The sequence below is a fragment of the Bos mutus genome, chromosome 14, assembly GCF_027580195.1.
Source record: "Bos mutus isolate GX-2022 chromosome 14, NWIPB_WYAK_1.1, whole genome shotgun sequence".
In the NCBI taxonomy this organism is placed as follows: Eukaryota; Metazoa; Chordata; class Mammalia; order Artiodactyla; family Bovidae; genus Bos; species Bos mutus.
The window spans coordinates 66,003,880-66,064,827 of NC_091630.1; the positions used below are offsets into that span (position 1 = coordinate 66,003,880).

General features: G+C 39.2%; 1 protein-coding gene across 3 annotated transcripts; it reads left to right on the forward strand.

Annotated features, from left to right (window-relative positions):
- The first annotated feature begins 14,466 nt into the window (after positions 1-14,466).
- Positions 14,467-55,020, forward strand: FAM91A1 (family with sequence similarity 91 member A1). Of its 3 annotated transcripts, none has more exons than XM_005891963.2 (24): positions 14,467-14,782; positions 19,851-19,935; positions 20,932-21,083; positions 22,639-22,696; positions 23,383-23,450; positions 24,002-24,115; positions 25,344-25,434; positions 25,850-25,912; positions 28,755-28,861; positions 29,362-29,400; positions 29,895-30,007; positions 30,427-30,542; positions 31,369-31,481; positions 31,811-31,897; positions 34,309-34,441; positions 37,972-38,120; positions 39,893-40,027; positions 40,161-40,274; positions 43,883-43,955; positions 45,886-46,035; positions 48,093-48,197; positions 48,723-48,846; positions 49,919-49,988; positions 52,128-55,020. In XM_005891963.2, exons 1-24 carry the CDS (start codon positions 14,711-14,713, stop codon positions 52,311-52,313), a joined length of 2,517 nt encoding a protein of 838 aa, XP_005892025.1. In that variant the 5' UTR covers positions 14,467-14,710; the 3' UTR covers positions 52,314-55,020. The 3 variants fall into 3 exon arrangements, with proteins under 3 accessions (XP_005892025.1, XP_070238541.1, XP_070238543.1); XM_070382440.1 differs by having other exon boundaries at positions 31,372-31,481; XM_070382442.1 differs by lacking the exons at positions 14,467-14,782; positions 19,851-19,935; positions 20,932-21,083; ... (1 more) ...; positions 23,383-23,450; positions 24,002-24,115 and having other exon boundaries at positions 25,423-25,441.
- The last annotated feature ends 5,928 nt before the right edge of the window (positions 55,021-60,948 follow it).

Sequence of the window (60,948 nt, forward strand, 5' to 3'; positions counted from 1 at the left end):
ATTAAATTCTACTTTTTTAAGGGTACACTGTGACTAAGATGCCTGAGATAAGAGTTCCAAGCCTTTTGCACACCCCCACATTTTGGCTGTATATTACTGGCAGACTTCAAGGCCTGAACTCTCTATAAAGAAGGTACACACTGAAAGTTATTTTTTCTGAGGCCTTTGCTCTCCCAAGAACCTCAGCATGTGTGGGCTCCTCTCAGGAGTCTGATTAAGCATTATTTGATGAACCACACATGGCAAAAGGTAGACTAATTCTTGCAGTTCTGTAACAATCTTTTTTTTCAGGCTGCATTTCAGACCTCATGAATATTCCCAAACTGTCTTTAAAGAAAGGCTGCAGCAAATTGTAACGTAAGTCATACATACTGATAACAGAAAAATAGTTACTACAACAGGAAGTTAATAAATCACCTGCTGACCAATGTGCCATTGAAAATGTAGTTGCCAAAGGGTGAAGTGATGAAGGTTATGTGTCATAACTTAACAGATTACCAGGCTGTTTTATCTTTCCTGATAGTCAAGACTACTTTCAGAGATAGGGTTCTTAAAGTAACAAATGGAATTGAGCATTACTAGGAGTTTAATTCATGATTTAGAGACAGTGACTTATTTCATTTTCCACAATTTATGTTTTTAAATCCACCTTTTAATCCCATTCTTATATTTTTCAGCCCCTGGAGAAGGAAAAATTGAAGATTTTGCAGTTGATTTTTGGGATACACGGTCAATGGCTAGAAAACAGGAAGCCTTTTAAAGTATCAGTGAGTGAAGTGATCTAGCTGGGTGCTATGTACCCAGATCTCTAATAAATAGCTGAGAAAACAAGCAAACACACAAAGTATCATTACGTGCTAAGTGGATGCAGAAAATGACAAATGAAAAAAATTACAAAAGGTAATTTTTCCCCCCTAAAAAATGCAAAATATCCCATATGGATGGAGACTCTTTTTCTATATAAAAATGCTCCCTTGTTGTTGATTCAGTATCATCAGGGAAATTCTGAGGGTGGAGAGAAACTCTACTGGGGCACGTGTTGAAAACTACTTAGCACAAGAGAGACCATTAAAAGGAACAATTTTTTATTTGGTTGAAAAAATACCAAAAAAAACCTTCTTGTAGAAAAATCAACTGTATTGTTTAGACTTGTGAACATCACTCAACAACCACAAGAATAAAATGCCTATAGTAGATATTATACATACTGCAGAGGTTTTAATTTGGTGGAGATTTATCTAGAGCAACCATCAAAGGCAAGATGGTCCTGTGGGACCTGAAGAGAATCTAGGTGCCTGAAAGGCCAGAGTGGGTGGGAGAGGCCAGAGGAAATAGGATGGAGAGCATGGCCAGGAGTCCATACCCCTTGGATTGCTAAGTGTGCTGGTTCTCAGGTGGTGCTAGTGGTAAAGAACCCGTCTGCCAATGCAGGAGACATAAGAGACTTGGGCTCAAACCCTGGGGCGGGAAGATCTCCTGGAGGAACAAATGGCAACCCACTCCAGTATTCTTGCCTGGAGAATCCCTTGAATAGAGTAGCCTTGTTGGGTATGGTCCATAGGGTCTCAGGGAATTAAACACGACTAAAGCAGCTTAGCATGCAGCACACACACTGGTTAATTTTATCTGTCAGCTTGACTGGGGGTGTTCTTTCAAGGGAAGGGGATACCCAGGCAGCTGGTGAAACATTATATCTGGGTGTGTCTGTGCGTGTGTTTCAGGAAGAGATCATCATTCTGTTCAGTAGACCAAGGAGAAAAGACCCACTCCCACCAATGAGGACAGGTACCACCCAATCTCGGAGACCCTAATAGAATGGAAAAGGCAGAGGAAGACTTTATTCCTGCTCTCCTTCATCTCCTCCCACCCTGGGACTTCAGAGCTCCCGGTGATCAGGCCTTTGGACTCGAACTGAATTATGCCACTGGCTTTCTCTGTTTTCCTGGTTGTAGATTGGATCCCCTGATAAAGGGTTAGTGTGGAAGCTTTGTCCACCTGTTTTCTCGAGATTTGGGATGAAGACATTTTAAAAACATGTTTGGAATATTATCTCCGTGTATTATGGGGTACCTAACCCAAGATGGCTGTGTGGAGGAGGAGGACGCAGGAGAGGAAATCAGGAGAAGCTTCCAGAAGGAAGTGAGCCTTGAATAGGGTTTAGAAGGATATGTAGTCAGGCAAAGATGGGCTGGTCAAGGAAGACGAAACAGCGTGAGGAAAAGTACACAGACATGGAACTGTGTTGTATTCAGGGAATAAGGCGTCTATGTCGAAGCCTAGTAGAAAATATCGAAGTCTTGAAGTCTTACTAGTATTACAGTTGCCTGCAAATGTGCTTAGTCATGTCCAATTCTCTGAGACCCTATGGACTATAACCTGCCAGGCTCCTCTATTCATGGGATTCTCCAGGCAAGAATACTGGAGTGGTTGCCATTTCCTTCTTCACAGGATCTTCCCAACCCAGGGATCAAACCCATGTCTCCTGCATTGGAGGCAGATTCTTTACCACTGTGCCACCTAGGATATTATAGTTACTTATTATTACTACTTAATAATATTATTGAGTAAATCACTTGATATTATTAATTATTATATTTTATATTAAATAAAGTTGTTATTATTATCACTTAATAATATTAGTGATATTGCTTAATATTATCATTATCATTATTAATGATGTTATTACTTAATATTATCAGCTACTTGAAGTCTTACAAATATTACAGGGATAGAGAGAGGCTGCTTAAACACCCTCTCCATTAAACTGTCCACGGTGGGTGAGGTGAGAAGTGAGAGGACTTAGAAATAGCCTGAAATTTGCGTGTAGGTGGCCTGAGAACTGAAGCCGGCTCATAGGCACATGCCCGTCAATGATGACTTGTATTAGGGGTCCCCAGTCCCCGGACTGCAGACTAGTACCAGTCCATGGTCTGTTAAGAACTGGGCCACACAGCAGGAGGTGAGCGGTGGGTGAGCAAGCGAAAGCCCCATCAATTACGTTACCACCTGAACCATCCCACCCCCCCACCACCCCCGTCCATCAAAATTTTTTCTTCCACAAAACAGGTCCCTGGGGCCAAAAAGATTGGGGACCACTGCCCTACATGGTGAGTGTCTATCTGTGTGTGTGCATTGGTTGGCCATCAATTTCACATAAAATTCAGAGTTCCTGTTTCACTCGAAAAATCAGATCTGGTAGTACAGGGCCTCTACCTCCACAAATAGCTAGAATGCAGTAGTGGATGTTCAAGTTAGAAGAAGGTGTGAGACCTCAAGATTGCATGGTACCCCCTTCCCTCTGACCTGGCTCTTGTTGGTCATTTATTTGCCTAGTCCCTTCAGCATTTGAATATGTAATTCTGGGAATTTACTCAATACTGGGTCGTCTTGGGCCAGTGAGAGAATCTCTGCCACCTCGGCCTGCCAGGGCTGCATGTCACTACAGCCAGTGAAGGTCATCTTGTTGAGACTGAAAGGCTGACACATGCCTGCTCCTTCTGATCACCAGCTCCAGATTCACACTCTGGCACAAGGATGTCTGATTGGTGAGGCTGAGGTCACATGCTCATGCCTCAGCTGCAAAGGCAGCTGGGAAAAGGCATCTTGGCATTTGTAACTTCCTTGATGGCAGGTGGACTCTGCCTCCAGCAAGATTAATAAAATGTTTAGAAGCCGAGCAGCCAAATGAATGACAAATGTCCACCAGAAAGGGGTTGGCCATCTAATTGTGGCATGTTTACCAATGGGGTGTATGGATGATTTCACGTCAAACACAAAATCTTTGCTTTGATGTGTGTGTTAGTCATTCATTCATGTTCGACTCTTTGCGACCCCATGGACTGTAACCCACCAGGCTCCTCTGTCCATGAGATTCTCCAGGCAGGAATGCTGGAGTGGGTTGCCATTTCCTATTCCAGTTTGTGGTGACAGCGTGGCATTATTTTATGTGCATTGGGAAAATACAGTACAGTTAAGACATCAAACAGCAAAGGACAGGAAAAGTTTATAAAGAGTATGGAGTGTGACGATTTAAAGAAAAATGTAAACAGTAGTTAAGGTTTAATTACTTTATTTTAAGTAGTTAAAAATCTAAACAGTAGTTTGGATGATATTGGAAATAATAAAATTATTATTCAAATGACTGCCTTTTTGGAAATTAGATAAATACAAATCTCTATATTTTGCCTTGTTCCAAGTAATGATGATAGTGATGATGATGATAAAATTGATACTAATAAATCAAAATTGTACATTTATTTAGCATTCTGGGTAAGACTCTGTTCTAAAAACTTTCCATTTGTTTGCTTACTTACACATCATATCAACTTTATGAGATAGTTACTATTATTTTCCCAATATTACAGATAGGGGACTTAAGGCCCAAAAGGGTTAAACAATGGGAGTTTACTCAGTAAATAGTCAAACGAGGATCTGAATTCAGGCCACTGCGTCTACCTGATGACTGTGTGATTTGGGGTGGATTCCTGTACAGTGATTGCACCAAAAAGCTGCAGAACGGATCTAGGATTTGGAGTCAGAAATTTGGGGATGAGTGCTTTTAGAGTACTCATGTTCATGCCAAAGAGACTGCTCAGCCTTGGTGCTCTTGATATTTTGAGCAAGTAGCTATTGTGTGTATGTGAGAAGCTGTCCTATGCATTTTAGGGCAGCATTTCAGGCTTTCCCCCACTAGATGCCAGTATATCTTCTTCAGCTGTGACAACCAAACATGTCTCCAGACATTGTCCAGTGTCCCCTGGAGGCAACGTTGCCCCTAGTTGAAAACTCCTGGCCTAGAGAATTCTGAAGTCTCTCAGCGAGAAGCCTGGGAATAATGACCAACATGATGAAATGCTGTGACTAAGTTGCCCTGGCATGTTTTTCCTGGGTATTCTTCCACAGTATCATGTCATTATTCATTAATAGCAGGTGTGTCTCGTCTCTCATATCAGAAGCGAATACACGGTACCAGCCTGTGCCAGCTATTGGTTTTTAATGCAGTAGGTGGTGAATCTTTAACTTTGTGGTTTACGTATAAAATGAACAACCAGCTTCTCCTTTTCTAGAAGCCAGTGGCTGTACACTTGGCAAGAAATGACAAGTGAACTCAATCTTTTAAAATATTTAAGCCAGTTCCTGTTTCTTTCCTTGATTTGTCGTTTGGTCACGTCAAGAATTTGTGTGTGTGTGTGAGAGAGGGTGTTCTATGTAAAAATAGGATAGACTATAAATTAGGTCCATTCTCTGTATTTGAATATGGTTGTTAGGATTTTCAGGACGATGATCAATACTACATTCATGATGTAATCAGTTCAGTTCAGTTCAGTCGCTCAGTCGTGTCCAACTCTTTGCCACCCCGTGAATCGCAGTACGCCAGGCCTCCCTGTCCATCACCAACTCCCAGAGTTCACCTAGACTCACGTCCATCGAGTCAATGATGCCATCCAGCCGTCTCATCCTCTGTCGTCCCCTTCTCCTCCTGCCCCCAATCCCTCCCAGCATCAGAGTCTTTTCCAATGAGTCAACTCTTTGCATGAGGTGGCCAAAGTAATGATACATCGTAAAACATTGAAGAGCTATGAAAGGACAAATCATCTCTCAGGTGGGGCTTTCTGGTCATTAAATCTTACTAGACACCAGAATCTAGCAATAGCATCATCTATGTGTCCGACTATCATCGTGTCCGACTCTTTGCAACCCCGTGGACTGTAGCCCACCATGCACCTCCGTCCATGGGATTCTCCAGGCAAGAATACTGGAGTGGGTTGCCATTTCCTTCTCCAAGCATCATCTAATTCTTTTTATTTTACTGTGCCTTGGCCTCCATGGCCTCTCCCGTAGCATTCTCTGCCAGCCAAAACCTTCCTTCCAATCCCTTCAGATCTATTCAAGCATCAAAGCCCAGCAAAAGTCACCTCCTCCATGATTGCCTCCAGAAGCTGTAATCAGAAGAGCCACTTCCTTCCCCTGGCCCCACATGTTATCTTTTCCCCATCTTTGTATTCTTTATATTCCATCCAATTAAGTGAGGAACTAGCCTTCCAGTTCAGTCTTGCTCCTTATCTCTTCTGTGCAGAAGTAAGTGAGCTCAAATTAAAGTTGGCAGTTATTTCGGGATTGAGAAGGTTCATACATGACCATTCATATCGACAAATGCTGTAGCTGCTTTATTTTTGAAGGTGGATCAGTTCATCCTGACACTCTCACCCCACTGGGTAGTATGTGTGCAGGGGGTAGGGTCTTAAATCTACCAGTTAAGATACTCTTCTTTAAAAAAATTAAAGTATAGTTGATTTATGATAGTGCTAATTTCAGGTATATATTACTCCTGATTTGGTCTCTTTCTGTTTAAATGCAGCCATCTGACACGGGCTACGGTTTATATTCAGTGACCCTCCACCTGGAATATTTCGTCTTCCTATTCCATTTCTCCTCAAGATATGCCAATAGGAACTAAAATAAAAATAATTCAGGAAATTCTTTCTCAACAAAACTTGTTTTTCAAGACTGTTGTCTTATTTGGACTCAAAAATCCCATTTTTTTAAATTTCAAAAAAAATGAATTTTGACTTTCTTTGTAATCATCCTTATTTGCTCAAAGGCAAATGGATGATCTTGACTTTTTGATTAATTTTTTCCCCAAATTTTGCTTTCCTGGGCCTACCTTTCACCAGATACCTGATTCAGTAATATCTTCTAAAAGAAAAAGAAAGAAAGAAACTACTATACATTGAGGCTATACAAATTCTAAGATGGTATGGTCACTAATGACATTGAATTAAATCTTTGCAAATGTTTAAAGAAAGAGAATTTACTTCTGTAAAGTGAGAGAACAAATGCTTACATAGACCTGGGCCAAGAAAGAACCAATTTCCATTTTTCCTGGTATCAGCTATAATGGGAACCAAGAAAGCATCCTATCTCACACTGAGATCTCATTTACAGAGGTCATGAAACACTCATATTATACTTAATTTGATCCTTGATCACAGATCATACTAGAAGACAAACTTGTATTTCTCGTTGGACAGTTAGATTACGTGTTGCTCAAAGTGTAAAGTTTGAGTGACACAGTGTAGAAGGAAACAAAAATATTCCATTTCAGCCAAGTTCTAAGCCATTGTGACAATATGCCCAAATAAGCTAAAAGATTTGAGATGGACACATACCATATATGTAACACAAACTCAGATAATTTCCATATTAGTCCAATAGCAAGAAATTCTTCATTTATCTCATGTTTCTCCCAATGGCTATCAAGGGGTAGAGAAATTATTTCCCTGATCTTGTTTGTTCAGTTGCTAAGTTGTGTCCACTCTTTGTGACCCCATGGACTGTAGCCAACCAGGCTTCTCTGTCCATGAGATTTTCCAGGCAAGAATACTGGAGTGGGTATGTTGAATGATGCCTGCTTATTTCTTGTATGGAAAAGTCTATTATGGGGGGATTATTTTGTGTATGAAAATATTTTTATTATGATTGGGCATGGGATTACTGAACTATAGAGTTAGAATGGACATTAGAAGTCATCTTTTTTAGCCTCTTCATTCAACAAATTTATTCTAACATGTGCTTTGGGCCTGAGGCCCAAAGAGGCCTGAGAAGTGGTTGTCAACATTGTGCTTTGAGTCACCAGGGAATATTTTTAAAAAACATGCATTTCCTGGGCTCCAGCTGAGGAATTCTGATACAATTGCTCTGGTGTGAGGTCTGGATGTTGGTAAATGTAAAAGACTTCTCAGGTGATTTTTCATGCTCATAAAACTACCCTCTCCCTCCATTAAAAAATGACATTAAAATGTTTATTCTGTATCTTATACACTTACTTAATTTGATAAAGGGGGAAAAATGAGAGAAACTCTCTAGATACTTCCTCATTTCTATCAGCTTTTATAATCTTGTCCCTTTTACCTCTAGAATTATTTTTGCAGCTAGTCCAACCTGTTTGGGGCTTCCCAGGGGGCACAGTGGTAAAGAATCCACCTGCCAATGCAGGAGACGCAAGAAATACATGTTCGATCCCTGAGTTGGGATGATCCCCTGGAGTAGAAAATGGCAACCCACTCCAGTACTCTTGCCTGGGAAATCTCATGGACAGAGGAGCCTGGCGGGCTGTAATCCATGAGATCACAAAGAGTTAGACAGGAGTGTACACACAGACCAAACTCTTAAAAAAAAAAAAAGTTGAATGCCTACTGAGAAATTCACGAATTCTATTCACTTGACATGTGATTTTATTCCCCATCATGGATATTGTCAAAGTATTTTCAATGAAGGATAAACTGTACCTTGTAGCTGACTGACGTTACCATGTCTACCCGAGGTACCAAGGAACACAAAACCTGAGGCTTAGTGGTGACCTTGAGACTGTACAAACCTCAACTGGACCGCTGCTCAGCAATCCGAAGTCCATCAGTTTCCAAGGAAGTATTTGGTGCTATCAGATACTGGAGACAAATTAGAGAAAGAATTGCAGGAACTTTAAGGCCTGAGAGAATGGTTTGCATAAAAGTCAACCGTCAGAAATGTGGAAGTATAGAAATCGGAGGTTGTAGGTGTAGAAATGTTGTGTGAGATCAGCCCCTAGTGGGCACCTTAATGATTACAATTGTTCAGCCCTGGAGTCGAGATGACGTGGCTTGATGCTGGAACAGTATTCATGGCCACTTCAGACCACAAATATTCTAAACACAGACTGCAGATGGCAGAAATATAACATTCTCTTTTTTATATATAAACATATAATATTAATCTTTCACAGGGTATACGGTAAAGGATCTCCGTGCTTCTCTCTAAAACAGACAGCTCTTGTTTTCCATCTTTTGTAGAAGAGAATGCAGAGAACAGTGGTCCCATATGATGGTGCTTCTTCCTACCTCTCCATCCTCACCCCCTGATTCTTTAGTGTTCCATTCACAGTGTCAGGACGAGAAGGTTTTCAGGCAGAGAAGGAGGAAAAGCATTCTAGACAGGGATATTCTGCATGCAAAGACCCAAAGGGAGTAAGCGGCACGGCATGTTTAGGGAATTCTAAGTGTCTTGGTATTTCTGAAGTCTATAGTGCAGATGAGGGTGGACAGCTGGGTTTTCAAGTCTAGCGTTCATTTCCTTCACTCACCACTTGCCACAGAGACAAGGTTAAAGAAGTACTTCTCTACCCCGAGATAACGTACAAGTGAGATGGTTGTCGCAACTGACAGCTTCCTATCGGAGGCAGGGGTGATGGAGAAATCCTACGTTCTGTCTCAGCCGGGAAGCCTGTCCTCAGCTTCACTGACTGGTGTGGGAATGCGGGTCTAATGCTCTGGGATTTACCATATTTTCAAGAGAATCCCCAAATCCGTTTTTTTTAAAAATGGGATTTCTACTCCCTAGGCCATATTTATTCATTTATTCAATACTAAGTGCTGTTCTAAGCCTGAGGACACGGCTGAGAACAAAGCAGATAGAAGCTCCCGCCTCTGGGGTGCTTCAAGTTCTAATTGAGGAGACAATTTTTAAAACTAAGAAAATTATTAAATATATTAAATGATAATAAATGTTATGGAGAAAAATAATGTAAAAGGTGGCTGAGGAGGGCTGGAGATTGTTTGTTATCTATTTAATTTATTTACTTTGGTTGAGTGACCACTCATAGGGCCTAGGTCTTTTCAGCCTCTGCTTGTTTATTTTTTTAATTTATTTTTGATTGGAAGATAATTAAATGCTTTACAATGTTGTGTTGGCTTCTGCTGTACAATGTGAACGAGCCGTAAGTATACATAGATCCCCTTCCTCTTGAGTCTCCCTCCCACCTCCATCCCCATCCCTCCTCCACCAGCTTATCACAGAGCACCAAGCAGAGCTCTCTGTGCTATGCAGCAGCCTCCTACTAGCTGTCTATTTTGCACATGATCATCAGTCCTGCTCTCTCAGTTTGTCCCACTCCCTCCTTCCCTCACTGTGTCCACAAGTCGGTTCTCTACATCTGCATCTCTATTCCTGCCCCGCAAATGGGTTCATCAGCAGTGTTACAATCTTAAACAGCGTGGTTGGGGGAAGACTTAACCAAAAAGGTGATATGGGAGAACTCAGATGTCACATAACTTATTCACTCATTCAGTGTATTCAGTGGCATTTATTGAGCGCTTCCTATGTGTGAGGCATGAATCTACATATTGGGGATAGACTGACGAACAAGACATACAAGCTTCTTTCTTTCACAGAGATTATATTCTTGCTGGGGAGACAGACACTAAACAAGAAATCACACAAAATAATGTCAAAATAGCAATTCTTTGCAACAAAGGAATAAACCAAGATAATACTTTGGAGAGAGAAGGGGGAGAAGTGGCTAGGTTGGACAGAGAAGTTGGCGAAGGTCACTCTAAGTGACAGTGGGTGGAATGAAGGGAACCTGCTGCACAGAGGTCTGGGGAAAGGCGTTCAAGGTCAAGGGGACAGCAAGGGCAAAACCTGTGGGGTGGGAACAAGCTAGGCCAGGGGTGAGGCCTTGGTTCATGGAACAGAACAAAGCACATTCAGAAGGCAAAACCACGGCCAAGGCCAGGCTCAGAAAGAACTGTGAAGCAGAAAATGTTCACAGCGACTTCCTCTTTCCTTTCTTTAGCTACCTTGTCCTCCTCTACTGGTGGTTCCCTGGCCTCATTGAATCCTCGGGGTCTTTCTCTTCCAGACTGCTGCTGCTGCTGCTAAGTCGCTTCAGTCGTGTCCGACTCTGTGCGACCCCATAGACCACAGCCCACCAGTCTCCCCCGTCCTGGGATTCTCCAGGCAAGAACACTGGAGTGGGTTGCCATTTCCTTCTCTGATGCATTAAAGTGAAAAGGGAAAGTGAAGTCACTCAGTCATGTCCAACTCTTCGAGACCCCATGGACTGCAACCTGCCAGGCTCCTCCATCCATGGGATTTTCCAGGCAAGAGTACTGGACTGCCTCTCAGAAAAATACATGATAGGGACTTCCTTGGTGGTTCAGTGGTTATGAATCCACTCTCCAGTGCAGGGGACGTGGGTTCGATCTCTGGTCAGGGAACAAAGCTCCCACAGGCTATGGGGCAACTAAGTCACTGAGCCTGCACATCACAACTAGAACAAAGCTGACACGTGGCAATGAAGACTTGAAGCTGACAATAAATAAGTAAATAGATAAGTAAATATATATATATATTTTTTAAAAAGACGTGATAGCTTGTCTATAATAAAAAATGATAAGGCTAAAGAGGTTTTATTCCCACTAAGAGTATTTATGTGCGCCTGTGTACTCAGTCATGTCCAACTCTTTGCACCCTATGAACTGTAGCCCACCAGGCTCCTTCGTCCATGGGATTCTTCAGACAAGAATACTGGAGTGGGTTGCCATTGCCTCCTCCAGGGGCTCTTCCCAACCCAGGGGTTGAACCCATAGTCTCTTGCATCTCCTGCATTGGCAGGCAGATTCTTTACCACCGTGCCACCTGGGAAGTTCCAAGGGTATTTATGCTGCTGCTAAGTCACTTCAGTCGTGTCCAACTCTGTGGGACCCCATAGACGGCAGCCCACCAGGCTCCCCCGTCCCTGGGATTCTCCAGGCAAGAACACTGGAGTGGGTTGCCATTTCCTTCTCCAATGCATGAAAGTGAAAAGTCAAAGTGAAGTCGCTCAGTCGTGTCCGACTCTTCGCGACCCCATGGACTGCAGCCCACCAGGCTCCACCGTCCATGGGATTTTCCAGGCAAGAGTACTGGAGTGGGGTGCCATTGCCTTCTCCAAAGGGTATTTATACTTCAACTAAAACGATTTAATTATAAAATTTGATGCATCAGCTGTTTGAGTGTTGGAGTACTTGATTGGTGTGGGAGGATATTAATTTCCTATGGATGTGGTAACAAATTATTGCAAATGTAGTGGCATAAAACAACACAAAAGCATTATCTTTAGAGTTCTGGAGATTAGAAGTCCAAAATGAGTTGGCAGGGCTAGGATCTTTTTGGAAGCTTTGGCGGAGAATCTGTTTTTCTTTTCCAGATCCAAGAAGGTGTCCGTGTTCCTTGCCCTGTGGCTCTGTGTCACTCCATCCTCTCCTTCAGTTGTCACATCTTCATCTCTGACTCTGGCTTTCCCACCTCTCTCTCCTAAGGACCCTGGGATTACATTGAGCCTGCTCGGATAATCTGGGATAATCTCCCATCTCAAGATCCTTCACTTAATCATATCAGCAAAGTCCCTTCTGCCTCGTGAGGTTAACATATTCTCAGGTTCCAGGGATTGAGACATGGACATTTGGGGAGTCATTAATCTACTGGCCACAGGGAGTAACATTCTGGAGACCATGAAATTAGACCACCAGATAACTCCCTACTTCCAGGTCGTTTCTGCTCCTTATTTTTGTTGAAGTTGTGGGAATGAAGTAGTTCTGTAGTCTTTCTGAAGGGCAGCTGCTCAAGACACCTGAGTAATATTCCTTAGTCCACATTGGTAAAGTCAGAGAAAACTGAATCTCATTGCACTTGTAATTTTAAACATATTGTTTACCCATAAGGTTAATTTGAATGGTAGCTTCTGGGATGGGGCTTCCAATACTCTGCAGTTTCTGACCTCTGAAACTTGAATAGCAAGTCCTACTGAAGCAGAAATGACCGGAGGCCTGAGTCAAGGACCTAAAAGGATGGACATTACAGTTTACCAAGGCTCCATGGGGACTTCCCTGATGGTCCACTGGCTGAGTCTGAGTTCCCAACGCAGGGGGCCTGGGTTTGATCTCTGGTTGGGGAACTAGATCCCATATGCCACTAGCAACCAAGAGTTCACATGCTGCAACTAAAAAAAGATCCTACGTGCTGCAATTAAGAAGACCCAGTGCATGCCTGCATGCTCAGTTGCTTCAGTCATGTCTGACTCTCGACTCTTTGTGACCCTATGGACTGCAGCCTGCCAGTCTCCTCTGTCCATAGTGTTCTCTAGGCAAGAATACTGCGGTGGGTTGCCACTTCCTTCTCCAGGGGATCTTCCTGACTCAAGGATGGAACCTGTGTCTCCTGCATCTCCTCCACTGGCAGGCTGATTCTTTACCACTACACTACCTGAGAAGCCCATTTGTTTCTACTCATCAGACATAATGAGGTCCCTGCTATGTGTTGGACTGGCCAGCTGCTGAGCTGTGCCCTAGGCATCATAAAACTTTCCAAGTTATATATCTGGCATGTGTGTAATAGAATATTATTTAAAACCATTGTTTAAAACTGAAATGTAGTCACAAAAATACTGAACTGGTCTATGGCTACTTGCCAGTAACAAAGGTCATGAATTTGCTAAGCCAGCGTAACAAATTCTGGACAAAAGTGTTCACAAAGATCTTCCCAACAGAATTGAAATTAAGATAGGCTGAATTTCTGCCTTTTAAAGCGACTATGGAGACATGTGTAAGGAGCAGAGCAGCTGTATGCAAGAATGTTTATCTTAGATTCCCTCCCAGCCTCTCCCACATCAGCACCAGCTGTTTAACATTCCCTGAAGTCCTACAATGTAAGAATCTGGACCTTTGTGGGAACTGCTTGGTGGTCCAGTGGTTAGGACTCTGCCATTCACTGCTGAGGACACAGGTTCAGTCCCTGGTGGGGGAACTAAGATCCTGCAAGCTGCAGGGCAGTCCACAAAACAAAACGAGCATTTGGACCTTTGAAGGAGCTGCTGCTGCTAAGTCGCGGCAGTCGTGTCCGACTCTGTGCGACCCCACAGACGGCAGCCCACCAGGCTCCCCCGTCCCTGGGATTCTCCAGGCAAGAACACTGGAGTGGGTTGCCATTGCCTTCTCCAATGCATGAAAGTGAAAAGTGAAAGTGAAGTCGTTCAGTAGTGTCCGACTCTTAGCGACCCCATGGACTATAGCCTATCAGGCTCCTCCGTCCATGGGATTTTCCAGGCAAGAGTACTGGAGTGGGGTGCCATTGCCTTCTCCGCTTTGAAGGAGAGCCCAGTTGTTTCTCTTGCACAAGATGGCAACAACTACCAGTTGGAGATGAAGGATCACTAGCCCTTTGCTCTACCACTCCACTGTGGGGACAGCTGACTTACACATTCCTTCATGAGCTTGGACCCCTTTCCCCTGGCCTCGGTTCAGGGTTGGCTATTGGGGGATCCCCTGGACCTCACCGCTCTTGTACTTTTTAAAGTCGGCTATGGCCCCCATCCCAAGTCGTTCCTTCTAGGTATCCCACCCGAGTGCCTGTAGCCACCTGCTCCAGGGCCACCCGGGCTCACATTTGGGGAAAGTGGGTCATCCATCACTGGCACTACAAACCCAAATGATTCATCCAGAGACTAAGAGGGATACGGGGCGCGCGGACCGGGAGTCACTATCCGGGTACCACCGGCTCCACCTGCCTGGTCCACTCGCGTGCAGGGGGCTGAGCAGCAGGCCAGCCCCGGCCCCGCCCCTCGGCCCCGCTCCGAGCGGAAGTGACGCACACCCTAAGCCATTTCCGGCCAGCCTGAAACTAGGAAGAAACTTGGAGCCGCCGAGGTGTCCGGCCGCCCCTTTCCACTGCTTCCGTGCCCCGTGGCCCGGGCCGCGCCGAGCTGTCGGGAGCCCAGGCCATGGGGCAGCCCGGGCCGTCCGCAGTGTGAGGCGCGGGGCCTCCCGCGGGCTCCCCGGACTGGCCGAGGGCGGGCAGGCGGGAGGCGTCGTTCCAGCGGCGGTCCCGGCCGCTGCCGCCCGCCCAGGCTCCCGGCATCATGAACATAGACGTGGAGTTCCACATCCGGCACAACTACCCGTGGAGCAAGCTGCCGGCCAACGTGAGGCAGGTACGGAAGCTGGGGACACGGTCCCGCCCCGCTGCCAACTGCTCGCGCGCCTCTGAGCTCCCTCCCGGCCTTGCCCCCGCTAAGGGTCTGGATTTAACCGATCCCAAACCCGCGGCTGGGGAGGGGGTGGCCCTGGGGCCACAAGGGCAGGATGGGGCTGTTGCGAAATGGGATGGAATGGTGTCCACTGGACTCGCCTGGCGCCTTCGCACGCGGTCTTCGTTTCACCAGGCACTGGGCTAGACACCTTCGAAACAAATTTGAAGCACAGCTCCTGATCTTCAGAACTTGGGGATGGTGGCAAAGGGACGAGAAACAAATGACTGCGTTACAGGCTGATAGCTGCTCACACGAACCAGCATCATAGTGTAGGGGCGCGCACAGAGGAGGGACTCAGAAACTGTCAATGGAGTATCAGGAGGATGTGTAGGAGAGGCATTTAAAACGGGTTTTAAAAGACAAATAAGAGATAGCTAGAAAAGAGGGGGATTAAAGATTTTCCAACGAGAGAGGTCATTTTAAAAAAGCTTAGATGAGTGAAAGCGTGCTTTCACAATCTGGAGGTGGGGCTTGGTTAGTGATTGGGGGTGGGAGCTGTCAGGGCCGGATTTTGAAGAGCTTTCCTACTTTCTTTTGCTGGACTTTAGCCTCCCGACGAGGTGGGTTTATTAGAGATGGTGCAACAAGAGAGTGACAAGGAGGTTTGGCCTTTTCCCCTCAGAAGTAGTTCTCAAATGCTTGAGAGTCATTTTGACTCAGTTTTGCAGATATCTGTTGAAGACCTGCTATGTACTATGCCTTGTTTGAGGTGCGAGTAATTTGCAGCAGTCAACACAAGGAAAGTCCTGTCTTCATGGAGCTTACATTTTAGAAAAGAAAGACAGTAAACGAATGAGTAAATACATGATATGGCGAGTGGTGGTGAAGCTTACGAAGGGAGCTGTGAGTGCTGTATAGAAAGTACTGTTTTTTTCTGGTCAGTGGTTGACCTTCAAGTTCCCACCATTTTACTTGGTTGGGAGTGAAATTCTGTTTTCCACTGGTTCTGAACACTGGCATATTTGGAGGGTTTGGGATGGTGGTGGTGATGGTATACAGATTGTTACTTTGCCGCAGCTCTCAGCTTGGGGTCTTAGTTCCAGGAAATGAATAATTTAAGGTTCTGGCAGTGTATCGTGTGGCAGAGAAAATGCTTTCACTTCAAGATACCAAAAACACAAGAAAGTGGAAAGATAAATTTAAGGAACTCCGAATTCTTGGGTGGCAGTGGCTGCCCTTGTGACATGAATCTTGAACAGCAAGAAGAAAGCTCTAAACCTGGAGGAAAGCGCCAGAAAGCTCTAAGCCTTCTCTTGTTAAGCTTGAATGAGGGCCTTGATGGACACTTTGTGTTTTCAGAGTTTTGTGGCATATGGCAAGACAACTGGAAGCACCAGTAAGCCTTTGTTTCCATGTTTACTCTTCCTTTCACAAAAATAAATGTAGCTTAATAGACAGGAGATGGATGATTCCATTATGTCCGACAGAAATAATCGATCCTAATTAGTGTTGGCAAAGCTTTTCTAAACCTTCGTCACAACTGTTAAAAATAATCTCCAAACAGTGTTACAGTCTGGTACAAACATGACATTAAATTAAAACTTCTTTTGGTAACATCAGTTAAAAGAATTGATATTTTAGCTTAGGATAAAGCTTCCACTTGTCGAAGGTGTTGGAAAAGCCCTCTGTACAAGTTACTTCTTGGACTTAGCCTTGCTCTGTTTTCCTATGTTAGGCTCTACCTTGTTTTACTACATCAGCTTTCTCTCTGGTCTCTTGCCTTCAGAAAAAGACCCTCCTATCCATTCCTCATCCTATACTGGGGTGAGGTTTTTAAAATGCAAACCCAGCCCTTTTACCACTTGTCGCCAAAGATTACTTGTTGCTTCTTGAATCCAGATGTTAACTCCTCCAGGACGGTTTCCCCGACCTAAATCTAGAGTAGATGACCCCCAGCACTGTATTTCTTGTCTATAGGGCTGTAGTTGTCTTCCAGTAAATATTTCTGGAGTGAAGGAATGATAGCATCAGTTTGAGATTTTTTTCCTGGAGCTAAAGTCAGTTTAAAAGTGGGGAATAGTCTTTGTGTGAAAAGAATTTGGGTTTGGTTTTTTTTTTGGTGTTAACAGATACTAAGTACTTTGATAAGAGTTTCCAGTAAGTTTTGAGGTGTTTAATTTGGAAGATATTCATTTCTGAAAGTTGGGGGAAGGTGATTCAGATTTTTTTTTTTGAATTTTTAAAAATGTATTACATTTTTTTTTTATGTAAATCAGATGAAAGGTTTTTTTTACTTGGTGTGAGCTATACTAGACTTCCAAGAATATATTAAAAAGTTGTGGATCACACCATTGTTTGAGGATTTGCGGGGGGGAGGAGGGTGGATTTTTGAGGATTTGAGGATTACTGGTAAAACTACAGGTTTACCAGTATTCATTGTTCAAAACAATTCATAGTTGTTTTATTTGAAGGGAGATTTTATGATGTGATTCTGTGTGATCCAAGGAGGGTCAATTAAAAAAAAATACTATGTACTTCTATGAGGGGGGTGCATATTGGGACAGGATTTGTGGAGCAAAAGCTTTAGGAAAAAATGCTTTATGCTAATCTGATGCACAGTGGATGTTTTGCAGCCAGTTTCTGTGGCACTCCATCTGTTACAGTTCCTTTTATATGCGGCCCAGCTTCATTCGTCAGACCTGGTTGGAGTTTCTGCAGGGTCAGCACTGTCTCAGAGGAAAACGACCTTTCTTTATTTGCCTCCTGTAGAGGCAACAGTGTTTTAAAATGTGAATGATGGGAAATTTGGGGTAGGAGTGGAAGAGAAGGCAAAGAATCTTTGTGAACATAGCAGTTAATATTTTAGGTACCAGGGTAGTGAAGAATAGAATCAGCTTTTAATGTAGCTTTTAGTTATTTGTGCGTGCACACATGTATTGATCAGAACCAGTCATCACTTAATGACTATGGCAAAGACTTAGATGTTTAATAGCTCTGTTCTCTAATTAGCTTACAAATAACAGGGCCCTTGTATTTTGTGTAAGTGGTTTGATTTACACTTTTTATCCTGGAGTTAACCAGGAACAGAATTTTAAAGATGGTTGTAAGTTAGGTTAAATTAAGGGGCTTATTTTGAAACAGAAGAGCAAATCCTCAAGTTTGAGAGTTGCTAAGATTTTAGCAGATTGTCTGCTATGTGAGTGAGTGAGTGTGTGTATGTGTGTTTTGTGTTCCTTGAGGATTTAGCAGTAGAGCTAGAGGAGATCCTTTAAAAGTTTTATAGAAAGCCTGGTATTTTGAATCCCCTAAATATCTTCAGTCCTGAGCTTGACTTTGGGGCTGCATCAGAGATGGGAGAGCAGTTTCTCTGTGATAAGCTTTAACTTCTAACTACCTATAATGTTAAAGTGGATGAAAATAATGTAAGCACATACATTTCAGCATTTTAGTTTTCTCACGTTATGTCCCTTTTTTCTTAAATAGTTTTTCTTAAATAGAACCACCAATAGTTCCAGTTATGTACCAGTTAGATGTGTTTCATCTGTCTTATGAAGATGGCCTTAAATAAAAGTATGTATGTGGACATTTACCTTGGCTGTCAAAAACCTACGACTTAGAAGTATAGTAACTGAATCCTCTAATCTTTTCTGTCATTAATCTCTTCAGTTCAATAGTTCAGTCGTGTCTGACTGTTTGCGACCTCATGGATTGCACCACACCAGGCCTCCCTGTCCATCACCAACTCCCAGAGGTTGCTCAAACTCATGTCCATCAAGTTGGTGATTCCATCCAACCATCTCATCCTCTGTTGTCCCCTTCTCCTCCTGCCTTCAATCTTTCCCAGCATTGGGGTCTTTTCCAGTGAGTCAGTTCTTTGCATCAGGTGGCCAAAGTGTTGGAGTTTCAGCTTCAGCATCAGTTCTTCCAATGAATATTCCATTAATCTCTTAAGGTTTTTTTTTTTTTTTATAGTATATTGGAAAGATCATGGCTAATAATTAGAAGGGGGATAACAGTCACATCGGAGAAGGCAATGGCACCCCACTCCAGTACTTCTGCCTGGAAAATCCCATGGACAGAGGAGCCTGGTGGGCTGCAGTCCATGGGGTCGCTGAGGGTCGGACACTACTGAGTGACTTCACTTTCACTTTTCACTTTCATGCATTGGAGAAGGAAATGGCAACCCACTCCAGTGTTCTTGCCTGGAGAATCCCAGGGACGGAGGAGCCTGGTGGGCTGCCGTCTATGGGGTCACACACAGTCGGACACGACTGAAGTGACTTAGCAGTAGCAGCAGTCACATATTAAATGTAGTTTATGGTCTCACAGTGAGTGTAATGTTAACTCTAATCAGACCAGCTTACACTTTGCTTTCATGAAAAACCAATTTTGAACTTAAAACACTAAGTTCACAGAAAGTATTTTGCTCATTAAAAAATATATTGGAAATTTAGACAACTCTATTTTCCAGAATTGTCTAAATGTTTTCTAATGAGACCATTAGATGACGTTTTTAAGAAATAATCTTATTTAGAGGTACATTTGAAATATATATTCCTCAGAAATCTTAATTTTTAATAATCATAGCCTTCAACTGCAAGTAGTTATCAGACAGGGATCTGTTCCTAGTGGCCATTCTTAAATTTTAAAAAAATGTAGGTGCAAGAAACCATCCATCCTCATTCACACAAATTGGAAACCGGCAAGAAGGAAATGTTTTATTAGTAAAATTTAGTTTTTTGTTAACTTAAGTGCAGTTATGCTCTCTGACTGCTCTTTATATATAAAATACTTTAGATAGTGTCATTAAATCCTTTTAGAAAGGCAGACTGAAGATAAACACATTTTTTTTTTTTTTGCTCTAATACCATTGCAGAAAAGTTTGTATGATAAAATTTAAGAAAACCTTTACTCAGTTCTTGAACTTAGAGATTCCAGGATAAAATTGGGGGGCATGGTATTGAAATTTTAAGGAGGGAGAGTACTTTGGTTTAGTTATTTAAAATCTATTTGAATTTTTTTTTTTTAGAGTCTTGGAAATTCACAGAGAGAATATGAGAAGCAGGTTGTCCTGTACAGTATCCGCAATCAGTTACGATATAGAAATAACTTAGGTAAGTAGAGCCATTTTTACATTGAGATAGAATTGACTGTTGCAGAGTTATCATTTTCATAAATCTCTCCTATCTTTTCACCATATTTCATAGTACTGAAATCGTTTCATGTACAGACTTTATGAAATTCTATAATGACCCATTACACTTAACAATAATTTGCATTAGCAAGTAGATTTTTCCTTCTAATTCCAGTGAAAATTATTTTCTAGAGTCTTGTTTATAGATTTATTTTACCTACAGAGTACTAATTTTGATTCAGATGTCCTCTTTTTTACTTTATGTAAGAAAATATGCCAGGAAGAATTGTATTACTTCTTGATTTTTGACTTTGAATTTTTTGTTTTGTTTTCTATAAATTTTCCAAATAATGTAACTTTAATGAAGCCTCTTTCTATAATAATTGGAACAAATTTTAAACATAATTGGCTCCATTTTTTTTTTGAACTTCTCTGTTTTAGTGTTTGCCTTTTATTTGTCAGATTATTCTGTTGCCCTGCTGATCTTGCCTCCCATTTGTTGCTCTTATTTTAAACATAGTATTTCAGCAATAGGTTTTCTATGTGAAGTGTGTATTCTATGGAACTCAGAGGTCTTTTTACATTTAAAGCACAAAGACCAGCAGATAATTTTTTAAAATAGACTCGATTTCATAGAAAGCTGCCATTCACATTGGCTGTTTTGTAAAGTATCATAGTAAGGGATTGGATGGTTTATAGCTCGTTTTGTGGGGGGAGACATTCCATGCTCGTTTTCTTTGCTTTTTGATTTGTTAAGAATTACTTTTGTACTTATCTGTCCCATTGTACATTTTACTTATATTCTCTGAAATCTGTTTCTTGTGCTATAATTGTTTCTTTGTTCCAGCTTAGGTTGTTTTATTTGTTCTCTTCCAATTTACATTTTTATTTTTAATTAATAGCTTGTAAAGAATTTAACATTGCATTGACTAGTAAGACGTCAAATAAAACTGGAGGATTTCCCTTTGTCTCCCAGTTAAGCATGTCAAGAAGGATGAACGCAAGTACTACGAGGAACTGTTGAAGTACAGTCGAGATCATCTCATGCTGTACCCTTACCATTTATCAGACATCATGGTGAAAGGCCTGAGGATAACACCGTTCTCATATTACACTGGGATCATGGAGGTGAGTTTACAGGGTATATGAATTAGGGGAGGGATGAGACTTCGTGTCACGGGCACTTTGTGGATGATGACCAGCTCTGTGGCACCCAGCCGCGGTGGACGTTGTTTCTGAACTGATAGTGTAGAAAGGACAGTTGTTTACAAGGTAACTGTTGTGCGACAAGTAGGTGTCCTTAGCAGTGTTTTCACAGTGGAAAAGTATCTGTTCTTATTCTGTGTTCTTGAAGATGTTGTTGACCCCTTGTGCTCTTGTAGGTTAATCAGTCATTTATTTTAGCACAGTTTGTATAAAATTCATTGCTTTTAATACGTGGTTAAGGTTGAAAATGTGGCTGACAGAATTGAACATTAAGCTTCGAAGCTTAATGTATTTAGCTATTTGCTAACTGTAGAAAGAATCATTGATGATATAGACTCAACATTATATAATGCATGGTTCAGAAGAATAGAAATATATTACTGGTCCTGGCTGCTAATCTTTCTGTGATTATTAACTTTTAGATGTTAGCCTTTTTCCAAAGGCAATGTTTAGGCTTGTGTTGAATAACGTTAAGTACTAGTTCATACACTGCTTTTAAGGGAGCTTTATGTAAAGATGGGCAGTATTTATCTGGTATTCATTGGTGATTTAATTCTGTTTGAGTGCTGCTGTTCTGGGCTCACTCGCCCCTTGAAGAGCAGAGGGCACATAGAACTGAAGAAGCTGGGCGCCTGCAGGATAAGGCTGCATTCACAGGAGCTCCCTCTGTCTTCTTAAACCCCCTTTTCAAGGCACTGCTACCGCCCCGTGTCTCCTGTGTGTCCCTGTTTTGGAGGAAATACAAAGTAAAGGTTGAGGCCTGGCAGCTGAGTTCCTGCCAGTCTCTTTCCCTGGAACCAGTGCAGCATAAAGAAGGTGGCAGCTGAGCAGAATGTAGAATAGTTATTGCTGTCTCTCTGATTATTTTCCTGGTGTTGTCCACAGGTTTGGGGGAGATAACAGAGCGAGATTTTGTCCCAGTTTCCATTCATATGCTTGCTATTCTCTGGTTTCTGGTCTTAAACCATTGGGTATAACTCCTGGGTTGAAAATGGGTCTTATCCCCACAGTAAACAGCTGGTTTATTACTGGAGAAACAGATGAGGGTTGGAAGAAGCCAGATACTGACTTTGTCTGAGTTGCTGGTTGTGACTCGGAGGAGCAAAGACTACTTAGTCGTTGGGTTTTTGTTGGCAGTGCTGTGACGCATTGTCAGGCCTTCTCTTGGGATTCTCTCTTGCCCTGGGGTAGGAGTCTAGGATCAGGTTTGAAGTGTGGAGAGCCTGCAACCCTGAGCTCGAAGGGAGGTATTCCTTGCATAGCCTCTGCAGGGCAGAGGTTGCCGGGCACCTGTCTGGGCTTCATAGCACTGTGAGGAACCCAGACCTGAAAGCCTGACCTTCAGTTATTAGACAGGAGGCCACGTGGTATGTGCCACTGTGTGACCTGTGTGCACTGCGTTGCCAGACTCTGATCTCAGTGTTTGGTGTAAGGACATTTTGCATTTAACATTTACTTTTTTTTTTCTTTTTAAAAGGACATTATGAACAGTGAGAAAAGTTATGATTCATTGCCCAATTTCACTGCTGCTGACTGTAAGTATTACTCTGAGCCAGGTAATGGTTAGTGTCTTTGCACGTGTGTGCTCTTATCTGTGTTGTAATGTGTGCATTTTAACATGAAAGATGAGAACATAAGCAAGATTATTGATAATTTTATCAGGTGGTGTAAGTCAAGTGTAAGATTTAGTTTTAAATGTCTAAGGGAAGGATATTTTGGAGTGGCAAAATCCGACAAATGGGACTAGTCTTTTTCTAGAGAGTGAAGTTCCTTTTCATACTTGGGCTGTGGTGTATACTAAATGAGGAAGAAAATTCACTCACAGTATTTTTGCAGCATAATACATGGTTTTTACTAACAAAATTCGCTGCTTTTTTAAATTATACTTATTTTAATGAAGTGTGTCTATTTGAAATGTGACAGTTCTGTTGTGTTAAGAAGAAACTTTTGCTGAGAAGTACATTTTGACTTCCTGGAATTGGGAGGACTTCTGCTTTTAAAAAATTTTCTCATTTAGCATTGTCAAAAGTGTCAGCATGAATTTATCTCTCCCAATTGGTTTTCTTTTGTATTTGGTTGGAAGACTTCTTTTTAATTTGAACCTAATTGTCAGTAATAATAAAAAGGGGAACGAAAGTCAAAAGGTTTTTTCCTAGTAGACTTGTGTGTGTACTGACTTTTCAAGATGTATTAAATGATTTTAAAAGAAAGACTCTTTTAGGTCTAAGGCTTCTTGGCATAGGAAGAAACCAATACATTGATCTGATGAATCAGTGCAGATCATCAAAGGTAAGCTAGTTGTTTCTCTTTCTCATTTCTTGTACCTCTTATCACATAGTCTTGTTAAATTTTTAAGTAGTAGAAATACTGAATTGTGATTTCTTGGATCAAATAAAATGTGCTTAATACAGAAATAATACAAAAACAACTCATCAGTATCTCTAGGTTATAGCTTAAGTGCTTATTGAATTTAAAATGTTCAAGGAATAGGACGCTTCATTTATTTTTAAAAATCTGCTGCATTGATCTTCTAACCTAAGTCATTCCACTCCCAGGGTTCAGTTTATGAGTGAAATTGATACACATTTTCACCTGGGTTTCTTTTGAATATCTGGATTTAGATTCAGATTTAATGATACTGTTTTGAAGTAATTTATTTTGAAATAATTTAAGAATGACTTTTTCCATTTAGTATATCTAAAATACGTTAGATTTTAAAACGTGAGAATTTTAAAAGGTATTTAGCCTGTTAGAAACGATCTTGTTATAGTATGATTAATAAAAAAGAAAACAATAATTTTAGAATGATTGCAAATTCTCAGATATTTGAACCATTGCAGAAATTTTTCAGAAGGAAAACGGCGCGTGATCTTTTACCAGTAAAGCCAGTGGAAATTGCCATAGAGGCCTGGTGGGTGGTGCAGGCTGCGTATATCACGGAAGATGACATAAAGGTAGGTATCTTTAAAAATTAAGCATTTTTATTTTTAAAAATTACATTTAACTGTAGTTGCAGAACTTTTTAAAAACGTGACACTATTTGGTGTTCCTGAAGGAAATTAAACTTAAATGCAAAATTGTAAATGATCTCAGTAGGCGAGACTATTGGTAAGTTTCGAAAATACTCTTGATTAATGAGGGAGACTTGATGTGGTTCTTGTACGGTCATCTGGGGATTTAATTAGATGGATGTTTCATGCACAGTTGACGTGATGCCGCAACTACCAGCAGTAACATTGATAACACTTTTTGAGCGCTTGGTGTGCTCAGGGTGTCAGGCACTGTTCCAAGTGCCTTTTGTATTGTCTCATTTGATTCTCATAACAACCCCAGTGGTGTGGGGTTGTTTGTAGCCTATTTCATATGTGAGGAAAATGAACACAGAGAAGTGAAGTAATGACTCCAGTCACAGTGGAGTAAAGTCCAGGGTTTTAATTCGGACAGTTTGCTGTGCTCTTAAATCACTGTTGAAATGCTATACTCAAGTGTTAGGTGCTTGATAGAGCACTAAGGTCAAGATCAAGGGAAACGCTATTTGCAGTGGTCAGACCACATTTGTTACAGGCTGTATACGTTTAAGAAGAGATGTTGATTAGAGAAGGAGGTGGAGCAGTAGACGCGGTGCCTAGAGACCAGTCATATCCCTGTGGCTGAAGAATTAAGTGAGCATGTGGACTTCTTTTTAATTTGCATTTTATTTTACTTCCAAGGACAGAATAAATCCAGTGAGAGCAAGGCTTAGAAATTCTGCTTCAGTGCATTTACTTCCAATTAAGATATCAGACTATTTCATAAGATAGTGATCTTGTCACTGATGATAATCCTGTGGCATGTGAATTAGCTTTTGATTTGAGACATTCAGAGTCAGTATGTGGATCAGATTCCAATTCAAAAAGGGTGAATAAATATTAGTATTTATTAGTGAACATGCTACTTATCAGCAAGTATTAGCACTTAAAATTACTTTGTTTTGTGAGTTCTGTTGGTAGCATACTTTGGCACCTTAATTGATGGTTATGTGCATAGCCTTTTCTGTTTGAATTCTAGAGTAAAGAATGAATATTACAAGTAGTTCATATAATTAATGAGATATAATCATTGGTTTAAACGTAAATAGATTTGAGGAGACATCAATTAGTTAATTTGGACAGAACTTAATTGAAAATATTTTGCTTTTCCTAGATATGCACTTTGCCTGAGAAATGCGCTATTGATAAGATCATTGATGCAGGCCCTCAACTCTCTGGATCACTAGATTACAATGTAGTCCATAGTAAGTGGTTAGTAGAAATGGTTTTCTGTCAACATAAAAACTTATTTTAAGCCATCAACAATTAGTAGCTATTATTTATCAATTAGATAAGAATAGTAATATTTCCTAAAGGCGTGGTATTGTTTGAAATGTGACCTTTGTCCATTGTTTTCCAGTGTGGCTGTAATTAGTCACATAGATTAGAAATTTATGTGAATGCATCATAAGAAAAATTTTGCAGTTCTGAGCATTTGAGGGAAACCAAGATTTTGAAAGCTTTGATAATAATTTTTTTCTTCTGTCTTGTCTTTTTCACGTACCATTAAGTTGTAAGAATCTTTATTTTTATGGAAAATCAAGAATAAAGTTTTTATTTTTTTTTTAAACTACTAATGTTTACTGTTTCATCTAAAACAAGATACTTTTGCTTCTGTAGGTTTATATAACAAAGGATTTGTTTATCTGGATGTACCAATATCTGATGACAGTTGTATAGCAGGTGAGTATGTGGTAATATTTCTCAATGTTTTTTGAATGGCTGCTAGGTGCTGGGTACTGTGTATCACCCTAATAAGTTAGACACACATCGTCCTGGGATCTTTGTGTTAGAATTTTTCAAAGAAAACCATTTCTTCCTCATTACGTTACAGCACACTGTGGTGATTTTACTTAAATTCCTTCTTTTTATTTTTATCTTATGATGGTGTAAACACTGTATTAAAATAGAAATCCAAGGTAAATTTCTTAAAATCCTAAATCAAATCTGTCTTTATAAATTTATGTCATCTTTTAAACCTTGTTCACTGCGTAAGTTTCTACATGTATTCAGTAATATCATAGAATTGTATGTTGTTCATTTTTACCAGACATATCTGTGTCTTATTTTTTCATGTAACGACCGTCTTTTTTGGCTTATCTCTTCCTCCCTTCTTCACTTCCTCTGCAAGTTAAATCAATATTAAGACCCTTGTATATTTCAGTTTGGGGCTTCCCAAGTGGCTCAGTGGTAAAAAGTCCTCCTGCCAGTGCAAGAGACACAGGTTTGATTGGAGAAGGAAGTGGTAACCTGCTCCAGTGTTCTTGCCTGGGAAATCCCATGGACAGAGGAGCCTGGTGGGCTACAGTCTGTGGGGTTGCAAAAGAGACACCACTTGGCAACTAAACAACAAACGAACAAGAACAGCAGTGTTTCAGTTTACTAAACCATTACTCTGTTGCTGGCTATTTGGATCATTTCCTTATTTATTTATTTTGGTGACGTGGTTAACATCTTTGAACACAGTAGAGCTTTTTTTCTGTAGGTTAGATTTCTTGCCAATTTGTAGAAGCACTTGTTACATTAAGGTTATGTGTTGTAAATGTGTTTTCCATCGTATCTTTTAGCTATTCTTGTTTGTGATATCATCTGCATTCTAAGATACTTGTGTAATCAAATATATAAAGAGTCAAAACATTTCAGGAACCTTACTGTTAACAACTGAGTGATAGGGCTTATTAAAGAAACACTCCCTCCATCAGGTGTCGTACTCCAGCATGTCCTGACCTTTATGTTTTATTTGTGTAGGCAATGGCACCCCACTCCAGTACTCTTGCCTGGAAAATCCCATGGACAGAGGAGCCTGGTGGGCTGCCGTCTATGGGGTCGCACAGAGTCGGACACGACTGAAGCGACGTAGCAGCAGCATATGTGTTTATGTCCAGGCCTTCCTTGTCCTTTATTTTTTTAAAAAATAATTTTCTTTTGCTATTTCCAGGTATTTTTCTTTATTTTTATTAATGTCTTTTTGAGTAGGCAATAATTAGGATTATAAAATCCTAAACTTACAAAAGAGTGTAAAAACATCTGTTTCTGATGCCTGACCTGAGTTACTCAATTTCTCTCTCGGCCACTACTGCTAAGTTGCCTATATACTCTCTCACAAACATACTATGCACGAATATATGTATATAGTTTTTTGTGTGATTTTATTCTTACACAGATGGTGTATCCAACGCATGCTTTGCTTCTTTAACTTAATATATATTGAAGACTATTCTGTATCTCTTTATGTAGAGATAAAGAATTTCTCATTCTTTTTGTCCAAATTCTCTTTGTGCCTTGGTTTCTTCATCTCTAAGATAAGATATACTTTTTAACAACTCTTGATATTAAGAGGATTAAGTGAAATTGTATATATATAAAGCAGCTAGTAGTATAGTCTGGCATTTAGTAAGCATTCAGTAAATTTTGACACTTCTTATTCACATAGTTGATAGTGTAGGAAAAGAATTAATTATATTAAAAAATGGGATTGCTGAAATATTTCTAAAAAGAAACCTTTGATCCTTAACAGTTCTTGGGTGATTAGAAATAGGGTAGCACCAAATCAGAAACTGCCATGAGACAGAGCTGTAACTTGGGTAGCTTACCCTGATGTGTGCATTGTGGTTCTTCACAGTGTCTTCATTTTGCTCACTTGAGTTTTGTCTTATTGCTCTCTCTTGGGAATACTTTTAGGTTTTGGGTGCAGTGAGGTAGTGTTAGGGTCAGAGGACACAGGAACACCACATCCTCCTGTGATCTAGGCACACATCTTCCCAGAATGCTTTTAAGGGAAGTGTGCCCACAGGGGAGACTGGCAAAGGCAAGCGTAGTGCCTCCTCATGGTCGGGAAGCGCAGCCTAGTAAATTGGAGTAGGGCATCTGGACCAAAGAGGTGGAGAGAAGTGAGTACAACTGCCAGGTGGAGAGTAGCAACTGGGCAGCCTCTTGTGCTGACAAAGGTTTTGACCCTCTTGCCATTAAGGAGGATACAGAATAAAAAGCCCCAAAGAGCAAATTACATCAGTGATAAACGTGGCAGTCACACATATGGGTTTCCCCTTTTGTCAGGATGGAGCAGGGATGATGGGAGAAGGACAACGAGCTGATACTTTCTGTCCCCCTGGTTTTGTATAGCATGGCAGCTCGCAGCCCTTGTTTCTCTGCTTCAGACCAGGCATCCTGCTGCCTAAGACCGATCAAAAGCGTACCCTTGGCAGGCTTCCCCATCCTGAAGCAGCCACAGTCCCCCTGCCTTTCTCCTGAGTCCACGCCTATAAGCACTTCTCTGCCTGAGTAATGTTGAGCGGTCCCTGGGGTGAAATTACTTTTATGGCTTTATGCTCTGCCATCAGAGTCCACTATGTATATGACCTTTACTTTGGGAGTTTTAGAAAAACTTGCAGTGGAGTTGATAAAATGAATCAAAAGCTGAATTCATTTCCTAAGTTGGAGGTCTCTTTTTGAATAGATATTTGAATTAAACTTTCTTCTTTTATAAAATTAAATCACTGAGAAACATCTGTTTTGTTTATTTTAGTTCCTCCTCTTGAAGGTTTTGTAATGAATCGAGTGCAAGGTGATTATTTTGAAACCCTGCTCTATAAGATATTTGTGTCAATAGATGAGCATACTAATGTTGCAGAGGTAAGTGTGACAACATCTTATGAAAGAGTTTAGCCTCAAGATTAGAAAATAAGTTTGTGTCAAGTGGATAAAATTATTTAATGATATAACTAAAATATTTAAAAAATCCGTACATGGTTAGATTTTCGACTATTAATATACTTAAGTCACTGTTCTTAAGTTACTTCCTGCATATATATATAGTTATAATTTGGTTGATCTAGAATTTTTTCATTTTAAATGAGAAAATTAAAGCTAAGTAATTCTAATTAAAATTCTAATTAAAGTAGCTCAAGTAATTATAACTGATGCTAAGTTATTAGGGTCACTGCCTGGATTTGTGCTACTCTAAGTGTCTTAAAGATATGGAAAGAGGAAATTTCCGCTTACCAAATTTATTCAGTATTTCCATTATTGATAATTTAAATTTTGCTGATGATGGAGAAGTTATCTGTAACTGTTTATTATGATATACTGATAATTTTTAGGAATGTAAAATAATTTTTAATTTTATTTTCCAGCTTGCAAATGTTCTTGAGATAGACCTGTCTCTGGTTAAGGTATGTAATTTTCCTACTCTTTTTCACTTGTGTTACGAGCACTGAATGGATTATAGATTTTTGTCTTGCTACTGAGAAGCGGAAGCAGTGAGATGCTTATTAATTGTCAGAGGAAGTAGAGCAGAGCAAGACCAGAGCCCTGAAGTTCCCACCCTAGGGAGTGAAAGCTAGCCTCACCCGTCTGTGCCCAGCAGGGAGCAGTGCCTTGTAATGAAGTCATGGTGTCTTGCAGTGATGTCAGTTAAAGCAACAACTCCTGCTTCTTGGGGGTGTGGATCTGGGGAGGGCCAAGCCAGAGGGTTGGAGGCTTTCCCTCTCCTGCCTATGTGGAGATCTTAGGGGAAGACCAGGCTTACTGAAAACGGTTTTTTCTGGCTATGGGATGAAAATATTTGAGGATCTCTATAAACATAGTCCATAATAGTTTTTTTTGTCTACAGACATTCTGATGTCTAGTTTATTTCAGATATTCGTTTCCTTTATATTCCTTTTAGAATGCTGTATCAATGTACTGCCGATTGGGGTTTGCCCACAAGAAAGGACAAGTAATAAATTTGGACCAACTTCATTCATCGTGGAAGAATGTTCCATCCGTAAACAGATTAAAGTAACTCATTTATTTAGTATGAGAGTTTTTTGTTTTGGGGAAAAAAATACAATTTTATGTACAAAATTTTATTTATTCAGCAGATTAAACCCTATATATTAGTGGTGTTTAATCTTGTGTGTTTTGGAATTTTTTTTAGACTCTTATGAAAACTATGACACTTGCCCTAGAGAAAAGCTCATACTATATGTTACATATAAATTTAAAATGTTCTCATATTCTCTGAAGCCTGTCCATGGGTTTAGTTAAGAACCTTTGCTGTGGGTGCAGAATATTTTAGGGCTACATCTCAGTTTGGGGCCTGAATGTAAGAGTGGATTTAGGTGAATGTTTGTAAGCTCAGTACTGACTTCAGTGGCTGTTTTTATATATGGTCATCTGTGTGGTTTTTCAGAAGTGACTGTTTTCTTCATCAACAGGAGTACTTTAGATCCACAGAAGATGCTCCTGTCGTGGGATGGCGGGGAAAGTAGGAGCCCTGTACAGGAAGCTTCATCGGCTACTGACACGGATACAAACAGTCAAGAAGACCCAGGTTAGCGGTGACTCAGCTTGAGCCTGTCTGTAAATAAGCCGTGTGTCTGCACATACACTCATAAAGCGAACTCTCCAGGTTTACAATTAATTTATGATTTGGTCTGGATTTTCTTCACTCAGTATGTATCTTTGAGTATTTACCCATATGTTGCTAGATCTTAGGGGTATCAAATTGATAGGAAATACAATAGTTTCCTTCTAAAAACTGAGTCTGGAGAATGTAGCCGTAAGAACCACCACAGCGTGAGAGGCACTGTGGTGTTTCTGGGGAGCAAAGAGGAAGAGCCCTCCTTCTGCCAAGAGGGGTTTAGGGAGCCTTCATGGAGAAGATGGTGTTGGGGCTGAGAATGACTAAGAGAGTGCCAGCTGGCGAGTGCAGGAAGACCATCGCGGGGAGGCCTCTAGGTACAGAGGGGGACAAAGCATAGTGGATGAGGGGCTTGCATGTGCTTGTGTGGGGAGAGGAGAAGGGCACAATCAAGTGGCTTCTATTCCTGCCCTTGGTAGCTCTGTTCCCTGGGCCTGGAGACTTGTCTACAGAGGTTAAGCTAGGTAGTCATTTGATCTGACAGTGATCAAGTCTTGGTTTATTATTGACTTTCAGAAAATTTACTGCACAAGTGAATGGCTTAAAAGATTTTTTTTTCTTTCTCTATGTTGGAGATAAGGTAGAATTGGGACCTCTTATGACTTACAGTATTGCCTATATTATGTACTTTTAATTATTAAATAAAGCTGAAATGAAACACATTCTTACTCCAAATGATAAATAATGAACAGTTTTCATTTACTTGATTTTTAAACTATGATTTTTATCCCCCCAGCAGACACAGCCAGTATAAACAGTTTGAATCTGTCTACAGGATACACAAAGCGTATCGCGTTCCTATTTGACTCAACACTTACTGCCTTTTTAATGATGGGAAACCTTTCACCAGTAAGTCAAATTCTTATTTAAATATGAAAATGTTTAACGATTAGGTACATAATAATTCAGTGTTCTTATATCTTTTTTTTAAGTACTAAATTTATTCCTGAAAATGCAGCCAGCTTTGTTTTATATTCTTTAGAGGAGTGTGGCAGCTTTTTAGTGAGGGCTGCTTTTGTAATTAGAAAAATCAAGTCTTTATGCACACTTGAGGTTAAATATATTGGAAAGTGTAGTATCAAGATAAGATGCTTAGCATTCAGAGGGAAAGCTAGAACTTACTAATAATAGGCTCAGATAAAGTACATTTCAGTTTTGTTTTTGTTTCTTTATTGCAGAATTTGAAAAGCCATGCAGTCACAATGTTTGAAGTTGGCAAGCTCTCAGATGAGTCTCTGGACAGCTTTCTTATTGAACTAGAAAAGGTAAATCTAGGTAGCTTATGGGATGTCAGGGTGTTCGGACTCTTTTCTTGCTTGATAAAACATCAGTTGTTGGTTATGTAGATTTTTGGTATATTCTTGTTCATTCCCACCCTAATACTGTGGCAGTCATTTAGTTTTAAACATATTGAGTGGATGAATGAATTTTGTGATTTTAAAAGAGTAATTTACCTCATCTAAGCTCTTAGCATAATCTGACGTAATGAGGAAATGGGGTACAGAAATCTTAAAGTCTGTATGCAGTTTTTATGCACTTTTCCAAAATAGCCTTTAATTTTTTTTTTTCTTTTCATCATAACTCTTAAAAAATCTACTCTTAAGCAATTTTATTTGAAATTTTTGTTCCACTTAGTCTGGAACAATGTCCCTGGGTGTCGTGTTTATATCCACTCTCACTGTCCCTTTTAGCATCTTGAAGACTTCAGCCATATTTGTTTTTAACCATCTTTTCCCTATGAGTACAGCCTAGTTTTCCTTAACTCTAAATCTTGATCGCCCTTTTGGTGTGTTTCATTCCCTGAGTATTTTATTCTGTCCTCTGTGCTTCTTTAAGCAAGTAGTTTGTGTGTCTTATCTGTTCCTTGACTAATAAATTTGGTACCTTCCTTGCTTTAGTGATGAACTCATGTATGTTAGAGAATGTTTGGTAATTTTGTACTTTATATCTCAAAAAAAAAAAAAAAAAAACAAAAAAACACCATGACATTTTTTTCCTCCCCACCTTCTCCATAGGATTTTTACTTTTTTAGTCCCTGAGATCATCCTTGTTGTGAATTTGTCTCCTTAACTTTTATCTTTATATTTTCACTATTTCCTCAATGCTTTTAATATCTTGTTTAGCCCCATTTCTTATTGTATATCATCTTTTCCAATAAATTTTTTATATTCTAGCACATATTAACATGTTTTCCAGATTTTTATTTTTCGGATTTCAGCTGGTCTTTTATCAAGTACAGCAAATTGGAAGATCTCTTTTACGCTTTATATATATATATATATATATATTTTTTTTTTTTTTTACCACATAGACATTCTTGGAAAAGCCCTTTAGTCTGAAGTTTAGTTTTTAAAAAATAGTTTCTTAGCTATTTTTTAAGAAGCTTCATCTTGATCAAACTTAATTGGCTGATCTTGTTAATGTAATGCAAATATAATTAGTTATTTCCTCCTGTAGACCTGGCCTTCTGTTTTCTCTGCTGCTTCTGGAATGTGTGTGCTTTTACATATTAAACAGGTGACTGACTCAGTGTCAGAAGAACATGCATTAAAATGTAAACCCAGTGAAGGCAGGAGTTCCATCCACTCCTCTGTCCTTACATCCTAAGGAGGTCATAGCACAGAACAGGGGCTCAGTGAATCCTTGTTGAGTGATTTAAAGCTGTGTGTTCAGCGATACTGAACAGCTGTATTGAGTCACGTACTCTGTTGTCCCTTGCAGAGTTGTGAACAGGGTGATAAAAATAGTGGCATCATTGGTGACCATGGATTAGACTACTTTTCTAGACAAAGCAGAATATACAGATCTTAGAGTTTTTTGAGCACCCTGTTTGAATCATATATGGAACATATAATGTTATAATTTGGCATTACTTTGTTGCTGAAGTTGTTTTACTTGTTGGGATAATTTCTGTCACCTTCCAAAGTGTAGTCAAATGGAAGCTCAACCAAGATTGGGGTTAATATGTATTTCAGTATTGCCTGGGCAAATTTCTGATTGGCTGATTTTTCAGTTCAGTTCAGTCGCTTAGTTGTGACTGACTCTTTGTGACCCTGTGGACTGTAGCACACTAGGCTTCCCTGTCCATCACCAACTCCTGGAGCCTGCTTAAACGCATGTCCATCGAGTTGGTGATGCCATCCAACCATCTCATCCTCTGTCGTCCCCTTCTCCTCCTGCCTTCAATCTTTCCTGGCATCAGGGTCTTTTCCAGTGAGTAAGTTCTTCACATCAGGTGGCCAAAGTGTTGGTGTTTCAGCTTCAGCATCAGTCCTTCTAATGAATATTCAGGACTGATTTCCTTTAGGATTGACTGGTTGGATCTCCTTGCAGTCCAAGGGACTCTCAAGAGTCTTCTCCAACACCACAGTTCAAAAGCAGCAATTCTTTGGTGTGGCTTTCTTTATAGTCCAACTCTCACATCCATACATGACTAGTGGAAAAACCATAGCTTTGACTAGATGGACCTTTGTTGGCAAAGTAGTGTCTCTGGTTTTTAATATGCTGTCTAGGTTGGTCATAGCTTTTCTTCCAAAGAGCAAGTAGAAAACTAATTTCACAGTATGAAAAGGCTGATTTTTTAATAATGTCTAAAGATTTCTACTTTATGGTTATAAACTGGCATGAATGGCATGGGAGTGGTTTTTGTTGCAACCCATATGTTCTCTTGTTTCAGGTTCAGAGCACTGGTGAAGGGGAAGCACAGAGGTACTTTGACCATGCGCTCACTCTGAGGAATACAATACTGTTTCTGCGTCATAATAAAGATCTAGTTGCTCAGACTGCACAGCCAGACCAACCCAGTTATGGTATGATAAATATACTCGAGTTTGAAGACATGATCCTATGGAACTTCTTTCTAAGAAATTAAACAAGTCATGCTCACTTATTTAATCATCACTTATTTTAAAACATTTCTTCTTCTATGAATTTTTTTACTCATCAGCCATTTCTTATATTACTTTCTCTCTTCTGTTGTGTGCTGCTGACATTTGTAGTATCTAAATTTGTTTAGCTATCTGTAAGAAGAGTAGAAGTGTTAATTTGTTTAAGTAGCTGTATGGGATGTAGGCATCTGCAGATGCCTATCTACAGATGTGAAACAGGCATCTGTTTTGAGAGGTGGACAAATGACAAAATTTATTTAGGAAGCATGAAGCATCAAGAATGAAGAATTCATTTTATAAAGATAAGAAACAGGGCCTTTGTATTCAAATGCTGCTGTAATATTTACTGAAGTATTTTACTTGGTGCCTTGGTGTGCCTTCTCAGTTTTGTGATAGAAAGGGGTTCCCAGACTTGAGTTGAGTTGAGGTAGTAGCTCCTGAATTGAGGAGTGGCCCCAGGAATGTGCTTTTAAAAAGATGCAGCAGCTTGGGCACCAGTGTACGAACATTACACTGTGAATGTCCTTGCTTCCTGTAGTCCTTGGACATTCATGGGAGTTGCCTTTTGGGGGCCTTTGGCACCACTGTCACGTTTAATTTCACTCATTCTCTCATTTACCTAAAAGTTCTATTTTCTGGCCAAGAACCATCATTTTCTTAGTCATACCATCTTCATTCTACTTCTTTCACCAGCACCTGGCTTTCTTTTCAGCTCAGTTAAAAACATTTAGGATGGAATCATTTGTCACTTCACAAGAGTTGTTGTGGAGGGGAGAACAAAAACCCTGGGTAGTTCAGCTGAGTGAGGCTAGACACTCAGCACCTGGTGACCCACGCCTCAGCTTAGAGTCTGGTTCAGAGTCACGCTTTAGCAGGATTATAGATGATTCCATGCTGGAGGTTATTCATAAACGGTCGAAAGTGAGTGTTAAGTCACCAGATACCAAGACACTAGAGCTCATTTTGATAAATAAACATTTGTTGATAGTAATCATTTTTTGGTTACCAAATATTAAATCATGTGACCTAGCAGTGAATGCCACAGTCTTGAATATATCTCTGGATACACGGACCCTGGACTTTCTTAGACTTTTATGTGATTTTCAGAGATAATGGGTTAGAATATTTGAAGTGTCCTACTGCCCATCATAGAATCCAAGAATGTTACAGAGTGCTAGTGACCAGCCAGGGGTAACTCATTTTATAGATAAAGAAATTCAAGCTTTTCTTGGTTAAATCTCTTGTGCATTTAGTCATTAAAGCTCATATGATTAGTAAATGGAAGAGCTGGGGCTTGAATCCATGTCTCTTGAATATTTTCCCTTTGCTCTGTCCTTTACATTATCTTCTCTTGAACACTGAGGTTTTTGTTGATTTATTCATGAACAGTCTATTGCTTAATGGGTTGTGCCAAACTTATTCTGTGTGAAAGTAAAGTATAGTTTTAACCTTTAAAGCAGATTTAGTTGTTGACTGTTACTGGAGCTTTAATTGCTTAGAATAACTGATGTGGCTCCAAAGTTAAAATGTAAGTAACTCCTCCCTCCCCTTGAGACCAGATCGGCGGTTGTTTATAAAGTTTAATTCTTCTAACCAGCCTTTCTTAACTGGGGCTCCTCATTAGAACCACAGAAGATGATTTAAGTGACTATTTTCAATTTTTATAATAATGGTGTATAACTAGTACCATTTCAGATTCATAGAAAAAAAGGCCATTCATTCCAGATAAAGAATTAACTTTTTATTAGGGCATTAAGGCTTAATACCCTCCATGTAAACAAAGTAGCTTTTTGTAGGTGCCAGATGGGATAACTCAGTCTTGCTCCTTTTTAAACAATAAACTCTGTAGTATTGGTGTTTAAGCATCTATTTTTGAGTAGAAAGAATTTTCTTTTTATGTCATTAGCAATTTGTAGTTTGAGTATATCATGTAGTACTTGATATTCATTGTAAAGCAAAAAGCCTTGTGATGCTCTCGTAGAAGCAAACCTCTGATACTGTGACAGGACTAATTTCTTAGTACTCTTCTGGTTTTAGACAGCTTGAGGCACTGCTTGAAAAATGAAAACAACGTGTGGTCTAACTTAGTTAAGATCATAGACACTCCCCTTATTTGTGAGAGGCCAGGCACAAACACCCTCAAGAATCCCTTTGCCCCATATGCCGTTAGCTAGACTGCTTGTCCCCCCGATTGTGCAGAACAAAACGCTTGCTACACTATGATCAAGCGTCTGTCCTTGTGATATTAGCGAATTTTGGCCACCCACTTAGTGTGTTTTCTGACTCCTATATTGTACAGTCCACTTTTATTCCCCCCACAACTAATAAGCAGTCTGTAGAGGGAGACACTTTACGACTGTGCACATATCCTGCTCTGTCAGTGCTTCCTCCTAGATTTAGCATTCTCTGTTGATCCTTGTCTGAACCATTCTTGACTGTGATGGCTGCAAATTGATCTTTTTTTCCCCCAACTCCACTATTTCTTCCTCATTTAACATTTGGGACCAAGTTTCTCTTATATTCTCAGTATGGATTTATCAGTTTTTGTTTTTTCGATGATGTATAACCAGTCATTATTGTCTTATTATTTTTTTTGCTACATTGTCTCAGATTTTGCCAGTGGACTTCTCTTGTCCTGGAGTGCCTCTATCTTTTTTTTTTTTTTTAATTTGGTGGGGAGTAATTCCTTATTTTCTGACAAAGCTATCTTACTTTGTGTTTCTGCTCCAACCCTGGAATCAGCCTCTTCCCCTAGGAGCCTGGTTTCTTTTAGTGGTGAAATGGTATTAAAGACCAAGATCTTGGGTGCCAATTGTACTCAGGGCTTCTAAGCTCTTTTAGCAAGCCATATCCTTTTTTAGATTCGTTTTTGCTTAGAGGACTAACTTGATCTTCTGAAGTTTCAATGAACTCTTTTTAGAAGCAATAGAATTGGAATTTTCCAGAAGAATTAAAAGTGGGAACACTTAACATCATTTGCATGCTTAGCTCATGCTTTATGGACCCTAGTTTAGGGCATGTGTTTCTAAATAGGAATTCTTGCCCCTCTGGTCAGTTCAGAATTTGGCTGTGAAGTTTTTATAGTGATTGAAAATCGGGGGAGGGAAGGAAACAGCTTTCCCATGGCACTTAGGTTTTCGTAAGATGGCACTGCCATGATGGAGAGGAAGTAAGGTAAAGCAAACGTATTTAAAGTGAAAGGTTAGCTCGAAGAAACACCGGTAGACAGTTATCTTTCTGGATCAGAATAAAGACTTTTAGCTTTAAATCTTAGAAAGTCTTAGTTGACTTCCTAGGAAATAAAGTGTTTTTAAAAAATTATTCTACCTTATTTTAAAAAATTTTAATTTTTATTTAAAAAATTGAAGGCAATTCTCAATATTTTCATCTTCGACATTTTTGTTTCATGTTGTCAGTCTTTCATTCTGTGTATGTGGTTGATCACAATTCAGGTTTTCCTCTGGATCTCTTGCGCTGTGAAAGCCTTCTTGGGTTGGACCCTGCAACCTGCAGCAGGGTTCTAAACAAAAATTACACATTGCTTGTTTCCATGGCTCCTCTCACCAATGAAATCCGGCCCGTCAGCAGCTGCACCCCTCAGGTAAAGAAAGACCCACTGGGAAGCCTGCTCTGCCATTATTTTCTTCTTCCTCATGGCAACTTGAAGGGGAGGTTTAACAGTCTTATGTATTGATTCTCAAATTGTAGGCAGCAGATACTAAAATCATCAACTCAGAAAGCAGTTTTGTACGTATTGCTGTTGTAGGATGTTCAATTTGTGAGGTATAATTGGTACTTTATATATATATATATAGTCTAGTGCCCCTAGAGAAGGAAATGGCAGCCCACTCCAGTATTCTTGCCTGGAGAATCCCATGGACAGAGGAGCCTGGTGAGCTACAGTCCATGGGGTCGTGGAGAGTTGGACATGACTGAAGTGACTAAACCACCAACTACCATTGTCTAGTGATTAATGACACATTTGATTACAGTTTTCTTCTTGAAAGCAGGATTTCAAAGAGAATGTTTTTGGATCCTCTAAGAAAGAAACCTGGATTGCCTTGAAGGATAAGATAACTTTAATGAGGAAGAAACTGAAGTGTTTAGGAAGTGGGGCTGTGATGCTGAATAAGCTGACAAGAAAAAATTATACTTGAAAGAGAGAATTCTGGTTACCTTTAAAATTGTGAAGATGACTTCTGGTCTTTTACTTTTTGAAAGTAAATAAGTTTCATGTATTTGTATACTTAGCAAGGCGTGTACCATGTGACGTGTACCATTTTCAAAGCGGGAGGATTGTGCTACATCCTGCCTGGTTTCCTCGGTATGCTGGGTTTCACGGTGTAGGAAAAAGGAAGGGATTCTGGTACATGGATGTTTCTGTTGCCTGTGCAGATCTAGCTGCTTCATGAGCACACTCCCCCCTTAGCCAAGTTGTGTCCTCTGTTCAGTGGGAGTGGGTATAGATTTGCATTTACTAATCTTTGTTTTATAATTCTTTGTGTCCCCTCCCCTCTGCCACACATACACACTTCCTTCTACTCTTTAACACAGCCTCTGGGCATAGTAGGAATCCATGAATTGAATGAGTGGTAAGATGGGTGCAAGGATAGACAGTCTCTCTTTTGAGAAAAATTGTTAGTGGAAATAATTAACACTTAGATAGTGCTTATCATGTGCTGCCAGGTACTGTTTTAAACTTGTAGCAATGTCCTGAAGAGGTAAGTATTCTGTTGCCGTGTTGCTGCTGCTGCTAAGTTGCTTCAGTCGTGTCCGACTCTGTGCGACCCCATAGACGGCAGCCCACCAGGCTCCCCCATCCCTGGGATTCTCCAGGCAAGAACACTGGAGTGGGTTGCCATTTCCTTCTCCAATGCATGAAAGTGAAAAGTCAAAGTGAAATCGCTCAGTCGTGTCCGACTCTTAGCGACGCCATGGACTGCAGCCTACCAGGTTCCTCCATCCATAGGATTTTCCAGGCAAGAGTACTGGAGTGGGGTGCCATTGCCTTCTCCATCTGTTGCCGTGTTACAAATGAGCAAAAGGAGGCACAAGAGACCTTAAGTAACCTGCGGCGATATGGCCCAGGGGATGAAGCCAAGGTTCAGACATAACCCAACTGCTCCAGAGTCCATTCTCTTAACTGCAGTGACAAGAACTTCTCTCTTAACTGCAGTGACAAGAACTGCTTTCTCAATTCCAGTATATATATGAAAGTGTTTGAATGGGTCATTTAACATTTATCTTCGTAAGGCTAAGAACAGTTAACACTTCCATGAGGCATTAGCTGTAAGAGTATACTTAGTCCCTTGTGAAATTTGGCTTTGTTAGATAAGTATTTACAGCTTTATTTTACCTGTTCTATGATTTTAGCACATTGGACCAGCTATCCCAGAAGTCAGTTCTGTCTGGTTTAAACTGTACATTTACCACATCACCAGGCAAGGACCACCATCTCTTTTGCTGTCCAAAGGGACAAGACTTCGAAAACTGCCAGATATATTCCAGGTATGTTTTTGTGGGTTTTTTAAAAATCATTTTTGAGGAAGATAGAAACTGGTAAGCACTATTCTAGATAACTTTCTTAATTTTTTAAAATTCCTAAATGCTCTGGTATGTTTTATTTATTTCTTGTTCTTAGGGTTATGATCGATTATTAATCACGTCTTGGGGTCATGATCCTGGGGTGGTTCCTACGTCAAATGTGCTCACGATGTTGAATGATGCCCTGACACATTCAGCGGTTTTGATTCAGGTACAGTTACCTTATTTCAAACAATCAGTTTTGGATTTTAATTTCAAAGATTGCAATTTGTTTGACTCTCTGCTGAGTCACAGTCAGACATCAGTAATTAGACATTTGTCAAACTGACACATAAAGAACCAGAGATCAGGATTTTAGTCCTGGCCTTTGTCTCGCAGATTGAGAGTAGTGGAAACGATGTGGGCTTTGAAGGCAGACTCAGCTTTGAGTTCCAGCCTCAGCTTTTGCTACCTGTGTGGCCCTGTTTGTTTTTTTTTTAATAGTAGCTTTAAAATTTAGGTGTGCTTCATATACCATATTCCCCAGTTGAATTGTGTGATTCAGTGGTTTTTAGTGTATTGACAGATGTCTACAGTCAGCACCACACTCAGTGCTACAACATTTTCCTTTTCCTGTAGTTCTCGCACCAACCCCCCACCCCCGACACTTGCTGTCTCTGTAGAATGCCTGTTTGGGGCATTTCAGATACAGGGAGCCATATATAGGCTGCTTTCCTGTTGTCCAAGTGGCCATGTTGTCACTTCTTTGGGATATATCCTTAGAAGTGGAAACGTGGAGTCACGTGGTAGCTTTGTGTGTTAACTGTTTAAGGAACTGCTGGGCTGTTTTCCAAAGTGACTTCACATTCCTTCCAGCCCTTTGTATTACCTTATTTCTTAATTATAACCACCCTAGCTGGTGTGAAGTGGTATGTAACATTTTAGAGATACTCTTCTTAAACTTAGTTTCCCCCATCTGCAGAATGGGGATGGTAATATCCACTGTGTAACAACAAAAGTAATAGTAAGAGCTAATGCCAAAGGAAGCATTTTTAGCTTTAGAATTGTTGAGAGAATGAAACAAGAAGGTGTGTGTGTGAAGAGTACAGCACTCTTTCTGGTACATAATAGGTTCTCTGTAAAGATCGCATTAATTCATTGAACTGGCAGTTGTACTTGCCATATTCTGTACTAATTAATGTGGGTTTACAAATGAGACATGGTCCCTGTCTTCAGGGAACTTAATTCTGATGGGAAAGGTTATGTAAGCAGTTTTTAGCTGAGGGTTAGAGAGAGTGATAGGGGAAGTGTTAAAGAGAAGTACCTTCTAGCTTTGGGGCAAGGACAGAGGCTTAGGGAGAGTTCCTCGGAGAAAATGAGACCTGGCTAGGTATAAAAGACTGATTCAGAGGAGAGTGAGGCCAGGCAGAGAGGTACAGTTAGTATGAATAAACCCTTGGGTAGAGAGTTTTTTCTTCTTTCTTCATAACTAGTTCCCTAGTGCTTGGAATAGTGCCTGGCTCGCAGAAGTTGCTCAGTGAGTGAGTGTTGAATAAACGAACAGGAATACGAAGTGGGAGCATGTGCTCGGACATGTGAGCTGTTACGTCATCTTGAGGGGTGGGCTGCAGTGTGATGGATGGTGATCAGAGACTCGTCTGGAGCAGTAGGCAGGCCCTGCCCTGGAGGGCAGTGGACCTTACTTGTCCTGCCGTAGTGCTTAGACTTTCCCTTTAGATCCATGGTAGCCAGTGAAGGGTGCTGAGCAAGGGATTAACATGGTCAGTTGTGATTTAGAAGATTAGCCTGAAGACTGTTGAGAATGACTGGGTGGGAGAAGATAGGATTAGCATGCAGTCTTGGAGGCCAGATAAGAGATGAGGACAGCCTAGGTTAGGGAAGCGGTAATAAGAATGAAAAGGAAGAATTATTACAAATACAAAATAAATAGAACTGATCAGGTATCTGAGAAGGGGGTGGGAAGGGAAAAGGGACTCCTCAGGAACCTGGCTTGTGAAGGTGGAAGAGCAGGGGCATCACACTTGAGAACACAGGAGGAAGAGCTGGTGTATGGGAGCAGATGAGCGTGCGTGTTGGGCCCGTGGGACATTTGGGTGGTGGAAATATCTAGGAGGTAATTGAAAATATTCTGAAATTCAAATGAGAGCTCGAACAAGGGAGATTGACTTGAGTGTCAGCATCAGCACGTGGGTAGTAGTAGAAACCGTGAGAGGATGCGTTAGCCGGGAGGGCAGACATGAAGCGTAGAGCGGTGGCTGGGATACAGAGTAGGATGGGCTGGACGTGAACTGAGGGGTCAGACCGCCTCAGTTCACATCTGGAGTCCACGTATTGGCTACATTGGATAAGTTAACTAACTTGCTTCAACTTCAGTGACTTCACCTGCAAATTAGAGGTAATAAAAGGTCTTACCTTTACACGATTGTTGAAAAGAATGACTGAGATGGGAGATCAACATAAAATGCTCTAGACCTGTGTTTAGTACCTTGGAACATCTCAAAAAATGTTCACTACAGTGGCAGTGGTGGTGGAAATAGAGTGAGAGGAGTTTTAAACTGTTTGTTAAGGAGTTTTGCCTTTTCTAAAAAAGAACGTCTCTTTTATTAAATTTTATGGAAAAAAAGATTTACCTTTACTGGAACTTAAAACAGCAGAATTAAGATTTTTGATTAAAACCATGTTCTTATAAATAATAACCATCTTGTTTAGGATTGAAATCATAAATGTATCAGTGGAATAGAAGCAAGATATTAGAAACATATTCAAGTTGTTATATGAACCAAGTTAAATGAATATGATTTTTTCCCCCCTGAAATTATTTTTTTCTTTTACATCACAGTATCTTGAATTTGATTAATGTGTAGATCTTCTTTAAAGGGAAAGAATGTATAGATCCCAAGTGTTAACTTTTCTATTAAAATGATTCTGTATAAGCATAAAATGAAATACCTTATGCTTATCATTCATAACTGTAATTATTTGAATGTGAGGAATGCTGTTTGTAACATGGGACTGAGGTGGGTTAGATTCATAGATTTTTTTCAATTTAACTTTTGAATTGATAGTTCATGTTTCAAAAATAAAACACTATTAAAAGATACACAGAGAAAAGTATCACTGCCCTCTTAACACTCTGTCCAGTCCCCACTCCCTGACTCTCCTCCAGATCAGACAACCACATTTGTTTCTGCTGTACCCTTCTAGAATTTCTTTATACACATGCAAGCAATTACATACAGATATCCCCCATGCTTTTTCCACTTAGCAATTGGAGATGTTTCTATTTCATTTTGTAGAGAGCTTCCTTTTTTTGCAGCTGCCTTGAAAATATGCACATAGATTTATTTCATCAGTCCCCTGCTGACTGGGATTTTGGTTGTCTCTAATTGTATTGCAGTTAGAGTGCTGCAGCAAGGCATTTTGAATACGTGTCATTCAGTTCACGTTTTTGAGATTTGCAGTCCTAATCCGCAGCACGCCAGGGAACTCGGATCCTCCGTCACTTTTCTTTCTCAGCACTACAGCTAAGCCTCATGAATGCACAGGATCTCATTCAGGCTTCACTCAGCAGACACCTGATTGACCTGTTTTTTCACTAACCCGTACCCTCACTTTAGACACATTGCCTTAATAGGTTAATAAAGATTTAAGATTATGTTTACTTGCTAGAGAAAAGCAGAGAATTATTGAGAGCATTTTGATGGAGTATTAAGGTGGAATACACCATCATGAGGCACAGTTTTAATTATCAATTGAGTATCTACTGTTGGAAATACAGATTTCACATATACCTTTCAACTTGTGTTTTTTCATGTTTAGGGACATGGTTTGCATGGGATAGGAGAAACTGTCCACATACCTTTCCCATTTGATGAGACAGAACTACAAGGAGGTACCTTACTTTCAAATTGTATCCATTTGACTTCTTTATAATTAGTCTTGTCAATCAGTGGAAGCATAGCAAGAAGTAAATTCTTAAACTTTTTAAGTTCTAGGGTCTTAAAATCATTCTGCTTTTAAAGAGTATTGGGAAAGGTAGTTTTCTGTCACATGCCTTTTCCCACAAAGAGCTAATAGGGTAGGACTCATTTAGGACCTAGGACTAGAAGGAATACTAGTTTGTCTTGGAGATGAAGAAGCTAAGTAGGCAGCTACTTAGATGGAAGACTAGGTTTTCTGTATGTTTAGCCTTTTTAGTTTCCTTTTATTGTTTATTTGTTCATAGGTTGGCAGAGAGTACAAGTCACAGGGAGGATTTTATGCTTAGAAAGTTGATTTTTTTCCCCCATTGTTATTACAGTCCTTTTATTTATTTATTTTTATGGGGCTTCTATGGACATTAATGAACATTTGTAAATTAACTTACAGTTTACAGAGAACTTGTGTATTATTTCCTGTTTCAGCATTTGTTTTTAGCAAAAACAAATTGAAAATTTTTTTATTAATGGTCAGTGTGTTTTGATTTAAGTTTGTTCTATAGTATTACAAGTTCCCAATCTAGAGTCCTTAGAGAAAATGAGAAAACATTTTAAACAAAACCTAATTTAAAATGAATAAATAATTTAAAATTGTTTTTAAATTTTATTTTTCCTGCTAGAGAGGACTTGAGTGAGCTAAATTAAGCTGATTCTAGGTTCAAGGGTGAAAAGGCCTGTTTAAGGTTACTCCTTTCTAGAATTGTGAGCTGTAATACATTTGATGAAAGATGCTCAGGGAATTTCTATAAAAGCAAATTCATTCTTCCTTTTGTTTAATGTAAAACATCTCTCCTCTGTTGATTATTAAGAAAGTATATTCAGCACCTGTGTTTCCTGCTCCATTCAAAATTGTCATTTTAGAATCTATTTTTCTTGTTCTTAGAGTCATATTGCTTGGAATTTTAGAGAGCAATGAATCAAGTAATTTAACTTTTGTTAATTCATATAAGAACTTTTCCAAAATGTTAGTCACCATTGTCTCTTCTCCCCTAAAGCAGGGAGAAAAGAAGAAGATTTACATAAGTATTTTTTTCCTTTTCTCATGAGTAGGCTGTAAATGCTTCACATTTGAAATTAAGTACTCTCTTTGGGCTGTTGTGAAATAAGTGTGTACAAAATTTGGAGAGGAGAATTTTCTCCTCCAAAATAGAGCCCCTATTCAGAAATAAGTATTTCTCTGCAACTAAACTTTGCTAGTTAATCCTCTGATACTTTATAAATTCTGTGGACAAATTAATTATTCACCACAAGATATAGGATAGTGACAACGGGATCTTAAAAATCATAAAATCTCGAGAACTGATCACTCTTTTGCCTTTGGAGATTATTGTGAAAATTCTAAAACAGAGAAATATTCGTATTTGGCATCTTTCTCTTTTGTAAGTTCACGTATTTATGAGAACTTGAGCTGATACTTAATTTATTAGGGATATAATTTCAAGTACATTGTTAGCTTTTAGTTTCAATAAGAATACTTTTCTTAAAAAATAAAAAATGTGTATTCAATACGGAATTTCCTGGTAGAAGCCCACTAAGTAAGTACTTAAGGCAGAATGGAAGTACAAAGAGAAGCCTAGAGAATTTGCCATTGACGGGCCATGTTTGTTTACTTAGAGAGTAAATTGTTTTGTTACAATAGTTGCCTTCTGAGGTCTATAAAGTATGTTGTATATGTACAGCATCCTTTTACATTTACAGATATTTATTCATTGGAATCAATTTTGATAAAATCTAAAAGTAGTTCTAAGAATTGTTTGATGTTAACAAAAGGAAAGTGTATTTAAGTTTTTGGTGTTCTGTTGTAAAACTGTTGACTTATAATTGATGTCAACTCTTTGTTCTTAGAGTTTACTCGTGTCAATATGGGTGTTCATAAAGCATTGCAAACATTGAGGAACAAAGTGGACTTGCAGCATTTTTGTGGATATGTCACCATGTTGAATGCTTCTAGCCAACTTGCAAACAGAAAACTCAGTGATGCTTCTGATGAGAGAGGTTAGCCAATAGTTGTGTCCTTTGAGTTACGATAACTGGCAGTGAGTGTATCACAAACTTAATATTTAAAAAGCATGGGGGCTTTGTGGGGATGTTGACTTATTTAATACTTAATGTTTTTCCACTGAAAATACTGTGACGTCATTGGGACAATTATCAGTTATTCAAATGGAGAAAATACTAAGTGCAAAAGTAAAGACGTGATGACCTGGGGTTGGAATACAGAATCGTTATTGTGTTTTAGCCCTTTACTGTCATATTTCTGTTTATAGGCTTTAAATTAAGTTCCTTTATGGGGTGATGGTTTCAAAACTTTAGTCTGTTTGTAAAATTATTTTCAAACTAGGATGAATAGTTTTCCCCTTCAGCTTTCCTCCTCCTATTGGAGGCACCATTGTCTCAGTTATGCAGGCCTTAAAAATCATGTCTTTGTCTCATCCTTCTCCTTTCGCACTCAGCCTAGTTAGTTCTGTGAGTTAGTCTTTAGAAATGTCTTATATTCATTTCTTTCCCTCCCTCTTTAATTCTCTGTAACTACCATTCTAGTCTGAATCTTGATATTTTACACATGTTTTATTGCAACTATTTCCTGCTTAGTCTTCCTGGCCTCATCTTCTTTGCGTCTCCACCCTGTCTTGCATATGGACAATGGCTAATTTTCCTTAGATGCCTTTCTTTTTAAAGATGCATTTTTCAGATCACCTTCTTGTCACTAACTGTTTCCTGCCCTGGCGTAATTTCGGCTTGTATGTGGCTTTGGTTGCCGCGGTGTCACCTGTGGTCCGCAACTCTAGGGAATGTTTAATTCAGATCTCTATATCATCGATTCGATTCACTGAACCTCTTCCTTTGAAATGCTGAGAGAGTATGATTAATTGCTAGCCATCTAGTGAATTGAATTAGGTATTCACTCCTGGTCCATATACCTTTGGCCAGAGTTGGGTAACTTTCAACAGTTGACTGCCAAGTATCACAGGAGCGTTTTTTTAGAGAAGAGGGCTGTGGATTAGTCATTTCAAAGAATGTTAATAGAGCTGTCCTGTTTTATTTCATTCTTTCTGTGCACATTTACGAAATACCTGCTTAGGTGCTGGAGATATTTCTATTACTAAGTCCTACGGAGAAGGAGATGGCAACCCACTCCAGTATTCTTGCCTGGAAAATTCCATGGACAGAGGAGCCTGGTGGGCTACAGTCCATGGGGTCGCAAAGAGTCGGACACGACTGAGCGACTTCACTCTCTGAAGGAGTAAAAAACCCTGGGCGAGAGACAAGCAACTGAATCAGCCTACTGTGTAATGTTAAGAGACTAAGATACCGGGGTCTGCTTAAAGTGCTAAAGCAGGACGGGAAGGCTTATCTCAGCCAACTGAGCTATCAGACCCTCTTAGAGAAGGTAAAGTTTGAAGTGAATTTTGAAAAATGAGGTGTTATCTACACATAGATGATTGTTGTTTATTTGGAGGGTAGCAGCTTTAGGCAGAGGGGATCAGGCAAGAGAGTAGCTTATCTTGGCCAGAAGAGTTTGATGGGCTGTAGTAGCAGAGAGTAGAGAAATAATAGGTAAGATCTAGAGGATCTCAGAGGATGTATTATGCTGAAAGACATAGGGAGTCAAAATATTTTGAAAGGGAATGATGTAATCAGACTGCATGTTTCCATGGGGACAGAAATGACTTTAGTATAATGAAGTGAAGGTCTGAACTTGTGTTCTGCCATGTGAATGCTTGTTTTTTTAGGCCAAAGCTTCACAACCTCAGTACTATTAATGTTTTGAGCTGGTTAATTCTTTGTTCTGGGGGACCGTCCTATGCATTGTAGGATGTTTAGGATCCTTAGATATCAGTAACATCCCTGTCCCCATTCATGGCGAACAAACCTTGTCAAAATTGCCAAGTATTTCTTGTGGGACAAAATTGTCCCCCACTTAACAGCTTCTCCTTTAGGCTAAAGACCATTCACTATATTCCATTGTTATTTCTGTTAGGACTGACTTATCAACAACGTATACCAGCTTCTAGAGTCCTAATATTTATTGTTTGCCCTTCAATTATAAGGAGAACCTGATTTGGCTTCAGGCTCAGATGTGAATGGGAGCACAGAGTCATTTGAAATGGTCATTGAGGAAGCAGCTCTAGATTCAGCTGCAAAGCAAAACTCTGGTAAGGCTTTAAAAATTGCTTGCAATCTCTGACTAATTTCTGAGATTTAATCCTTTTGCAAATGATACTGTTTTTGGATATCATTTGCTCTTATTATAATGGACCTTTTCATAAGTATTTTCTAGGAAACATTTTTATATATTTAGAATAATTAAAATATTGTAAAATGTGACATGAAAATAAACAATGTTTCATTTTTCCTGTTAATTCTCTCATCTTGTAGATGTTTTGAATTAGATTTTTTTTTTCTGGTGTAAAAAGCCACTTTGAGTGTCTGATGAAAGCTGTGTGCCTTCTTCCCAGAAGCATGTACATACTCAAAAAACATTATTTCCTGTTTCAGAGATTCACTGACACCCCTCTGAGTCCTCTCCCCTGCTAAACCCACGTGGGTGTCAGTGGAAGCAGGAGGAATCTATGAAAATCTCTGGATCTCTGACCAGTGATCAGACTGACCAGTTAAACCCTGGTCAGTCATAATACATGAAGTATACATGATTAATAACTTTGTGTACCCTTTTGTAGTTGCCACAGCAGAAGCAGATTGGGTTCCTCTGGAGTTGTGCTTTGGGATTCCACTGTTTAGTTCTGAATTAAACCAGAAAGTCTGCAGAAAAATCGCTACGCATGGCCTTTGCAGAAAAGAGAGGTGAGGGTTTCTGTTTGCTGTCATCTTTTCATGTATGAGACTTTTTAAGCTCTCATTATTAGTTGCTGTACCTTACTTTCTCTTATTTCACACATGCTTGTTCATTGATTGAATAAAGATGGCTTGTTTAAAGGTTTTGCTGTGTATTTTTAAATTAAAGTTCAGTCCCTCAGAAATTAGGCACATGCAGATATTTTGGACACAACGTTTTGGTTAATGATACTAAATTACTCAGATTTGGCGAGAGTATAGATTAAATGGGTGTACTTATATGACTGTGTGCACCTAGCTTTTTTTAATATGTAAATATGGATGACTTTCTAAATTTTCTTCAGTTGCCACATTTTCTAAATGAACATACATTATTCATCAGTCATGACAAGTAGGTTTTATCTTGTATGCTCACTCTCATCGGTTGGGAGCAGCTGCTGAGAGGCAGCATGGTAAGGGTCCTGAGTCTGGTTAGCAGAGAAGAGTATCACTAAATCTGATGATCATGGTGGGTGGCTTAGAAAAAGGTGATATCTACAGATCTCCTTGACATTGTTATTTAGGAAAACAAAGTTGGAGAATAAATAATTTAATTGGCCTAATGTAGTTTGTATAAGAAAATTTAAGGTACTTAATTGACAATTTTAATAACTATCTTGAAAATAAAATAATATACATGAATAAAAAGGTAAAAATACTATATAGCTTTAATGATTGCCACTATAATGGTTACCAGTTTACATATGTTAACCAATTTACAATTGAAAATGTGTTCCTACATTTTTATTTTTAAAGTGTTCTTGCATATTTGGTAGTAGTTTAAACTTTTCCTTTTAACAGTAATTTTCTAATTTTGGTTGTACATGATGTTTTATTTCAAAATGGTCTTTTTAATGCATCTTTACTCCATATTATTAAAACAAGCAGAAATTTCATTGATGAGAACCATTGCAATTGTTTTTTAGAAATTATGTGATTAATTGAGATGTATATACATATATTAACATGTTTATTAAAATTAAACTCTCATAAGCTATTAGTTCTCGTTATATTTGTTTTAAACTTTTCTCCTTTTTTTCAGCCTTCAAAACCTCTTACATTCCAGTAGAAAACTGTCTCTACAAGTCCTTAACTTTGTTCACTCATTCCAGGTAACAAAAACTAAAAAAACCCAAGGTGTATTTGCATAGAGCTTTTATAGTGTCCAAAACACTTCTGTGTTTGTGCTGAGTCTCCACAGCAGTAAGACATGAAATAAGTTGTAATTTAATGTATAAATGAAGATACTGAAATTCAGAAAGTTAACTGACTTATACATGAGTTCACTGGCCAGGTCTTCAGGAGGCTTGAACTGTTCGTTCTAGTGCTGGTGCTTCATTTAACAGAAGTGTTTTAAGCATCTGCCATGGGCCATGTACCACGTTAGGTTCTGGTTCTTGGGTCAGTTGTTATTTAGTTGCTAAGTCGTGTCCAACTCTTTGTGACCCCAAGGACTGTAGCCCGTCAGGCTCCTCTCTCCAAGAGATTTCCCAGGCAAGAATACTAGAGTGGGTTGCCATTTCCTTCTCCCGGGGATCTTCCTGACCCAGGAATTTTACCTGTGATTTCTGCGTTGGCTGGCAGGTTCTTTACCAGTGAGCCACTAGGGAAGTCCCCTCTTGATCCCCAGTGCAGTGATTAATGAGGTGGGACTGACTGTTACGGTAGTGAAAGCCAGAGCTCTAGACCTCTGTCTTACCCCCAAGGAAAGAATGGATACCGTAGACTTGATTTGTAGATAAATTTTTAGAATGGAATATTTTTTGTTTGAAATATCTGTTCTAACATTATGAAATTAGTATTTTGGAATTTGGCTTCTTTCATTCTCTCAGTAAATACTTGAGTCAGCTCTATGCCGGAGTCTTCACAAGGTGCTGGGGAAGCAGTATGCTAAGACACTAATGGAGCTTGAGTGTTGTGTGAGAGCTAGTCAAGGAAACACTGACATATACAAGTAGTTACGGACTTCAATATGTGTGCTGTAAAGGAGCCAAACCCCTTCAGAAATGATAGAATCTAAAGGCAGACCAAATTTAAAAAGGTAGAGGTGACGTATAAGCTGAAATCTAAAGAACAGGAAAAAGTATTCCAGGCCGAGGTTAGTAGGTATGTAAGTCCTGTGTCAGGAGGGCACTCAGCCTGCAAGGAAACGGAGAGGGCCAGTGACAGAAGCCTCGTGAAAGTGGCGTAGGGGCCAGAGGTGAGGTTGATGCGGAGCGGAGGGCCTTCTAGAGTACGTGAAAAAATGTGTTCTATACTTAACTGCAAAGAGAAACTGTTAGTATTAAAGACTTATAACAGGGAATGACATATTTCTAATTGACTTTTTTTAAAAGATTAGTTACTGTTTAGAGAATAGATTAAAAACAGAAGCTTAGAAATAAGACAAGTTTGGAGACTGTTGTATTAACTATAGTGAGAAATATTGATAGATGAACATCTTTTTCATTAAAAAAAAATGTATCTGCAGTAAAGGTTTGTTCATTACTGCTATACCTGTAATATAATAAATTGTGTATATTATAAAACATACACAAAAACAGAAATTTTATTGGATGCAATAAATAGATACAAGATTTTACAAATTTTCACACTCCTGCACCTCACTTTGGTGTGAGGACTGCACTTCAGTGGAGACTGGTGGCCTTGGCTGTGGTGAATGAATCAAGTAAACTCCTTTGGGATACATGCTGGAGGTATATTGAGGGAATGTAGTGATTAAATAAATGTGAGGAAAGATCGAGGCTATGGTAAGGAAGGGAAGAATGAAGGTAATTTTCACGCTTCATAGTCATTTTCTTGACTAGCTTGATGCATGGAGTAGGGGAAGGACCTGGTAGGGAAATTTAGTTTGGTTATGGACATGTTAAGTGTGGAATTTATGGTGAAACATGCAAAGATAGATGTTGGATAGGAGGAGATTGGAGCCTGGAGTTCCAAGAAGTCTGTGCTGAATGTGTGAATCTGAGAGCCCTGGGAGTGGATGATAGATTGTTCTAGTGCTTAATGTTGCATGAGGGTTTTTGTAGATTATCTAAGAAATTTTTCTTATTTCTGCATATGTTAATACCAGTTGTTGATTATTTGGGGTTCATGAGGTATGTCTTTGCATCTTCTATAGTGCTCTGCATTCCATAAACATTTCTTAGGTAATCAAGGTCTTAATTTCACACTCCACTTCATTAGCTGAATTAAGTGGTTTGGTAAAGTGTTGAATAGGATTTTTTTGTCTTGTTTCTTGCTCTCTCTAGGAAGGTGCTTCAACACTGGATGTTCACACTGAGGCCAGTTTTCCAAGTTTGCTTTCACAGTCATCCTGTGCTGACATGGGAGTTCCCCTTCCTGCAAAGAACTTAGTATTTAAAGATGGTATCTTAACGGAGTGGAGTGGACGATCACCCTCGTCACTTCTTATTGCTAATCTCCATTTGCAGTAATTTGGTTACATATTTGTTGCTCACCCTTTCTGCCTTTTTTCTTTCTTAACGTTAGCTTTATAGTGCCAGCCACTAAAAAGCTTCCTGCTGCTGCAGTGCAATTCATGCTTAACTGATGTTAAAGTTTGGGGAACTTGTTCATGTTTTCAGAAGTTTTCCTCATTCCTGCACCTCCTAATGCAACAAAGAGCTTTTTAGCAGCCTGCACTGTATTTTTTACCTTGAGACAATCTGCATTTCTTTTATAAAACTGAGGATATACTTTATAGGCTTTATGATGACTGTTATGTTTATAAGCAGTCACTATGAATATTGCAATGGTAATTTTATATGTTAGTTTATCAAACATAAATCTTGTTTAATTTTATATTTTGTTACCTACTCTTTAAGGGATCATGGGAAGAGGTGGAACTCTTCCTCTGAAAAGGCTTCTTGGTATTTAAAGTAGCAAAACTATAAAACTGTTAACATCCATTATTGAGAGATGATCTGATGGGGCATTATGAATTGCTGTGGATATTTGTAAATTATGTATATCAATTGAACATTGTTGAAGGTATGCAAATCAGCATAGTTAGGTATGGCTTAACGTTGACTTAGAAGATCTTAACACCGACTATGACGATACACTGACATCTCATAAGAAGCTTGGGAAACATTCTATTTTTAAACAATGTTTATATGTGGACTTGTGTTGTCGCTCATTTGGGGCTTTATATTTTCATAGAGTCTTTATGGAAAAATCAAATTTATTTTCCACTCTTGTAGCTGTGGCTGCTGCATGTTTTCTCCTTGACTCATTTACCCATGAGTTGTTATGGAATTGGATTTGAGGTTTCAAACCAAGGATTTTGATTTTAGCTTAGAATTTAGAGGCATTAAGGCTATGTCTTCTGATCAAAACATTTTAGTGACAAACCTGCTGTGAGGACACATTGTTAGGCAATTTGGATCTTAAATTTATGTGACTAGTTTTAGACAAAATGATAAAGAAAAATCGAGTAATTTCAAAATGTTTTTCTTGAGTCCTTGATTCTTTTAGTATCTCAAATGTTAATTAGAATAATTGGAATCACTTTTTAGATTTTTCAAATTACCTTCCTTGGGAAGTTTGTGCAGTGTTATAGTTTAGCTCTTCTCATAGAATAACGGTTTGCTAGTTTAAAACTGTAACCAAACTAACTGGTCAAACAGCATATATCTAAAATATTTAAAGCATTAGAAAATTTGGGAAGGTTAAACCTGAACATTTTTGCTGACAATTTTTGTTATTTATAGAACTGATATTTGTGTATTTAACATACTTCTGGAAATATATGTCTTTCTTAAAACTGTTAGCATAACCATGCATTCAATACCATGGCCTACCTATTAAATGTTTTGAAGCAGGTTACCTGTGGCACAGTCAGTGCTGTGTTTGGGGTAAATGCAGTAACGTTTAGTATTCTACTTTGTCTTATATGAGGTGGAAACCAAGTGTATGTTATAAATGTTTGTCTATAAAAGGAAAAATACTAATATTAAAATAATTTCTTATAACTGTGAATCACTCATTTATTTTTCCAATAATTGATATTGTACATTCCTAGTGCTATTAGGTATGTATGTAACTTTTATAGTTTTTCACCTGATTGTTGTAAGTATTTCATTTGATCAGGGCTCTTTAATCTCATTTGCTTTGTTCAGATTAACTGTAGTTATTTATTTCTGTATTAACAAGCTAAGCCTATGGTGATGACATGTACACTAATAAAGCATTGAATGTTTGTAGTTGGTAGTGAACCTTGTTGTTGGTGAATTTAAAACTTAAAATATGGGAGTGATTTGCTGCTATATTTCCTTTGAGGGATAATAGAGGAAGAAATGGACCCTAGTAATGATCATGAATTTTAGGGAAAGTACAAAAAAAAGCATGTGGTCACCTCTGGTTTCTCATGTGAATGAGGAAAGAGTCTACTTCCAGCTGAAGACCTCTTATACTTTTAAAGATGGGGAATCTGCATTTTTAGAGCTGTTAGCAAAGTGTGAAAACCACTTTATGCTTTACTTTGTGGATTTGGTTTTGTTTTATTCATACATTAACTCATATCGAGATGCATTGCTTAAATCTTATGTGTTGATCCTATTCAACAAAAAATGTAAAATATAGAATTTATTATTTGCCAAAGAAAATTTATGAAAGAATTTTTATCCAGTTTTTCTGCAGACATTTAAATTTCATTTGGCTTTGTGCTCCCTCCCCTCTTTTTTGTCCTTAATGTAGCTTAAACCATTGGCAAACTTCAGAAACCAAGAGAAAAAAAGAAACATAAAAAAAAGACACAGAATTTAGTATGGTACAATTTCACCTTTCACATAGGTCTGAAGAAATGTAACTTTATGTTGTTAAGATCATCTTACTTCCTTGACTCCTTTTTTTCTTTTAAAATTGTAATCAGATGCTTCTGGGTTTTTTTTTTTTTTTTTTCCAGGAATAGTGCTTTCTTTTACTTGTTTCCACTTTTCTCTGCCATTTGTGATTCTCTTTTATGTTCAGTGTTTCAAATACAGTTTGTATTTAAAGATTTTAAAATACCAAAACTGTAACTGAGTACAGTGGATTTTTTTCTGGTATGATGTTAATATTATACAATGAAATGTATAAAGTGTTGTCAATTTCATTATTGACACTATAATATGTTTACAAATAAACTGTGGTGTTGATCAAGTTGCTGTGAAAATGTGTATAATCTTCTGTTAAGTCCCTTTCATAATTTAAAATACAGGCATGCTTTCAGTGCTGAGACTTCTATACTTGAAAAGAAAAAAACAAAAGCAACAACAACAAACTAATTTTACAATAATTTCAAATTAGCAGAAAAATTGCAAGGTCATCTGGAGATATTCCCTGTACCCTTCCACAGGCTTCCCCTAATGTTAACACCTTATATAAACTATGACGCATTTGTCAAAACTCAGAAATTAACATTGGTACCGTACTATTTACTAAAATACAGATTATGTTTGATTTTCACCGATTTTCCCTCTGATGTTCTCTTCTGTTCCAGGACCGTGTCCAAGGTACCATGGTGCATTTCTTTAGTCGTCACTGCCTCCGTCTCCTCCAGTCTGTTGACAGTTTCTCAGTCTTTCCTGACCTTGAGGCTGTGAAGAGCACTAGTTGGTTCTTTGGTGGGCTGGCCCTCACAGTGGGCTCATCTGGTGTTTTATCAGATTGGAGGCTGTAGTTCACTGGGGAGGGTGGCGCAGATGCCATGGCCCTTCCACAGTGCCTCAGATTGGGGGTTGCATAGTCAACAGACGTTACCAGTGCCATCTCTTCACTGGTTACAGTGATGGTGTCTGCAGGTTTTTTCACTTTCCATACTCTTTTTTTTTTTTTTTGGAAGTGAGTTACTCAACCTAGGCCACACTCAAAGGGAAGGAGCAGTATCTATATTCTTTACAAATTTTCTTTTAAAGACTTGTTCCATATACACACAATGGAGTATTACTCAGCCATTAAAAAGAATACATTTGAATCAGTTCTAATGAGGTGGATGAAACTGGAGCCAATTATACAGAGTGAAGTAAGCCAGAAAGAAAAACACCAATGCAGTATACTAATGCATATATATGAAATTTAGAAAGATGGTAATGATAACCCTATATGCGAGACAGCAAAAGAGACACAGATGTATAGAACAGGCTTTTGGACTCTGTGGGAGAGGGCGAGGGTGGGATGATTTGGGAGAATGGCATTGAAACATGTATAATATCATATGTGAAACAAATTGCCAGTCCAGGTTCAATGCAGGGTACAGGATGCTCGCGGTTGGTGCACTGGGATGACCCAGAAGGATGATATGGGGAGGGAGGTGGGAGGGGTTCAGGATGGGGAACACGTGTACCCCTGTGGCGGATTCATGTTGATATATGGCAAAACCAATACAATATCGTAAAATAATTAGCCTCCAATTTAAATTTATACTAAAAAAAAAGATTTGTTCCTTTCCTTTCTTTATTTGGTCATTTGTTTATATTAGTATCTAATTATGATTACTTATTTTATACTTTTGAGTCAAATTCAGTACACCTGTTATTGTTCAAATTGTTTAGCTTTGCCTTTTGGGAGCTCTTTGAAGCTGGCCTCTAAATCCTTTAACGTACCCTCAATTTTTTTTTTTTTAAAAGACTAATCTTACTTTCTAGTACTGTAGGTGTTACCTGGATGCCAGCCCTAGAATTAGCTATGTCCTCAAGGAGTCTTGGTTCCTTTCTTTGCAGAATGGCATTTAGAAACCAAGATTGGAGTTTAGGTGTGCTTGCTTTCACCTTTTTGGTGAAATGACCTAAGAGATATAAATATGTATACTGACCAGTATGTGGGCACACATGTCTATGTTTAGATCTATCTGTAGGCATATTCAGTTAAACTGATTCTCATTCAGCACCGTAAGTTTCATCCTGAGAAACCTGGCTCCGTTTATCTGCTTATGTGTTGAACCCTGGAATACTTCGAGAATGGTTTCAGAATAACTGTGTTGTACCCCTAGAGAAACAGATTGACCAACTAGGGTATAGTGTTCCTTTAAGTGCTTTTTTTTGTCTTTAACCTTAAATGCTGCTGCTGAGTCACTTCAGTAGCGTCCGGCTCTGTGCGGTCCCATAGAGAGCAGCCCACCAGGCTCCCCATCCCTGGGATTCTCCAGGCAAGAACACTGGAGTGGGTTGCCATTTCCTTCTCCAATGCATGAAAGTGAAAAGTGAAAGTGAAGTCGCTCAGTCGTGTCCGACTCTTAGCGACCGCATGGACTGCAGCCCACCAGGCTCCTCCATCCATGGGATTTTCCAGGCAAGAGCACTGGAGTGGGGTGCCATTGCCTTCTCCATTAACCTTAAATAGTATCCACTCAAAACATTTTCCAAAGTAACTTAGTACAGCTCATTGTTCCCTTCATTGAAGTTATAAGATACATTTGCAAAACAGATTCGTTTGTCACACTCTGCATTCCTTCTGGGATCCCTGAACATCACAAACCCAAAGTGCAGAGTTTTCATTTTCTTCAGAAAGTTTTATATTTTTTTCACATAATAAAATTCACTCTGCCAGGTCTTTGACAAATGCATGGCATGTGTTCACCCACCATCCCTGTACTATCCAGAATGGTTCTGTCACCCTAAAAATTCCCCTTTGTACTCAGCCCCTCACCCTACACCTCACAACCACTTACCTGTTCCTATAATTTTGCTTTTCCCAGAATATCATATAAATGGTGGAATTGTACAGTTTGTAACCTTTTAAGCCTAGCCACTTGTGCATAACAAAATGCGTTTTAAATTCATATGTGTTGTGTGAGTCAATAGCTCTGTTTCTATTGCTGAATACTTCGTTGTATGGACATATCAATGTTTGTCATTTAAAATTCATGTGCAAATTTTAATATAAACAATTCATTTTGCTTGGGTAAATACCTAGGAATGGGATTGCTGAGTTGTTGGTAAGTGTGTATTTAACTTTATAAGAAACTGCCAAACTCACCAAAGCGACTATGACATTTTACATTACTGCCAGCGATGAATGAAGGTTCCCATTGCAATGGTATCTTACAGTAGTTGAAATAATTCGTTTTCCCAGTGAAAAATTATGTTGGGTGTCTTTTCATATGCTTATTTGCCATACATGTGTCTTCTCTGGTGAAGTATCTGTTCAGATCTGTTCCTCATATTTTAAAAATTAGGTGTACTGAGTTTTATGAATTCAGTAAATATTTGAGTACGAGTCTTTTATCAGATACATGCTTTGCAGGTGTTTTCTCCCACTCTGTCTTGTCTATTCATTCTCTTAATAGTGTCTATTAAGGTAAAGAACAAAAGTTTTAAATTTTGACCGTGTCTGATTTGTTAGTGTTTTGTTTTTTTTTAATGGATTGTGCTGTTGATGCTGTTATCTAAAAATTCATCACCAAACCCAAGATGCAGCATTTTCATTTTCTTCTCAAAGTTGTATAGTTTTATGTTTAGGTCTTTGACCCATTTGAGCTGATTTTAATGTATGAGGTACATGTTTATCCTTTTCTTTGCTGCATCACCATAACACCTTTGTCAAAAATCAGTTGATGGGGATTCCTCTGGTAGTTCAGTGGCTAAGACTCCATGCTCCCAAAGCAGAGGCCCTGGGTTTAATCCCTCATCAGGGAACTAGATCCCACATGCCACAACTAAGCTCAGCCAAATAAATATTGAAACAAAAAAATGAGTTGATAGACCTATAGAGACAAAAGTAGATCAGTAGTTGCCTGCGGGGGAAATGAATGACTGCAAATGGGCACGAAGCATCTTCTTGGAGTGCTGGAAATTCCATAAAGTGGATTGTGGCGATTGATGGTGGTTCAACTCAAGTTTTCAAAAAATGCACTGTACACTTAAGTAAATTTTATCATGTAAGTTATACTTCAGTAAAGTGGTTTTAAGAAATCAATTGACATTTTTTTGTCTGGGTCTATTTCTGAGCACTCAAGTCTGTTTCATTGATCATTGTGTCTGTCCTCTCAATACCATGCTGAAATTGGATACTGTGAGTCATCCAAATTTTCAGGTTTTTTTTTTTTTTGAATTGATTTTGGCTCTTACAGTTCCTTTGCCTTTCCATATAAATTTTAGAATCAGCTTTTCAACATCTACACACAAGCCTGCAAAGATTTTAATCAAAATTATATTGACTCTGTAGATCAAATGGAAGAGAACTGACCTCCTAACAAATCTCTATAACTTTGCTGATTTTTGTTGGGTCACTGTTTTGTAGATTTTCTTTCTTTCTTTTTTATTTTGGAAATGTTTTGAGCTCCAAATTAAATTTCTGTAATCGATGTATTCAGGTTATCTGTGTCTTCTTGAGTGAGTTTTGGTGGTTTGTATCATTCACAAAATCGGTCTGTTTCCTCTGTGTTACTGAATTTGATGGTATTTATTTTTCATAGTGTACTCTTGCTGTCCTTTTATCTTGTGAGGTAATATGAAAAAGATGAAGTGGGATCAGTTCCAAAGAGAAAATGGCCAGGAATGATCCACAACAGATGAAAGATGGGAATCCAGAGATACAGGAATCTGGTGCATAGTATTTATCCATAGTGTTAATCAGTAATGAACTCAGAAAACAATTCAATTACATCGTCAAAGTACTTAGAGAAAATGACTGTTGACCTAACTATTGTGAATCCAGCAAAACTATCTTTCAAAAACAAGTGTGGAAAAGACATTTTCAAATATAAAAAGACCAAGTTTATCATTAGATCAATCTTAAAAAAATAAAGGAAAAATTTTTCGTAAGGAATGTCTTTTATGAGAGGAATGCTAAGTAAAGATGCTGATTAACCTTAAATTTCTTTTCTGAATGAAAATAATAGATTTGGAAGAGTAAAAAAAATAGGACTAAAATCCGTATGAGAGTTATGATTACACGGAGTGAAGCACTCTTAGCCCACTATTGTTTAGAGGGTAAATAATACTCTTTCATGTGCACATTCATCACTTCCTGTAGATTTACTAAATGGCAGACATGATACTAGTTTAGGAAAGGGATGGATCAGTGAATAAGAAATTCTGGTCTTTGTGGAGTTTACATTTTAGTGGAGACAGTAAAAATAAATTGCATAGCAGGTTCAGTTCAGTCGCTCAGTCGTGTCCGACTCTTTGCAACCCCATGAATTGCAGCACGCCAGGCCTCCCTGTCCATCACCAACTCCCAGAGTTCACTCAAACTCATATGCATCGAGTCGGTGATGCCATCCAGCCATCTCATCCTCTGTCATCCCCTTCTCCTCCTGTCCCCAATCCCTCCCAGCATCAGAGTCTTTTCCAATGAGTCAACTCTTTGCATGAGGAGGCCAAAGTACTGGAGTTTCAGCTTTAGCATCATTCCTTCCAAAGAACACTCAGGACTGATATCCTTTAGAATGTACTGGTCGGATCTCCTTGTAGTCCAAGGGACTCTCAAGAATCTTCTCCAACACCACAGTTCAAAAGCATCAATTCTTCGGCACTCAGCCTTCTTCACAGTCCAACTCTCACATCCATACATGACCACTGGAAAAACCATAGCCTTGACTAGGCATAGCAGGTTAGAAGGTGGTAATTGCTGTAGGAAAAAAATAGTAAAAAGGATGGGAAATATTAGGAATTGGAATTAATATTTATCAGTACCTGATCAGAGAAGACCTTAATGAGAGGGTGATATTTAAGCAAAGATTTAGAATGTGGGCCAAACATCTAGGGAAGAGTGTTCAGGGAGAAGAAATAGTCTGTGCAAAGGCTAACTGGTAGAGGCATGCCTGGCATGCATGTCAAAAAAAAAAAAAAAATGATGGGACTGGGGTAAATGGAGCTAGGGTAAATTGTGTTAGATATATCAGAGGCCCCCAGCCTCTACATTCTAATACCTGATGATCTGAGGTAGAGCTGATGTAATAATAATAGCAATAAAGTGCGCAATAAATAGAATGTGCTGGAATCATCCTGAAACCATCCCTCCCCCTGCCTCCCCCCGCCTCCCCTACCAAGCACAACTCACTTCCTGGTCCTTGGAAAAACTGTCCTCCACGAAACCAGTACATGGTGCCAGGAAGGTTGGGGACCATGAGCGAGAACGGCAGCAGTC

Excerpts from the sequence above, each read along its gene's own strand:
- FAM91A1 (XM_005891963.2), top strand. The coding sequence starts at position 14,711 with ATGAACATAGACGTGGAGTTCCACATCCGGCACAACTACCCGTGGAGC. Across the intron at positions 25,913-28,754 it reads TGATGACAGTTGTATAGCAG|TTCCTCCTCTTGAAGGTTTT; the intron begins GTGAGTATGTGG and ends TGTTTATTTTAG. Across the intron at positions 43,956-45,885 it reads TGAGACAGAACTACAAGGAG|AGTTTACTCGTGTCAATATG; the intron begins GTACCTTACTTT and ends CTTTGTTCTTAG.